Below are 57351 nucleotides of genomic sequence, written 5' to 3'. Positions count from 1 at the left end.
GGGTGTGTTTGGCAGCATGAGTGAAGGATGCTTTGTTGCGAAATAGGAAGCCGATTCTAGATTTAATTTTGGATTGGAGATGTTTAATGTGAGTCTGGAAGGAGAGTTTACAGTCTAACCAGACACCTAGGTATTTGTAATTGTCCACATATTCCAAGTCAGAACCTTCCAGAGTAGTGATGCTGTGCAGGCAGCGATTGGTTGAAAAGCATGCATTTGGTTTAACTTGCATTTAAGAGCAGTTGGAGGCCACGGAAGGAGAGTTGTATGGAATTGAAGCTCGTCTGGAGGTTAGTTAACACAGTGTCCAAAGAAGGGCCAAAGGTATACAGAATGGTGTCGTCTGTGTAGAGGTGGATCAAAGAATCACCAGCAGCAAGACCGACATCATTGATGTATACAGAGAAGAGAGTCGGCCCTAGAATTGAACCCTGTGGCACCCCCATAGAGACTGCCAGAGGTCCGGACAACAAGCCCTCCGATTTGACACACTGAACTCTATCAGAGAAGTAGTTGGTGAACCAAGCAAGGCAATCATTTGAGAAACCAAGGCTGTTGAGTCTGCTAATAAGAATGTTGTGATTGACAGAGTCGAAAGCCTTAGCCAGGTCGATGAATACGGCTGCACAGTAATGTCTCTTATCGATGGCGGTTATGATATTGTTTAGGATCTTGAGCGTGCCTGAGGTGCACCCATGACCAGCTCTGAAACCAGATTGCATAGCGGAGTGGGGATGCTTTAATAGTGTTATGCCCTGTCCTAAACCCTGATTGGTTTACATTCAAAATACATATATCTGGAAAAAAAGGAGCAAAGTTGTACATTTGCCAAGAATTCTAGAATCTTAGCTAGACAAGGAAGCCTTGAAAAGGGGAGATAATTATTAAGATCACTACTATCCCCGCCCCTATGGAGTGGTAGCACAAGAGCTGATTTCCATTCTTTTGGAATACTGTCTTTCTTGATAATGTTTAATAAAACATTTTAGGTTATTGAGCCAACAATGATGGGCACTGCACACTTAAGCAGCCCGGGATCCAAGTGGATACCCCCTGTGGATTTATTGTTGTCTATTGCTAGCAAAGCATCCATGACTTATTTTGTAAATAACCTAAAAGAAAAGCTTTGACTATAATTTCTCTGATCATTCAGCAAGTTTCCTCTATCAGCATTCAGCCTAATATCATTGTGAATAGGCTTAGAAGTTCTTTCAAAGAGAGCCCGCTGAAATAAAATGGCAATTAAATGCATCACTGATGACATTGACGTATAGGTCATGCTCCAGCAGTCTACCAAGCACCTTGCGTACCAGAGACACATGCGCGGCGCGGGTGGTGGAATAGATCGGAATATTATTGATATAGACAACCACGCCCTGCCCGTGCAGGTCCCTGAGAATCTTGTCTACAAAGGATTGAAAGACGGCTGGAGCATTCTATAACCCAAACGGCATGACAAGGTACTCATAGTGGCCCGATGTGGTACTAAACACTGTTTTCCACTCATCTCCATCCCGAATACGCACCAGACTATACGCGCTCCTGAGATCCAGTTTTGTGAAAAACTGTGCTCCGTGAAATGATTCCACCGCCGTAGCGATGAGAGGTAGTGGGTAACTAAACCCCACTGTGATGGCATTTAGACCTCTATAATCAATGCACGGACGGAGACCTCCCTCCTTTTTCTTCACAAAAAAAGACGGGTGAGATGGGTGAGATGGAGGGCCGAATGTACCCCTGCCCCAGAGATTCCGTGACATATGTCTCCATAGCCAACGTCTCCACCTGGGACAATGTGTACCACGTGACTCTTGGGAAGCGCAGTGTTTACCTGGAGATTTATTGCACAATTCCCCTGTCGATGAGGTGGTAATTTAGTCGCTCTCTTCTTACTGAAAGCGATTGCCAAATCAGCATATTCAGGGGGGATGCGCACCGTGGAACCCTGGTCTGGACTCTCCACCGACGTGGCACCGATGGAAACCTTCCAGAACACTTCTCTGACCACCCCTGGAGAACCCCTTGTCTCCACGAAATCTTAGGATAGTGACTAGCCAGCCAGGGAATCCCCAGCACCACTGGAAACGCAGGTGAATCGATAATGAACAGACTAATTTGCTCCCTATGATTCCCCTGCGTCACCATGTCCAGTGGAACCGTGGCCTCCCTGACCAACCCTGACCCTAACGGCCGGCTGTCTATGGAGTGCAATGGGTAGAGACATCCATTGCGCTAGGGTCAGGACAACATTTACTGTTGATGAAGAGGCATACACCTCCCCCTGTCAATTTTCCTGAATCCAATGTCCTGTCTGCTCGGTGAATGGAGAATCCATCGAGTTGGATTGCCATGGGGGCAAGGCCAAGTGCTTTTGGGACGGACAAGGCCCCTGACTGTGTTTTGATCAAATCAAATCAAATCAAATGTATTCATATAGCCCTTCGTACATCTCTATGGCTCTATATAGCCCTTCATTAGCTCTGACAAATTGAAAACTCTAGTCATTGGCGACTCCATTACCCGCAGTATTATACTTAAAACGAATCATCCAGCGATCATACACTGTTTACCAGGGGACAGGGCTACCGACGTTGAGGCTAATCTGAAGATGGTGCTGGCTAAAGCTAAAACTGGCGAGTGTAGAGAGTATAGAGATATTGTTATCCACGTCGGCACCAACGATGTTAGGATGAAACAGTCAGAGATCACCAAGCGCAACATAGCTTCTGCGTGTAAATCAGCTAGAAAGATGTGTCGGCATCGAGTAATTGTCTCTGCCCCCCTCCCAGTTAGGGGGAGTGACGAGCTCTACAGCAGAGTCTCACAACTCAATCGCTGGTTGAAAACTGTTTTCTGCCCCTCCCAAAATATATAATTTGTAGATAATTGGCCCTCTTTCTAGGACTCACCCACAAACAGGACCAAGCCTGACCTGCTGAGGAGTGACGAACTCCATCCTAGCTGGAGGGGTGCTCTCATCTTATCTGCCAACATAGACAGGGCTCTAACTCCTCTAGCTCTACAATGAAATAGGGTGCAGGCCAGGCAGCAGGCTGTTAGCCAGCCTGCCAGCATAGTGGAGTCTGCCACTAGCCCAGTCAGTGTAGTCAGCTCAGCTATCACCATTGAGACCGTGTCTGTGCCTCGACCTAGGTTGGGCAAAACTAAACATGGCGGTGTTCGCCTTAGCAATCTCACTAGGATAAAGACCACCTCCATTCCTGTCATTATTGAAAGAGATCATGATACCTCACATCTCAAAATAGGGCTACTTAATGTTAGATCCCTTACTTCAAAGGCAATTATAATTAATTATAATCAATGAACTAATCACTGATCATAATCTTGATGTGATTGGCCTGACTGAAACATGGCTTAAGCCTGATGAATTTACTGTGTTAAATGAGGCCTCACCTCCTGGCTACACTAGTGACCATATCCCCCGTGCATCCCGCAAAGGCGGAGGTGTTGCTAACATTTATGATAGCAAATTTCAATTTATACAAAAAAAATGATGTTTTCGTCTTTTGAGCTTCTAGTCATGAAATCTATGCAGCCTACTCAATCACTTTTTATAGCTACTGTTTACAGGCCTCCTGGGCCATATACAGCGTTCCTCATTGAGTTCCCTGAATTCCTATCGGACCTTGTATAGAGCCATAATATTTTGACTGCTGAGTGACAGAGGGACAAGTTAGTGTGGTTTTTAAGGTAATGTTTTTGTTCTTAGATGTCATTTGTACAGATTTAATGTCAAAAGTATTTTCATTGTATTACCTTTTGTTAAAGTCATGTAGTTTTATACATTTGAATGTCAGACAGCGTAATGTATTTGTTATCATAGTAAATATAGTTTTTTTTCCTTAAATATTAAATATAATTTTAAAATGTACATTCAGTGAAATGTTGCTGATACACCAACACCAAATGTGAAAAGAGATAGTTCTTTACATTGATTTATGAAATTGACAAACTGTCTTTCCCTTCAATTGATTGTGATGACAACAAAACAATATTGGTCTAAGCTATTGTATTTGTTGTAGATGCAGTGCAATGGAAATGGTATACTGAACAGTCATAGCAAGTTGCGCGTGTTTACAATATAACTCCTCTGTCAAGCTGAAGGTGTTTTTGGAACTGACGTCTTTTTTTTAAATAGTTTTTTTTATTTCATAATTCACCTTGAAAAGTGATTGCCATTAAATGTCTCTTATTAGAGGGCTCTTTTTGCAAATGAATGTATCAGAGACCATCTTTGAATGCACAGTTGGATTTATTACAATTTGAGTGGTCAATAATGTTGTAGGTTACATCTCAGTGATGTGAAATTACATATTTTCTGTTATAAAAGTTACAGTATCTGCTCCACCACAGCACTACATGCACTGCTCAGAGCAGCGACAGGCCACATGGGCTTCTGCCTTCTCCATCAGGTCCACACTCTTCTCATAGATGCTGCTCAGACCTTCAGAGCGGTTCAGGTTGGAATCTGTAATAGGAAAGAAAGTAAGATATTAGGAACTGCAGATCAGTATTTATTGGATACATCAGAACAGTATGGTGTCTTCAGTAAAACAGTTGTCCATTATAGACTCACCGACGGGCAGGCAGTGGAAACCGATGGTGATGGGGGTGGTCCTCACTGGGAGGCATCCAGGCAGACAGCGCAGCACAGGCTCAACAGAGTAGCATTTGGACTCCCTGTCATCAACAATCACCTGCTTCTCCAGCTTCACAGACTCGAGCTTCATGAGACATTCTGACATAGAGAGGTACAGCAATAATATGTTAACTAAATGAACTGACATTTGTAATGCAGCATAAGTGGTAGGCTAAGACTTACCAGACGCATCGCGGCAGCTATCAGAAGGAAGCACCCAGGAATGGGCAAAGCTGACTGAGCTCTTGGTCAGGCGGCCACTGGGTGTACGGTACTCCTGTCTGTTTTCGCCATCAGCCTTTCCACAGAGTCCACAGGTCTGTCCCTTCATCCAGTCCACAACTTTAATCTGAGTGCCAAAATCACACAACAACTTAGAACAACTTTAGCTTATATTTTGGTAGCCTTTTAAACAAGTAATATGCTATTCATAAATTTAATGATACAGTATTATTGATATTATGACAAAAGATTCCAATCACCTTCCATGAGTTGCTATCAAAGTAGACTTCTTGGAGACCATGGCTTGGGGCATAGAGAGACACACCTTCACCCTTCCGATCGATCTTGATAGAACCTTAGGCAAGAAAATAAACAATGTTGTAGTTTATGGATGAGGCCATTTTCTATTATCTTATTACTGCAGTACATTAGATTATTCTAGTTATTGTGATGTTGATAAATAAGGTTGAAGGTGCATGAGAAACCTGAGGGGTCCTTGTATGGGAGGTTGTCGTTGGAAATTTCCATTTCATTGACCTTCACTATCACACCATGGTCTTCAGTGTACAGGTCAACATCGCTGGAAGTGTCAAAGATAACATTTCATACATTGTTATTGATGGAACTAAGAAATATATTTGTGTCAAAAGCAATTGTTTTCTAAAACAATACTCACATGTCAGAGATTTTCACATTGATGTGGTTTTGTTCAGATGCATGATCCTTCTTCAGCAGAACCATGAATTTGAGCTCTGTGGTGCAATCCTGAGCCAAAACTTGGTAGCAGGAGAGAGGCATGTTGATCTTGTACTTCTTGTTGTTAAATGTTGTCAATGTGTCTCTGACCATGCTACATTTAACTGGAAAACAATAGTGTTAATTTATACCTTCCTTGCCTTTTGTAACGTTGTACTGTGACATTGTTTTGTTTTTTAGTTTTTTTTATTGTTTCTGCTTACCTGCGTTGACTTCAGAAAACAAGTAGTGGATTTTGTTAACAATGTTGTCATCAAAGGGAGAAAGATCAGTCATAGACTCAAATGGCAGAGAACAGGGGAGGTTCACACCCAGTTTATACAGTGTCATCTGTGTTTTAGATACACAAATCCTCATCAGAAACAGTCAACCAAGAGAAGTCTGGAGAAATAAAACAGCAGAAAATGCTATTGTGGGAAAAACAATGTTCCTCACCTTGGGTGTTTTCAGAATGACATCCAGGGTCCTTTCAGATGTGGCAACCACAGTGAATTGAATCTGTTTCTCACTATTTTTGTCTTTTTGCATTGGAACCAAGTCAGCCAGGTAATATGGGATGTACCCAGGGATGAATTCAGACACGCTAGAAGAGAAAAGGTTACACAAATCAGAAGTTGTTCTTGATTTGTTCTGTAACATTATTCAGCTATCACTAGTAAATAACAAATGAGTAACCGTACATCCTAACATAGCGCCAAACAGCCTTGGGAACCTTGGGGAGTTTGTCCCAAGACAACCTCAGACGAACTGCAGGGCTTGGACCAACAAGACCAGTCTCAGCAGTGATAAAGGTGTTATAATCCTTGCACTCTGCCCCCCAAGCAATCTTGGCCTAATTAGGAGAACAAAATAAAGTGTACATTTTTTTAGTATACATTAGTTGTTATTGCTACCCACGGTACAAGCTAAACATTAAAAAAATGATCAGAAAACTTATATTGTAGCACCATTTTACAAGATATTTGATCTTACAGTGATTTTGTGTTTGCTGAGCAGAACACCATCAGCACACAGTTTCCAGTTGTCGTTCTCATCAAGGGCAGCCATAATGATCTGCATTCTGGAAGTAGCTTTGTTCAAGTAAGCAGTAACCTGGTATCCCTCTATCTTATGGTCAGCTCTCACTAAACGGAAGAGGATGATCACCATAGGGGCAAGTTTATTGCCAAGGAATTTGTCCTGAGAAGAGAAACACATTTTAAATCTTAATTCATCTCTGCGCTCTCTCCCAATGGCACACAATGAAAGAGATGATAATCTTGACTCAAGTTATGATGGTGAAGTGTCACCTGCTTGTAGATGGCATGGAAGCTAGAGGCACTGCTCTTGCTTCTGGAGATGACATTGGAGGTGGATTGAGAGTCCTGCAAACAAACAGCAAAACCCAGGGTATTTACGGAAAAACTTTTATACAAACATGTATTTTTGTCAACCATATCGTAGATGAAAATTCCTCAATATTGTACCTTGTGATTCTTTTTGAATTTGCGGTCGTTGGGGTTGTAAGGCTGGTCGGGGCCGTCACGCTATTTGGGTAGAAATACCAATACATTTAATAAATTCTCTTCACATTTTTAACATCTATGTATGTTTGCAACAAGTCTGTGCCTTGTTTGTCAACTCCATAAATATCTGACTCAAAGAGTTTTGTGACAAACAGTAGCCTTACCTTGGAGATGCGAGAGCTGGAGGAGCTGGAAGAGCTGCTGCTCTCTGATTTTCTGGATCTAGAGCGGGAACTACTAGAGCGAGAGCTGCTGGAACTAGAGCTGCTGGAACTAGAGGAAGCTCTGGTGCCGTTCTTCAGATCAGGCAGCAGAATTTTCTTGAGCTTCAACAGTACAGTTTTTCCCTCGGGAGCTTCCTCCTCTTCGTTCATGGTGATGACTTTGATAATCTTTTCTGCAGCCTTGGGTCCAACTTGCACTTCAAACTCCAGCCTCTCGATGGCGGGTTCAGATGCTGCTAAAAATGGAATGCATTACAAATAGCTAAACAAATTGTTGCAAGTATATGCTGAACTTGGCTTATTACCAAATGAATGCTTACATGGTTTCACAGAAATAAGGACTGAATGCTTTCCAATCATGTTGTAGAAAAGAGTGTTTCTGATGAAGGCAGCACTCTCTGAGGTAAATTCAAAGCATGCTTTGACTCCAAGCCTTTTGACACAGATTGTCTCCTCAAGATGGACTACAATTGCCTTAATGATGGGCTTGAAGTTGGATGGCAAATCAGAATAGAGGATCTCGGAAGATCTTGACTGAAAAAATGATATAAATTCACAAAATGTATCAAATGTCTGGGGTCTGTGGTTAATCATTTCTGATTGGCAATGCTTATGTGGATTTAGTTTTGAACAAGTATTTCATACAAACTCACCAAACTTCCAGCAAAAGAGGCAGCAGAGTCTGCAATCATAGATGTGAACTTATCCCTGGACTGCTGTGTGCTTCTTGCTACTCCTTGGGCAGGAATCAAGGGAGTTATTCTCTCGGCTGGGACATCCTCCACATTTCTTGCCACAGCAAAGGTCTCAATGCTGTTTGAAGGAACATAGATCTCAAGAAAACTGTAGGTCGGCAGCCGTGTTAAAAAAATATGAACTTAATTTAAACAGCTATTACATCCTCTTTTCTGACCAAGAAAAAGATTGCCCTTACTGTGCGGCAGCAATATGCTCAGGAGGGGAAACAGGGAAAGCTTCAAACTTGAAGTTGCCATTAGCGATGTCAAGCTGTGCTGCAAATTTTGCAGGGACAATTGTGCGGACCTTAGCTCTTGCCATAATAGCAGCCTGGATGAATGCAGTGTTCACCCCCATCACAGCAAATGTATGCATGACAATGCTACAGGAAGAGGAGACATTTGTTAAATTTACCAAGATTTGTGGTATTAATGATGTCATCAGAAAATATTGGTCTTATACCTACCTTGGTCTAACTTCGGCGTGTAGCTCAATGTTTGTTTTCAATAGCTGGGCAGCATGGAAGGTTTCAGGCAGAGCAGGTGTCAGAGTGGCACGGACTAAGAACATAAAGATAAAAGCACATTCATATGGGAGATCAGAGATCTAGCGAAGAACTACTAATTACTAAGCAAGAACTATTATGATATAGTTACCATTGACGTATGCTTTAGCGACAGCAGCAGTGTAGTAACTGAGCTCCATGGGCAAACCAACAGCGGTGGGGAAGATGCGACGCACCTCTGCAGCCAGCAGGGGCTTAACATACTGGAAAGTTGCTCCAGCCAACAGTGCCTTCAAGGCATTTCTTCCCAAAGCGTGTGCAGAAGGACTGTTGGCAAGCTGTGGGATATTATTAGGTTTAGCTGTTTTGTCCCTCAACTGTGAATGTTTTATGAATACTTTTGGAGACTATTAAGTTATATCATCTGTTGTACCTGAAGTGCCTGATCGATGATGGACTTGTCGATGTTGGCAAAGGCAATTTCCTGTCCAAAGAACTTCACATATATGGAGGCTAGGGGCTTGCTTGTGGCTAGGGACCTCCAGTCAGACAGCTGTGGATAGATGAGTAAAGCAAACCTGATTGATCAATTTCATTTAAAAAATCCACAGGGATTGAAGCAATTTAAGATAAATGTGTAACGTAGTGGTCGTTGATACTTACAGCCTTAATGACACGCCTCATCTTGGTGATCCTGTCAGCATTTTCAGGAGCTGGGGGTAATTTCAGAAGAGCCTCCTGGATTCCCTCAGTTCTCACTCCAACCTAAGGGGCAAACATTAAGCTTGGACAGTTAAAAAGTGTTTTAAATGTTCTCAATCATTATCATTTCAAGGTACTTTGAAAAAACGCCTTTACCTCAAGAACATCAGCAGCTGCTCCAGCAAAGTAGGTGCGAGCTTTGGCCACGACAGTTCTGGGGAAAAGGGTGGCAGCATCGTTGATGTAGAAAGCACTGGCAGCAGCACCAATCCTCAGGGGATCTTTAAGATGGGGAAAAATGACTGTTAATGAATGACTTTGTTGATGTTTAGTGAATGATGCTAATGGAACAGTCGTTGCAAGCCAAGGAAGATAAGAGGAGGACCTTACTGGAATAGGCATCCAGGTGGATGGCTTGACTGAAGTGGCAGCTCAATCTTCTAAATTTGTTGCTGAGCATCTTGACAGCAACATTGCAGGCAGCAGCACTAAAATGAAGGAATAGCAACTATGTTATTAAATCTGATTCCATAGATATTGAGAGAGATGTAATGACATGTAAAGGTGAAAGAGTGCTCTTACACTGAGGCAAAGTCAGGGGCGGTGCTCCTGGTCAGGGACATCATGTGAGAGTAGGTGAAGCTAGCCACCTGCATATTTTTCTCTGTTTTCAGAATGCTAGCTAAAGTAATCACCAGGCCCATTGGGGGCTTTGTCTCAAACAGAACAATGCAGGCAAGCATGCGGAGCTCTGGGTGGAGAGCCTTGTCCATGAACAACTGCACAGCAACTTCCTGGACCTATTTCACAACAATAATGCAGAGATTTGAATGGACTTCGCCAATGAGAATCATGATGTTGTCATTTGCATTTTAATGGAGGGACTGTACTCACCATTCTAGGCTCCCTCTTAGCAATGTTCCTCAGGGACAAAACTGCATCAGCCTGGACTCTCAGGGGCAGAGCAGCAGCTGCAGTTCCAAACACGGGCAGGAGCTTTGTGATTGGTTTAATGCTAGCAGGATGGCCAGCATTACCCAGAGCTTTAAGAACCATGGAGAGTTCCTCAAATTTGCTATTAGCAACAGCCTGAACAGCAAGTTCGTGGATGGGCTGTGGGAAGACATGTACAGTAGATATGTTTGAATAACCTCAATCAGTAGATCATCATATACATGAGATGACATCTACCTCTTTGAAGAGTATCCCAATAGCACTGATTTTGCTGATAAATCTTTTTTTGAGGGAAAATATACTTGATACGATTGTGATATGTTGCTATCTCACCTAGCTATCGTAAGAGCATCTATCTGTTAAGTGACTCAAATGTAAATGATTATAGGAAAATACATCCAGTTTACCTTCACAAGTTCAGCGGGGCAGTTGGGATGTTCAACACAGTATTTGGAAACCATGGTACCATAACCAAGCATGGTGAGCTCACGTAGAACTGGGTGTGTCTGAATCTTGTGGTTGAAAGCCAGGCTCTGGTGGTGAAAAATGTATTGTTTTGAGTCATCTTTATATAATTTCTTACAAAATATTGAAGAGATAGGACAGTGTAGAAGGAGTAAAGTGGGTCCAGGATTCTCAACCAGACGGCCGCGAGCACATATGTGACCAGCTTCAAAAAGCTAAGCGTATGTCGCACATCACTACTTCACAGGAGATGCATTTGCAGTTTATTCTTTCAGAAATGCCTCCTGGAACATGTGAACTGTCATGTGCCTTCATAACAAACTTGTATGCCATCTGTAAATATGAATACAATTGTTAAATTAGGAGCCTAGTTGGTTTAGCCATGGAAAAATACCTTCCCGCTAGCCATGATTGGCTGAGATAATGAATGGGCTAATGAATGGGCTGGACATGCCGAGAGATGAGTTTGTGTTGGTCTGCTATGTAGCACGCTTCTGTCTATAACATGAGCTGCTCGGTATATGTCAATAATCCTTGCTACAGTGGCTTTTTTGAAAGATATAATGCTAGCCATGGAGATCTGCAAATGTGTTGCTACTGCGCTCAACAACATTGTTGCCCAGAATTTATTAGGTGCTATCGACAAAGATTAGTGGGAAAAAGTTGTGATGGACTACTTTCTGCACACGATCAGTGTGAACCGAAGTGACTTGACACAACAACGGGCCCAACAAGCTGTAGCTTGCTACAAACCAAACAGAAAAGACACACTGCCATGAAATGTTCATCCATGTATACTGGTAAGAGTGTAGCTACATTCTCAGATATTACAAGTTTCAAATTTAGTCAGAAAGTCATTTTCATTGCAAGTTCAAGCGTACTGTTAGCTAGCAAGCAAATGTTAGCTTGCTGGCTTGCTAGCTAACGGCACGTGTATGATCTCTGTAGTAATATTATTTGTATCTCAGAAAGCCACTTGTAATTGCTGATTATGGCCATCGATTGTATTTCATGAACATGTGTACATGTCCAGTTAATAGTAACCATCCACTTAGCTACATGTGGCTGGGGGTGGTTATATCATTTATGTCACATGACCCATCAGTTTTGGACAAGTGTCTGGGTAAGCATAATGCATAATTATCAAATAATTATAAAATATTTTTATCCGGACACTTTCAAAGTCAGATTAGGATATAGGCCAAGGACTAGATAAAGTGCATTTTTAACTGGAGTTTTCCCTATTTTAGGCTACTACTTTCACCACTTTTAGTCTTGAAATCTTTGGTTGTTTACTACACTACCTTACCTTCTCTGTTTAGCTTATGGTCTCACATGTGAATCCTTAAAGAGATGGTGGGGCTAGGGCTTTAGAGGGTGTGAACGATGCCGAATAGGTTTAAACGCAGAAGCTCTCCAGTAGGTGTAGGAAAAAATTCAAGGGACATTTTCTCAAAAGTGAGGTTACAAGTTGACCAACTTTCAAAGCATAATTACTTTCGCATTGTTCCTCAACTGTGGTGTATGATATAGCGTTTTGTAGATCTGAGTCCCTACTTTAAATTTAAAAAACACCAATTGTTGCTACATAAAACTGAATCGAGGCTCTGGGTCACAGATGTGTTGAAGGTAATGGTGTTAACCACTAGACCACCTCATGCTACAATTTTTAGTCATCTTAATGAGGAAATCTATAAGAATGCTTAAACATCATTTAAAGGTTTACTTACTTCAACAAGCTTGACAGTCTCCAGATCAGCAGCCACCATATGCACAGCGGCAACCAGAGCCTGAGCAGCCTCAAAAATAGTGATGTCACCAGCCAAAAACTTCTCCTTGATGAATCTCACAGCCACTGAACTTCCGATAGAGGGGACAGCATCCAGGATCCAGTGTCTGAAAAAAAGGTTTTCTGTCATTGGGTCTTTGTTTGAGCAATTGAGCAATAATTGTTTTTACCTGTAAGCTGGTTTGGCCTTGAACTCAGCCCAGATGGCATTAATAGTCTCAGAGCTTGCCATGCGCAGGAGCTGAATAAACTGCAGAAACTTAAGAGGAGCATCTTCATGGACCGGTGCCGTGTTGTATGTGACCAGATGATTCAGGATCTTCACAGCCTAAACAATTATAATGAAGTGCTTGTATTAAACCTTTGTTATCTTTGGCTTTACATATTGTCAGGCTATTGTATCAAATAATAGATAGAGTCATTGAGTCACTGTACCTGAGCACGTGCGTTGCTGATCTTAAGGAGCTGAATGGGCATCTGGAGAATCTCAGTGGCAAACTCATACCGGATGGATCCACGGTGAACATAGTTATTATCGGGGACAATAATTGGATCCTTCTTGATCTCAACGAAAGTCAACATTTGTCTGTGAAAGGTAGTTCATGGGAAACTTTTAAACCTATAAGCTTAATAAAATGAAAATGTTTTCCTTTTGTACCACAAATCAGTCAACATACTTTGCTTCCATTTGGGCAGCTCCTGACATCTCATTGAATGGTGTGAACTGATGGAGCTCAGTAACAGTGGCCTCCAAGATCAGAGCACCATTGTCAGCGGGCTTCATGAGGTAGTTGTAAGTGGCAGCTCCCATCAGGGCCTCCCCTCTCTGTTTAGACAAAACACAGAGTTGTATTGTCATGTGAAGTGTTTCTGGTTATGTTTTTCCAACCCCCAAAATAGATACTTATGCTCATACCTGCCGGCACTCTACACACTTCTCTGTGTAAGCCAGACCAAAGTCCTTCATGATTCTCTGCTGACAGTTATTGAGATCCTTGCTCTTGGTCAAATGGATGCGCTCTGCCTTGGCATCTTCCCTGATCACATAGTGGGTCTTGCACACTCCCTGAGCTCCAGCCTAACACAAAAGAGAGCATAAGTGAGGAACTCAAACATTGCTTACTGAAACATGTTTTGCATCTACATATGAACATATATACAAGTTTTACCTCCTGCAACTCATAGACGTTTTGTGTCTTCTTGATGTTGAGCTGAAGAATGTTCAGGATACCTCTATGGACATTCAGCACTGTTTCAGAGACAGCAGTGGGGGCAAATACCTTACCCACAACACCCTTGGCATACTCAAACTTGATGGGAATCGAGAACTGAGCAGCCAGGGCTGAAGTGAGTTTTGCAGCTGGGACGAAAGGATCTTTGGGCCACACACCACTGTACTCAAAGATCTCAGGGTTCACAAGCTACAAGAAGATATCAATTGATGTATTAGTCAATGTAATGGACATCACATTAAGATATTGTTTGTGTGGGAACTTCATGTATAATAAATACCTTCAGCAAGTAGGTATTCTCTGCAACTGCACTGATAAGAACTTTGCTGATTACTTTTACTCCAGCTCTAGCCAGACCCTCCTCAGGCAGACCACCCAGGAGCAGTGCCTCATACTTGTACACATAGGTCTTACTGGCAGCAAAATCAGGGGCTGTAATAACAATCAAAAAATATTTGATGATCTTGTGATCTGAGAACTGGTTTTACTTAATTTATTCAACTAGAAAAAAATGCAGAAGTGAAACTACCTAATAAACATAAGTAAAAATCCATAAAAATAATATGTACTTACCAAAGTTAACAGATTGACTTGCTACAAGATAAAACAAAAATAATTGTCACAATATGTTACTGAATGTTTTTCAAAAAATGTCATAGATACAGAATTGTACATTTCAATATTTACATAACTTAATTATATTTACATGAAGTTAGTTATAATATCTGCACTAGAATAAGACAGAAAAACTGTACTTACCCACAAGGGCTAGAGTCAGTGCAAGTACTACTGCTCTCATGGCCAGTGTGATGTGAGGAACAACAGTCCCAGTCCGCCTTTTAAAGAAATGCTCTATCGACAAAAACAATCGTAACAAAATATATAATTAACTAATGTTACATAAGTTGAGATCAGTATGTGCTAATAATAAAGCCTGTTGAGTTGGTTATCACTAGTTCTGAGGTGGCCACATACACCCGTAGGTTAGGTTAACCTGCCCCACTGCCATTTAGCCCTTCACAGATCAATGTCCATCTAAGTCCATCTAAGTCAGTTCTTTACTACAAACTTAATTTTTCTTTAAATATTACATTAGTTATTTTTCTCTATTTATCTGATAGACTGCATCCAATTTGTTGAGTAGAGTGTTGGAGGCTATTTTGTAAATGACATCGCCGAAGTTGAGGATCGGTAGGATGGTCAGTTTTACGTGGGTGTGTTTGGCAGCATGAGTGAAGGATGCTTTGTTGCGAAATAGGAAGCCGATTCTAGATTTAATTTTGGATTGGAGATGTTTAATGTGAGTCTGGAAGGAGAGTTTACAGTCTAACCAGACACCTAGGTATTTGTAATTGTCCACATATTCCAAGTCAGAACCTTCCAGAGTAGTGATGCTGTGCAGGCAGCGATTGGTTGAAATGCATGCATTTGGTTTAACTTGCATTTAAGAGCAGTTGGAGGCCACGGAAGGAGAGTTGTATGGAATTGAAGCTCGTCTGGAGGTTAGTTAACACAGTGTCCAAAGAAGGGCCAAAGGTATACAGAATGGTGTCGTCTGTGTAGAGGTGGATCAAAGAATCACCAGCAGCAAGACCGACATCATTGATGTATACAGAGAAGAGAGTCGGCCCTAGAATTGAACCCTGTGGCACCCCCATAGAGACTGCCAGAGGTCCGGACAACAAGCCCTCCGATTTGACACACTGAACTCTACCAGAGAAGTAGTTGGTGAACCAAGCAAGGCAATCATTTGAGAAACCAAGGCTGTTGAGTCTGCTAATAAGAATGTTGTGATTGACAGAGTCGAAAGCCTTAGCCAGGTCGATGAATACGGCTGCACAGTAATGTCTCTTATCGATGGCGGTTATGATATTGTTTAGGATCTTGAGCGTGCCTGAGGTGCACCCATGACCAGCTCTGAAACCAGATTGCATAGCGGAGTGGGGATGCTTTAATAGTGTTATGCCCTGTCCTAAACCCTGATTGGTTTACATTCAAAATACATATATCTGGAAAAAAAGGAGCAAAGTTGTACATTTGCCAAGAATTCTAGAATCTTAGCTAGACAAGGAAGCCTTGAAAAGGGGAGATAATTATTAAGATCACTACTATCCCCGCCCCTATGGAGTGGTAGCACAAGAGCTGATTTCCATACTTTTGGAATACTGTCTTTCTTGATAATGTTTAATAAAACATTTTAGGTTATTGAGCCAACAATGATGGGCACTGCACACTTAAGCAGCCCGGGATCCAAGTGGATACCCCCTGTGTATTTATTGTTGTCTATTGCTAGCAAAGCATCCATGACTTATTTTGTAAATAACCTAAAAGAAAAGCTTTGACTATAATTTCTCTGATCATTCAGCAAGTTTCCTCTATCAGCATTCAGCCTAATATCATTGTGAATAGGCTTAGAAGTTCTTTCAAAGAGAGCCCGCTGAAATAAAATGGCAATTAAATGCATCACTGATGACATTGACGTATAGGTCATGCTCCAGCAGTCTACCAAGCACCTTGCGTACCAGAGACACATGCGCGGCGCGGGTGGTGGAATAGATCGGAATATTATTGATATAGACAACCACGCCCTGCCTGTGCAGGTCCCTGAGAATCTTGTCTACAAAGGATTGAAAGACGGCTGGAGCATTCTATAACCCAAACGGCATGACAAGGTACTCATAGTGGCCCGATGTGGTACTAAACACTGTTTTCCACTCATCTCCATCCCGAATACGCACCAGACTATACGCGCTCCTGAGATCCAGTTTTGTGAAAAACTGTGCTCCATGAAATGATTCCACCGCCGTAGCGATGAGAGGTAGTGGGTAACTAAACCCCACTGTGATGGCATTTAGACCTCTATAATCAATGCACGGACAGAGACCTCCCTCCTTTTTCTTCACAAAAAAAGACGGGTGAGATGGGTGAGATGGAGGGCCGAATGTACCCCTGCCCCAGAGATTCCGTGACATATGTCTCCATAGCCAACGTCTCCACCTGGGACAATGTGTACCACGTGACTCTTGGGAAGTGCAGTGTTTACCTGGAGATTTATTGCACAATTCCCCTGTCGATGAGGTGGTAATTTAGTCGCTCTCTTCTTACTGAAAGCGATTGCCAAATCAGCATATTCAGGGGGGATGCGCACCGTGGAACCCTGGTCTGGACTCTCCACCGACGTGGCACCGATGGAAACCTTCCAGAACACTTCTCTGACCACCCCTGGAGAACCCCTTGTCTCCACGAAATCTTAGGATAGTGACTAGCCAGCCAGGGAATCCCCAGCACCACTGGAAACGCAGGTGAATCGATAATGAACAGACTAATTTGCTCCCTATGATTCCCCTGCGTCACCATGTCCAGTGGAACCGTGGCCTCCCTGACCAACCCTGACCCTAACGGCCGGCTGTCTATGGAGTGCAATGGGTAGAGACTTCCATTGCGCTAGAGTCAGGACAACATTTACTGTTGATGAAGAGGCATACACCTCCCCCTGTCAATTTTCCTGAATCCAATGTCCTGTCCGCTCGGTGAATGGAGAATCCATCGAGTTGGATTGCCATGGGGGCAAGGCCAAGTGCTTTTGGGACTGACAAGGACCCTGACTGTGTTTTCAAATCAAATCAAATGTATTCATATAGCCCTTCGTACATCTCTATGGCTCTATATAGCCCTTCATTAGCTCTGACAAATTGAAAACTCTAGTCATTGGCGACTCCATTACCCGCAGTATTAGACTTAAAACGAATCATCCAGCGATCATACACTGTTTACCAGGGGACAGGGCTACCGACGTTGAGGCTAATCTGAAGATGGTGCTGGCTAAAGCTAAAACTGGCGAGTGTAGAGAGTATAGAGATATTGTTATCCACGTCGGCACCAACGATGTTAGGATGAAACAGTCAGAGATCACCAAGCGCAACATAGCTTCTGCGTGTAAATCAGCTAGAAAGATGTGTCGGCATCGAGTAATTGTCTCTGGCCCCCTCCCAGTTAGGGGGAGTGATGAGCTCTACAGCAGAGTCTCACAACTCAATCGCTGGTTGAAAACTGTTTTCTGCCCCTCCCAAAATATATAATTTGTAGATAATTGGCCCTCTTTCTAGGACTCACCCACAAACAGGACCAAGCCTGACCTGCTGAGGAGTGACGGACTCCATCCTAGCTGGAGGGGTGCTCTCATCTTATCTGCCAACATAGACAGGGCTCTAACTCCTCTAGCTCTACAATGAAATAGGGTGCAGGCCAGGCAGCAGGCTGTTAGCCAGCCTGCCAGCATAGTGGAGTCTGCCACTAGCCCAGTCAGTGTAGTCAGCTCAGCTATCACCATTGAGACCGTGTCTGTGCCTCGACCTAGGTTGGGCAAAACTAAACATGGCGGTGTTCGCCTTAGCAATCTCACTAGGATAAAGACCACCTCCATTCCTGTCATTATTGAAAGAGATCATGATACCTCACATCTCAAAATAGGGCTACTTAATGTTAGATCCCTTACTTCAAAGGCAATTATAATTAATTATAATCAATGAACTAATCACTGATCATAATCTTGATGTGATTGGCCTGACTGAAACATGGCTTAAGCCTGATGAATTTACTGTGTTAAATGAGGCCTCACCTCCTGGCTACACTAGTGACCATATCCCCCGTGCATCCCGCAAAGGCGGAGGTGTTGCTAACATTTATGATAGCAAATTTCAATTTATACAAAAAAAATGACGTTTTCGTCTTTTGAGCTTCTAGTCATGAAATCTATGCAGCCTACTCAATCACTTTTTATAGCTACTGTTTACAGGCCTCCTGGGCCATATACAGCGTTCCTCATTGAGTTCCCTGAATTCCTATCGGACCTTGTATAGAGCCATAATATTTTGACTGCTGAGTGACAGAGGGACAAGTTAGTGTGGTTTTTAAGGTAATGTTTTTGTTCTTAGATGTCATTTGTACAGATTTAATGTCAAAAGTATTTTCATTGTATTATCTTTTGTTAAAGTCATGTAGTTTTATACATTTGAATGTCAGACAGCGTAATGTATTTGTTATCATAGTAAATATAGTTTTTTTTCCTTAAATATTAAATATAATTTTAAAATGTACATTCAGTGAAATGTTGCTGATACACCAACACCAAATGTGAAAAGAGATATAGTTCTTTACATTGATTTATGAAATTGACAAACTGTCTTTCCCTTCAATTGATTGTGATGACAACAAAACAATATTGGTCTAAGCTATTGTATTTGTTGTAGATGCAGTGCAATGGAAATGGTATACTGAACAGTCATAGCAAGTTGCGCGTGTTTACAATATAACTCCTCTGTCAAGCTGAAGGTGTTTTTGGAACTGACGTCTTTTTTTTAAATAGTTTTTTTTATTTCATAATTCACCTTGAAAAGTGATTGCCATTAAATGTCTCTTATTAGAGGGCTCTTTTTTGCAAATGAATGTATCAGAGACCATCTTTGAATGCACAGTTGGATTTATTACAATTTGAGTGGTCAATAATGTTGTAGGTTACATCTCAGTGATGTGAAATTACATATTTTCTGTTATAAAAGTTACAGTATCTGCTCCACCACAGCACTACATGCACTGCTCAGAGCAGCGACAGGCCACATGGGCTTCTGCCTTCTCCATCAGGTCCACACTCTTCTCATAGATGCTGCTCAGACCTTCAGAGCGGTTCAGGTTGGAATCTGTAATAGGAAAGAAAGTAAGATATTAGGAACTGCAGATCAGTATTTATTGGATACATCAGAACAGTATGGTGTCTTCAGTAAAACAGTTGTCCATTATAGACTCACCGACGGGCAGGCAGTGGAAACCGATGGTGATGGGGGTGGTCCTCACTGGGAGGCATCCAGGCAGACAGCGCAGCACAGGCTCAACAGAGTAGCATTTGGACTCCCTGTCATCAACAATCACCTGCTTCTCCAGCTTCACAGACTCGAGCTTCATGAGACATTCTGACATAGAGAGGTACAGCAATAATATGTTAACTAAATGAACTGACATTTGTAATGCAGCATAAGTGGTAGGCTAAGACTTACCAGACGCATCGCGGCAGCTATCAGAAGGAAGCACCCAGGAATGGGCAAAGCTGACTGAGCTCTTGGTCAGGCGGCCACTGGGTGTACGGTACTCCTGTCTGTTTTCGCCATCAGCCTTTCCACAGAGTCCACAGGTCTGTCCCTTCATCCAGTCCACAACTTTAATCTGAGTGCCAAAATCACACAACAACTTAGAACAACTTTAGCTTATATTTTGGTAGCCTTTTAAACAAGTAATATGCTATTCATAAATTTAATGATACAGTATTATTGATATTATGACATAAGATTCCAATCACCTTCCATGAGTTGCTATCAAAGTAGACTTCTTGGAGACCATGGCTTGGGGCATAGAGAGACACGCCTTTACCCTTCCGATCGATCTTGATAGAACCTTAGGCAAGAAAATAAACAATGTTGTAGTTTATGGATGAGGCCATTTTCTATTATCTTATTACTGCAGTACATTAGATTATTCTAGTTATTGTGATGTTGATAAATAAGGTTGAAGGTGCATGAGAAACCTGAGGGGTCCTTGTATGGGAGGTTGTCGTTGGAAATTTCCATTTCATTGACCTTCACTATCACACCATGGTCTTCAGTGTACAGGTCAACATCGCTGGAAGTGTCAAAGATAACATTTCATACATTGTTATTGATGGAACTAAGAAATATATTTCTGTCAAAAGCAATTGTTTTCTAAAACAATACTCACATGTCAGAGATTTTCACATTGATGTGGTTTTGTTCAGATGCATGATCCTTCTTCAGCAGAACCATGAATTTGAGCTCTGTGGTGCAATCCTGAGCCAAAACTTGGTAGCAGGAGAGAGGCATGTTGATCTTGTACTTCTTGTTGTTAAATGTTGTCAATGTGTCTCTGACCATGCTACATTTAACTGGAAAACAATAGTGTTAATTTATACCTTCCTTGCCTTTTTTAACGTTGTACTGTGACATTGTTTTGTTTTTTAGTTTTTTTATTGTTTCTGCTTACCTGCGTTGACTTCAGAAAACAAGTAGTGGATTTTGTTAACAATGTTGTCATCAAAGGGAGAAAGATCAGTCATAGACTCAAATGGCAGAGAACAGGGGAGGTTCACACCCAGTTTATACAGTGTCATCTGTGATTTAGATACACAAATCCTCATCAGAAACAGTCAACCAAGAAGAGAAGTCTGGAGAAATAAAACAGCAGAAGATGCTATTGTGGGAAAAACAATGTTCCTCACCTTGGGTGTTTTCAGAATGACATCCAGGGTCCTTTCAGATGTGGCAACCACAGTGAATTGAATCTGTTTCTCATTATTTTTGTCTTTTTGCATTGGAACCAAGTCAGCCAGGTAATATGGGATGTACCCAGGGATGAATTCAGACACGCTAGAAGAGAAAAGGTTACACAAATCAGAAGTTGTTCTTGATTTTTTCTGTAACATTATTCAGCTATCACTAGTAAATAACAAATGAGTAACCGTACATCCTAACATAGCGCCAAACAGCCTTGGGAACCTTGGGGAGTTTGTCCCAAGACAACCTCAGACGAACTGCAGGGCTTGGACCAACAAGACCAGTCTCAGCAGTGATAAAGGTGTTATAATCCTTGCACTCTGCCCCCCAAGCAATCTTGGCCTAATTAGGAGAACAAAATAAAGTGTACATTTTTTTAGTATACATTAGTTGTTATTGCTACCCACGGTACAAGCTAAACATTAAAAAAATGATCAGAAAACTTATATTGTAGCACCATTTTACAAGATATTTGATCTTACAGTGACTTTGTGTTTGCTGAGCAGAACACCATCAGCACACAGTTTCCAGTTGTCGTTCTCATCAAGGGCAGCCATAATGATCTGCAGTCTGGAAGTAGCTTTGTTCAAGTAAGCAGTAACCTGGTATCCCTCTATCTTATGGTCAGCTCTCACTAAACGGAAGAGGATGATCACCATAGGGGCAAGTTTATTGCCAAGGAATTTGTCCTGAGAAGAGAAACACATTTTAAATCTTAATTCATCTCTGCGCTCTCTCCCAATGGCACACAATGAAAGAGATGATAATCTTGACTCAAGTTATGATGGTGAAGTGTCACCTGCTTGTAGATGGCATGGAAGCTAGAGGCACTGCTCTTGCTTCTGGAGATGACATTGGAGGTGGATTGAGAGTCCTGCAAACAAACAGCAAAACCCAGGGTATTTACGGAAACACTTTTATACAAACATTTATTTTTGTCAACCATATCGTAGATGAAAATTCCTCAATATTGTACCTTGTGATTCTTTTTGAATTTGCGGTCGTTGGGGTTGTAAGGCTGGTCGGGGCCGTCACGCTATTTGGGTAGAAATACCAATACATTTAATAAATTCTCTTCACATTTTTAACATCTATGTATGTTTGCAACAAGTCTGTGCCTTGTTTGTCAACTCCATAAATATCTGACACAAAGAGTTTGGTGACAAACAGTAGCCTTACCTTGGAGATGCGAGAGCTGGAGGAGCTGGAAGAGCTGCTGCTCTCTGATTTTCTGGATCTAGAGCGGGAACTACTAGAGCGAGAGCTGCTGGAACTAGAGCTGCTGGAACTAGAGGAAGCTCTGGTGCCGTTCTTCAGATCAGGCAGCAGAATTTTCTTGAGCTTCAACAGTACAGTTTTTCCCTCGGGAGCTTCCTCCTCTTCGTTCATGGTGATGACTTTGATAATCTTTTCTGCAGCCTTGGGTCCAACTTGCACTTCAAACTCCAGCCTCTCGATGGCGGGTTCAGATGCTGCTAAAAATGGAATGCATTACAAATAGCTAAACAAATTGTTGCAAGTATATGCTGAACTTGGCTTATTACCAAATGAATGCTTACATGGTTTCACAGAAATAAGGACTGAATGCTTTCCAATCATGTTGTAGAAAAGAGTGTTTCTGATGAAGGCAGCACTCTCTGAGGTAAATTCAAAGCATGCTTTGACTCCAAGCCTTTCGACACAGATTGTCTCCTCAAGATGGACTACAATTGCCTTAATGATGGGCTTGAAGTTGGATGGCAAATCAGAATAGAGGATCTCGGAAGATCTTGACTGAAAAAATGATATAAATTCACAAAATGTATCAAATGTCTGGGGTCTGTGGTTAATCATTTCTGATTGGCAATGCTTATGTGGATTTAGTTTTGAACAAGTATTTCATACAAACTCACCAAACTTCCAGCAAAAGAGGCAGCAGAATCTGCAATCATAGATGTTAACTTATCCCTGGACTGCTGTGTGCTTCTTGCTACTCCTTGGGCAGGAATCAAGGGAGTTATTCTCTCGGCTGGGACATCCTCCACATTTCTTGCCACAGCAAAGGTCTCAATGCTGTTTGAAGGAACATAGATCTCAAGAAAACTGTAGGTCGGCAGCCGTGTTAAAAAAATATGAACTTAATTTAAACAGCTATTACATCCTCTTTTCTGACCAAGAAAAAGATTGCCCTTACTGTGCGGCAGCAATATGCTCAGGAGGGGAAACAGGGAAAGCTTCAAACTTGAAGTTGCCATTAGCGATGTCAAGCTGTGCTGCAAATTTTGCAGGGACAATTGTGCGGACCTTAGCTCTTGCCATAATAGCAGCCTGGATGAATGCAGTGTTCACTCCCATCACAGCAAATGTATGCATGACAATGCTACAGGAAGAGGAGACATTTGTTAAATTTACCAAGATTTGTGGTATTAATGATGTCATCAGAAAATATTGGTCTTACTTACCTTGGTCTAACTTCGGCGTGTAGCTCAATGTTTGTTTTCAATAGCTGGGCAGCATGGAAGGTTTCAGGCAGAGCAGGTGTCAGAGTGGCACGGACTAAGAACATAAAGATAAAAGCACATTCATATGGGAGATCAGAGATCTAGCAAAGAACTACTAATTACTAAGCAAGAACTATTATGATATAGTTACCATTGACGTATGCTTTAGCGACAGCAGCAGTGTAGTAACTGAGCTCCATGGGCAAACCAACAGCGGTGGGGAAGATGCGACGCACCTCTGCAGCCAGCAGGGGCTTAACATACTGGAAAGTTGCTCCAGCCAACAGTGCCTTCAAGGCATTTCTTCCCAAAGCGTGTGCAGAAGGACTGTTGGCAAGCTGTGGGATATTATTAGGTTTAGCTGTTTTGTCCCTCAACTGTGAATGTTTTATGAATACTTTTGGAGACTATTAAGTTATATCATCTGTTGTACCTGAAGTGCCTGATCGATGATGGACTTGTCGATGTTGGCAAAGGCAATTTCCTGACCAAAGAACTTCACATATATGGAGGCTAGGGGCTTGCTTGTGGCTAGGGACCTCCAGTCAGACAGCTGTGGATAGATGAGTAAAGCAAACCTGATTGATCAATTTCATTTAAAAAATCCACAGGGATTGAAGCAATTTAAGATAAATGTGTAACGTAGTGGTCGTTGATACTTACAGCCTTAATGACACGCCTCATCTTGGTGATCCTGTCAGCATTTTCAGGAGCTGGGGGTAATTTCAGAAGAGCCTCCTGGATTCCCTCAGTTCTCACTCCAACCTAAGGGTCAAACATTAAGCTTGGACAGTTAAAAAGTGTTTTAAATGTTCTCAATCATTATCATTTCAAGGTACTTTGAAAAAACGCCTTTACCTCAAGAACATCAGCAGCTGCTCCAGCAAAGTAGGTGCGAGCTTTGGCCACGACAGTTCTGGGGAAAAGGGTGGCAGCATCGTTGATGTAGAAAGCACTGGCAGCAGCACCAATCCTCAGGGGATCTTTAAGATGGGGAAAAATTACTGTTAATGAATGACTTTGTTGATGTTTAGTGAATGATGCTAATGGAACAGTCGTTGCAAGCCAAGGAAGATAAGAGGAGGACCTTACTGGAATAGGCATCCAGGTGGATGGCTTGACTGAAGTGGCAGCTCAATCTTCTAAATTTGTTGCTGAGCATCTTGACAGCAACATTGCAGGCAGCAGCACTAAAATGAAGGAATAGCAACTATGTTATTACATCTGATTCCATAGATATTGAGAGAGATGTAATGACATGTAAAGGTGAAAGAGCGCTCTTACACTGAGGCAAAGTCAGGGGCGGTGCTCCTGGTCAGGGACATCATGTGAGAGTAGGTGAAGCTAGCCACCTGCATATTTTTCTCTGTTTTCAGAATGCTAGCTAAAGTAATCACCAGGCCCATTGGGGGCTTTGTCTCAAACAGAACAATGCAGGCAAGCATGCGGAGCTCTGGGTGGAGAGCCTTGTCCATGAACAACTGCACAGCAACTTCCTGGACCTATTTCACAACAATAATGCAGAGATTTGAATGGACTTCGCCAATGAGAATCATGATGTTGTCATTTGCAATTTAATGGAGGGACTGTACTCACCATTCTAGGCTCCCTCTTAGCAATGTTCCTCAGGGCCAAAACTGCATCAGCCTGGACTCTCAGGGGCAGAGCAGCAGCTGCAGTTCCAAACACGGGCAGGAGCTTTGTGATTGGTTTAATGCTAGCAGGATGGCCAGCATTACCCAGAGCTTTAAGAACCATGGAGAGTTCCTCAAATTTGCTATTAGCAACAGCCTGAACAGCAAGTTCGTGGATGGGCTGTGGGAAGACATGTACAGTAGATATGTTTGAATAACCTCAATCAGTAGATCATCATATACATGAGATGACATCTACCTCTTTGAAGAGTATCCCAATAGCACTGATTTTGCTGATAAATCTTTTTTTGAGGGAAAATATACTTGATACGATTGTGATATGTTGCTATCTCACCTAGCTATCGTAAGAGCATCTATCTGTTAAGTGACTCAAATGTAAATGATTATAGGAAAATACATCCAGTTTACCTTCACAAGTTCAGCGGGGCAGTTGGGATGTTCAACACAGTATTTGGAAACCATGGTACCATAACCAAGCATGGTGAGCTCACGTAGAACTGGGTGTGTCTGAATCTTGTGGTTGAAAGCCAGGCTCTGGTGGTGAAAAATGTATTGTTTTGAGTCATCTTTATATAATTTCTTACAAAATGTTGAAGAGATAGGACAGTGTAGAAGGAGTAAAGTGGGTCCAGGATTCTCAACCAGACGGCCGTGAGCACATATGTGACCAGCTTCAAAAAGCTAAGCGTATGTCGCACATCACTACTTCACAGGAGATGCATTTGCAGTTTATTCTTTCAGAAATGCCTCCTGGAACATGTGAACTGTCATGTGCCTTCATAACAAACTTGTATGCCATCTGTAAATATGAATACAATTGTTAAATTAGGAGCCTAGTTGGTTTAGCCATGGAAAAATACCTTCCCGCTAGCCATGATTGGCTGAGATAATGAATGGGCTAATGAATGGGCTGGACATGCCGAGAGATGAGTTTGTGTTGGTCTGCTATGTAGCACGCTTCTGTCTATAACATGAGCTGCTCGGTATATGTCAATAATCCTTGCTACAGTGGCTTTTTTGAAAGATATAATGCTAGCCATGGAGATCTGCAAATGTGTTGCCACTGCGCTCAACAACATTGTTGCCCAGAATTTATTAGGTGCTATCGACAAAGATTAGTGGGAAAAAGTTGTGATGGACTACTTTCTGCACACGATCAGTGTGAACCGAAGTGACTTGACACAACAACGGGCCCAACAAGCTGTAGCTTGCTACAAACCAAACAGAAAAGACACACTGCCATGAAATGTTCATCCATGTATACTGGTAAGAGTGTAGCTACATTCTCAGATATTACAAGTTTCAAATTTAGTCAGAAAGTCATTTTCATTGCAAGTTCAAGCGTACTGTTAGCTAGCAAGCAAATGTTAGCTTGCTGGCTTGCTAGCTAACGGCACGTGTATGATCTCTGTAGTAATATTATTTGTATCTCAGAAAGCCACTTGTAATTGCTGATTATGGCCATCGATTGTATTTCATGAACATGTGTACATGTCCAGTTAATAGTAACCATCCACTTAGCTACATGTGGCTGGGGGTGGTTATATCATTTATGTCACATGACCCATCAGTTTTGGACAAGTGTCTGGGTAAGCATAATGCATAATTATCAAATAATTATAAAATATTTTTATCCGGACACTTTCAAAGTCAGATTAGGATATAGGCCAAGGACTAGATAAAGTGCATTTTTAACTGTAGTTTTCCCTATTTTAGGCTACTACTTTCACCACTTTTAGTCTTGAAATCTTTGGTTGTTTACTACACTACCTTACTCACTCTGTTTAGCTCATGGTCTCACATGTGAATCCTTAAAGAGATGGGTGGGGCTAGGACTTTAGAGGGTGTGAACGATGCCGAATAGGTTTAAACGCAGAAGCTCTCCAGTAGGTGTAGGAAAAAATTCAAGGGACATTTTCTCAAAAGTGAGGTTACAAGTTGACCAACTTTCAAAGCAGAATTACTTTCGCATTGTTCCTCAACTGTGGTGTATGATATACCGTTTTGTAGATCTGAGTCCCTACTTTAAATTTAAAAAACACCAAATGTTGCTACATAAAACTGAATCGAGGCTCTGGGTCACATATGTGTTGAAGGTAATGGTGTTAACCACTAGACCACCTCATGCTACAATTTTTAGTCATCTTAATGAGGAAATCTATAAGAATGCTTAAACATCATTTAAAGGTTTACTTACTTCAACAAGCTTGACAGTCTCCAGATCAGCAGCCACCATATGCACAGCGGCAACCAGAGCCTGAGCAGCCTCAAAAATAGTGATGTCACCAGCCAAAAACTTCTCCTTGATGAATCTCACAGCCACTGAACTTCCGATAGAGGGGACAGCATCCAGGATCCAGTGTCTGAAAAAAAGTTTTTCTGTCATTGGGTCTTTGTTTGAGCAATTGAGCAAGAATTGTTTTTACCTGTAAGCTGGTTTGGCCTTGAACTCAGCCCAGATGGCATTAATAGTCTCAGAGCTTGCCATGCGCAGGAGCTGAATAAACTGCAGAAACTTAAGAGGAGCATCTTCATGGACCGGTGCCGTGTTGTATGTGACCAGATGATTCAGGATCTTCACAGCCTAAACAATTATAATGAAGTGCTTGTATTAAACCTTTGTTATCTTTGGCTTTACATATTGTCAGGATTATGTATCAAATAATAGATAGAGTCATTGAGTCACTGTACCTGAGCACGTGCGTTGCTGATCTTAAGGAGCTGAATGGGCATCTGGAGAATCTCAGTGGCAAACTCATACCGGATGGATCCACGGTGAACATAGTTATTATCGGGGACAATAATTGGATCCTTCTTGATCTCAACGAAAGTCAACATTTGTCTGTGAAAGGTAGTTCATGGGAAACTTTTAAACCTATAAGCTTAATAAAATGAAAATGTTTTCCTTTTGTACCACAAATCAGTCAACATACTTTGCTTCCATTTGGGCAGCTCCTGACATCTCATTGAATGGTGTGAACTGATGGAGCTCAGTAACAGTGGCCTCCAAGATCAGAGCACCATTGTCAGCGGGCTTCATGAGGTAGTTGTAAGTGGCAGCTCCCATCAGGGCCTCCCCTCTCTGTTTAGACAAAACACAGAGTTGTATTGTCATGTGAAGTGTTTCTGGTTATGTTTTTCCAACCCCCAAAATAGATACTTATGCTCATACCTGCCGGCACTCTACACACTTCTCTGTGTAAGCCAGACCAAAGTCCTTCATGATTCTCTGCTGACAGTTATTGAGATCCTTGCTCTTGGTCAAATGGATGCGCTCTGCCTTGGCATCTTCCCTGATCACATAGTGGGTCTTGCACACTCCCTGAGCTCCAGCCTAACACAAAAGAGAGCATGAATGAGGAACTCAAACATTGCTTACTGAAACATGTCTTGCATCTACATATGAACATATATACAAGTTTTACCTCCTGCAACTCATAGACGTTTTGTGTCTTCTTGATGTTGAGCTGAAGAATGTTCAGGATACCTCTATGGACATTCAGCACTGTTTCAGAGACAGCAGTGGGGGCAAGTACCTTACCCACAACACCCTTGGCATACTCAAACTTGATGGGAATCGAGAACTGAGCAGCCAGGGCTGAAGTGAGTTTTGCAGCTGGGACGAAAGGATCTTTGGGCCACACACCACTGTACTCAAAGATCTCAGGGTTCACAAGCTACAAGAAGATATCAATTGATGTATTAGTCAATGTAATGGACATCACATTAAGATATTGTTTGTGTGGGAACTTCATGTATAATAAATACCTTCAGCAAGTAGGTATTCTCTGCAACTGCACTGATAAGAACTTTGCTGATTACTTTTACTCCAGCTCTAGCCAGACCCTCCTCTGGCAGACCACCCAGGAGCAGTGCCTCATACTTGTACACATAGGTCTTACTGGCAGCAAAATCAGGGGCTGTAATAACAATCAAAACATATTTGATGATCTTGTGATCTGAGAACTGGTTTTACTTAATTTATTCAACTCGAAAAAAATGCAGAAGTGAAACTACCTAATAAACATAAGTAAAAATCCATAAAAATAATATGTACTTACCAAAGTTAACAGATTGACTCGCTACAAGATAAAACAAAAATTATTGTCACAATATGTTACTGAATGTTTTTCAAAAAATGTCATAGATACAGAATTGTACATTTCTATATTTACATAACTTAGTTATATTTACATGAAGTTAGTTATAATATCTGCACTAGAATAAGACAGAAAAACTGTACTTACCCACAAGGGCTAGAGTCAGTGCAAGTACTACTGCTCTCATGGCCAGTGTGATGTGAGGAACAACAGTCCCAGAACGCCTTTTAAAGAAATGTTCTGTCGACAAAACAATCGTAACAAAATATATAATTAACTAATGTTACATAAGTTGAGATCAGTATGTGCTCATAATAAAGCCTGTTGAGTGGGTTATCACTAGTTCTGAGGTGGCCACATACACCCATAGGTTAGGTTAACCTGCCCCACTGCCATTTAGCCCTTTACAGATCAATGTCCATCTAAGTCAGTTCTTTAATGAAAATTATCTGGAGAATCACGTGTTGTTTTATCCAACAAGTTATGTATACTACGACCTTCATTTTTCTTTAAATACTACATTAGTTATTTTTCTCTATTTATCTAACCACTAAATAAAAATGTACACAAAGGCTCTTGTACTTTAGAAGTAGAACCCAGTAGAGATAAGTAGGCAGTTGGTGCCTAAATTAATGAAGCAACACAATGCTAAATAAAATATATCGTCTAGGTTTGGATCAGTACATGTATGATCAATTCTAATTTGTTAGAGAATGTGATAAATTAGAATACTAGTAATGTCAAAACCCAACGAGTTTTGGCACTTGAACATGGATCAGCCATTGGTCCAAGCTTGTCCTCAACACTATTGAAGTCCTTGAACAAGTATTTGTAATTCAGATGAACCAACCATGTGTCAACAATGGTCAGCTTGACCTAGAGATAAGACTCTGCCATCTTGTCAGTCAATGACACTGAATATGCAGGCCTACAACAGGTTTGTTGTTCGATCCAGATGTTAAATTCGACTGAAATATTAATGTGTCAATTTAAAAAAAAAATTTGGACAGTGAGACATTTGTTGTTGTTTTTGGCTCTGTACTCCAGCAATTTTGATTTGAAATGATACTATGACGGAGGTTAAAGTGCAGACTGTCAGCTTTAATCTGAGGGTATTTTCATCCATAATGAGTAAACCGTTTAGAAATTTGAGTAAACCATTTAGAAATTACAGCACTTTTCACATACCACCCCCCAACGCATCAAACTTGACCTTCATTAGTTAGGGTTAGATTTAAAATCTATTTTCTAGAAGAGAAATTGTGGAAATGGGCAGGGTTTAGCCATAATTATGACTTTGTGGCAGCGTTAACTAGTGACGACCAGGGGGAATGATGGCAAATACTTTACTCAGTAAGGTCACTCCCATAGAATTCTATGGTCACTCCAACTAAGGCTAACTATGAATGGCTGATATCCCAGGCTGATATGTGCTGTGTTCGGGTTGACTTTACACCAAGAAACACTTACCCTCATGAAACCTCCCAACATAAGGAAATTGAAAGTGGCTTTTACTGCAACCAAGTTACATGTTCCTCAGTACACAAACCCACACACAACAACATAACAAGCCATACCGTGCAGTGCTGGGCCCAGTCAGGTCTTTGACACATTCACTCACTCCCCCGCTGAAAGATCAGCCACAAAATGTTGGCACCGTTATAACAGGTTGTGAACAAGCCCTGGTCTCCAGCATGGGAACAGAAAAGGAATACCTGGTGAGGTAGTCTTAGGTTGGACTACTCCAAATCATCTTGGCTCTGACACACACACCCAAACACAAGCTTTGGAGGTCCATCTCTCCATTTAAATATCTCCCATACCCTACAATAACCTGTGGATCATGAGAGAACCTTCATAAATTAGCAGAATATTAAAAAACGATTTATTGACACCTCATGTAGTGTCCTGTAATACTTTGTTTGAAGTGAGACACCTTCAGTCATTCATAACACATCCATAAATACCCTATCCGTCACACCCTGATCTGTTTCTCCTGTCTTTGTGCTTGTCTCCACCCCCTTCCAGGTGTCGCCCATCTTCCCCATTATCCCTGGTGCATTTATACCTGTGTTCTCTGTTTGTCTGTTACCAGTTCGTCTTGTCTCGTCAAGCCTACTAGTGGTTTTCACGTACTCCTGTTTTCACTCTAGTCCCTGTTTTCCCGGTTTTGACCATTCTGACTGCCCTGACCCTGAGCCTGCCTGCCGTTCTGTACCTCTCGGACTCTGCTTTGGATTACTGACCTCTGCCTGCCCTGGACCTGTCGTTTGCCTGCCCCCTGTTTTGTAAATAAACATTTGATATTTTGAACTCCATCTGGGTCTTATCCTGAGTCGTGATAGTACAAACTGACCATGACGGACGCAGCAGACTTGGACCAGCTCCACCACGCCTTCTCCTCCCAAGGAGCCACCATTGGAAGGCACGAGGAGTTGCTTTGTGGTCTTATGGAAGGTTTTGCATTGGATACATTGCTGGAGTAATTCCGCGGGTTGTCTGTTAGGCAGCCTACCACGAATGTAACTTCCCAGCCCCTCAGTAACCCGACTGTCAGCAGCGCGTCTCTCCCGGCCACCCCGGCTTCCTGAGAACCCTGCTTACCTCCTCTGGAACGCTTCGCTGGAAAGTCGGGAACCTGTCAGGCATTTCTCGCTCAGTATTCCCTCATCTTCTAGCTGCAGCCCTCCTCCTTTCCCTCGGACTGCTCGAAGAAAGCGTACCTCACCACGCTGATGTCCGTTGGATATATGCAGTGGATTTCCGTACATTTGTGGCTGAGAGTGCCTGGAACCCGGAATCGCTGTTCGCCACGTTCCTGCATGGATTATCGGAGGACGTTAAAGATAAGCTAGCAGCCCGGGAACTACCAACAGATCTCGACTTGCTCATCGCCTTGACCATCTGGATCGATGGGTGGCTACGGTAACGTAGGAAGGTGAGGTCAGATTTCACCTCGCCTCTGAGGCATCCCGGAAATCTCTGACGTCTCCGTTTCCTAGAGAATCCGAGGTTACCCGAGATTTCCAAAGAGTCTCCGAAGTCTGACGAATTGCCTCTTCCCGAGCCGATGCAACTAGGTAGAGCTAGATTGTCTCCAGCCGAATGTTTACGCAGGCTTAAGACGAAGAGTTGCCTGTATTTCGGGACTACTGGTCATTTCGTGTCCTCATGTCCACTAAAAGACCAGGCTCACCAGTAGGGCTGAGTACTCTGGTGGGCCATATGGAGAACTTTCCCGCTCCCCTTACTCGTACCCCTCTCCATACGATTCTGCTGGGGAACTAGTCGAAATCTCTTCGGGTACTCATCGACTCTGGGGCCGATGAGAGTTTTATGGACGTCACCTTGGCGTCTGAGCTGGGCATCCCCACTCAGCCCCTTTCCATTCCCAAGGACGTTAGAGAGCTGGATGGGCGCTCAGTAGGCAGGGTCTCCCACAATACCACTCCCATCAACCTACGAGTGTCAGGGAATCACGGCAAGGCTATCCAATTCATGCTTATTAAGTCTCCACAGGTTCCCGTGGTATTGGGATTCTCTTGGCTCCAGCGACACAATCCCCCCATCGACTGGACTGCTGGTGCCATCATGGGCTGGAGCCCATTCTGTCATGCCCGCAGCCTGCCCCGCGACGTCGTCCTGTGGGCTTGGAAGTTGCCCTGGACCTCTCCGCCATTCCCATAGAGTACCAGGACCTCCGGGAATTTGTCATTAAGGCTCGGGCCACTTTGCTTCCTGCGCATCGATTTCCTGTGCATTGACTACCGGGACCTCAATAACATCACGGTTAAGAATTGCTACCCGCTACCGCTCATTACCTCAGCCTTCGAGTTGCTCCAGGGGGCTTGCGGAACGCCTACCACCTGGTGCAGATACGGGAACGGGACGAGTGGAAGACTTCAACACGGCCAGCAGTCACTACGAATATCTGGTCATGCCATTTGGTCTAACCAACGCTCCTGCTGTGTTCCAGGCCTTGGTTAATGACATGCTCTGCGACATGTTCAACCGGTTCGTCTTCGTCTACCTCGATGATATCCTCGTTTACTCCTGCTCAGCACAAGAACATGTGATTCACATCCGACAGCGCCTCCTGGAGAACCTGCTTTTTGTGAAAGTGGAAAGTGTGAATTCCATCACTGCACCATTCCCTTCTTTGGTTACATCATCGCTGCAGGGAATGTACAGATGGATCCCGGAAAGGTGAGAGAGGTGGTGGATTGGCCCCAACCTACGTCCAGAGTGCAGCTGCAATGCTTTCTGGGTTTTGACAATTTTTTTGACGCTTTATCCGGGGCTACAGCACCCTGGCTCCCTGTCTGCACTCACCTTTCCCAAGGTTCCGTTGACATGGTCCCTAGCTGACCAGGCATTCCGGGACCTCAAGCACCGCTTCACTACAGCTCACATATTAGTTCACCCTGACCCGTCCCGTCAGGTTGTGGTGGAGGCCGACGCGTTGGATGTCAGACTGGGTGCTGTCCTGTCCCAACAGGTCCTGCCCTGGACCTCAAGCTGCATCCCTGTGCCTTCTTCTCCCATCCTGGGGAAATCCGAAACCTGAAAAAACTAAACTGAATTTGGTGTGGGGGGGGGGGGGGGGGGATTTTAAAAAGGTCCTACCAACGTTTTTTTGCTATGCATGATTGCACTTTAGAGTGTATGTCATCCTGCAGCACAGCATTTTGGGGAATGTTGAGGTCAGGTCAGATATTGGCTTTGCACCGAAGTCGGAAAGAGCTTGGGCCATCCTATAAATATTGGCTTTGCACCGAAGTCGGAAAGAGCTTGGGCCATCCTATAAATATTTTAGAGTAATATAATACAATATATACAATTTAGCAGACACTTTTTTCCAAAGTGACTTATAGTCACTTACAGTATGTATGGGTGGTCCCAGGAATAGAATCCACTATCCATTTCTTTGTGTGTTTTTTATCCTGTCATTGCAATGCTCTACCAAGATGCATGACAAGGTTATACATGTTTGAACCCTCAATTTAGTATGATTTATAAAGCCTTAATCAAGTGGTGCTTATTCCACCCTTTATAAAACACAAGCTTATGTCACATTTGACATGGGTGGTTATGTCACATACCACATGTATGAACCCTTTATAGAGCATGACATACAGCCCTCTAACCACAGACTCACACATACACACGGACACACACACGGACACACAAACACATGCATATTGACACCACACCCACACATCACTCACACTCTTCCCGTACACTGCTGCTACTCTCTGTTTAATATCTATATTATCTATTATCTATGCATATCTATGTCACTTTACCCCTACCTACATGTACATATTACCTCAATTACCGACTAACCCGTACCCCTGCACATTGACTCGGTACCTCATTATTATTATTTTTATTATGTTACAATATGTCCTTTAGCAAATATTTCTTACTAAGTTTTTTAGATCTCTGCATTGTTGGTTAAGGGCTCAAAAGTAAGCATTTCATGGGAAGGTCTACCTACACCTGTTGTATTCAGCTTATGCAATTTGATTTGATATTCTGAACACATTCTCTCAATATATTCAATTGAGTATGTCAACAAAATTCAAAATATCTCGAACAGTCGCCCAAGCATGAGTTTTCTTTATGTGCGTGATGTCAGAATGCACTCACTTTTCCTAAATGTGATTGTTACGCAACAGGAAAGTTGCCACGCTGCCCTCAAATCAAAGCATGCTGCTTGCTAATTATCTGTTTCAACTGGTAAATTTCAAATTATTTTCTAACAAGTTTATTTTCTAACAACAGTTTGAATTGAGGTGTGTTCCGCCTCCTAATTAATTCCAGATAAGAAGTAACCCATTTCACTGTTGCAGACCATTTATGTTTGAGGCTTTACTGAGAATGACAAACTTTTCTCTTTGAGGAGAGCCCAAGCACTTCCCTAGTGTTTCCCCAGGTCAAGTATGAAGACATTGCGCATCTCTAGTCAGAACAGGCCTTGCACAAACATTTTCCGCTTTCATTGTTGTTTTCCTTACAAATAATAACATTGGACATTTCTGGGTTCCTATCAAAGTAAATGCCTTATTTGTGTGTTGTTGTTTCTACTGTCATCATAAGGAATTCAGTTGCTGTTATCTTAGCTGCCATGCATCTCTTTTCTAAGCAGTATTACATTCCTCCCTTGTGCTCACTAGAGATGTGATACATTGTAAACAAGTCTAGGAGTTAGGTCGCTAACTTATGTTTAGTTTTTTGTCAGCACAACCTGTTGTTTAGAATGGTTTATGGAATGAGTTTGGCTGTGGATGTGTTCCATGTGATGTTTGGATAATGAAGTTCACATTTGTCTTTTACAGTAAAATAGAGTTGTGAAGATCTTTATTTCCCATCAGTACAAAATATTGTTTAGATGCTTTTCAGACAACAATGCTGTTTAGACGTATTTGTCGCATCATACGTTCTGTTGCTACTGTTACAATCACATATTTGCGGTGGTATGCTGCAGAGACCACTCAGCAATGATCATAAATATGTGATCGTGCGCATCAAAGGTTTAAAACTCATAGTGGCTGTCGACAGCCTTTCTTTAAATTACTTACAGTGACTGCGAACGGTGTTGTTTTTCTAACAATAATATCTGTGTCAAAATGAACTTGCAAACAACCTGTTGCGGTATTTGTGTGTCTGTTGTCATAAGCCAGAAAGCGTAAACAGTGTGTGCTGTCAGTTGACTTTTCAAAGTTCATTACTCAAAATGACAGCGCCGAAGCGGACATGACTTTTCATTGTGAAAGAGGCTGTAACTATGTTGGTTGGTGATACCGATTCGGACACATCCTTGCACTTTGAAAAGCAATGAGGTCGAGTTGAGTGAAATAAGTTAACAGCAGATATATGATATGTGTTTTGTCGTTGTTTGATGCTGTGAAATTTGGAGAATAGCTCTGAGATTAGCACATCCTGTCAAGATCATTTGGTTGGTACAGGCGAGCACTTCAGGAATGGAGCTCAAATTATTGTGCTCTGTCTCATGGAAATAGCTGCAGTGTTTGGCTGTATATAGTCAGCTATAGCTGGTAGTTGGTTGTTTTGTCCTGTTTCTACCGATGTAATTCAAATAGAAAGGTACCAAGCTGTTTTCTATAGCTAGCTAGTTAGTCTGTCAGGCAAGAAAAGTTGTGTGTAGTGGTAAAATTGGGCTGCGCTCACATAGCGTCACAAAGCTCGCCAGCCAGCCATCTAATTAGCCACCGAAATGAAGGTTAGAGTCATTTGGGTTTAGGTTATAATTTGTAATGTATGCTGAGTACGGATATTCGTAGGCTATACATTGCCTTGTTTTCCTATTCTTTGACAGCTTAGCTGTCATGTTAAAATCAAATCAAAAGTTATCTTTCACATGCGCTGAATTACAACAGGTGTAGGTAGACCTTACCATGAAATGCTTACTTAAAAGCCCTTAACCAACAATGTAGTTTTAAGAAAATAGAGTTAAGAAAATATTTACTGAATAAATTAAATAATTGTTTTCTTTAAGTAACACAATAAAATAACAAGAACAAGGCTATATACAGTGGGTACCGATACTGAGTCATTGTGCGGGGGTACAGGTTAGTTGAGGTAATTTGTTCATGTAGGTACATGTAGGTCACTACCTATGCATAGACAATAAACAGTGAGTAGCCGCAGTGTAAAAACAAAGGGGGGGGGGGGGAGAGTGGAGGGAGAGAGGAAGAGGAGAGTGGATTGGAGGGAGAGGGGATTAGTGGGAGAGAGGAAGAGGAGAGTGAAGAGGAGGGAGAGGAGAGTTTTTGGGGGGATGCTCAACATTTCCATCATAAATCCGTACATTGTGTGTGGGACCCTGCAGGCGCTGGACCCTGAAGGCATTCAAATTGCAGCTTGTGCATTCACTTTGTGATATGGATATAGTTGCATGAAAAGTGGAGCCAAGAGTTTGTCACCAGGGCATGTGGACCGAGTTGGAACTCATAATTTGAAATCAGATGAAGTTTGAAAGGCACAGGAGAGGGTGTGTGGTGTGCATCTGGAGTGAACGCAGGGCAAGGAGTAGGATATGTGTAGAAACCTCCTTTGGGTGTTCTATGTGTTCTGTGCCACTTTGCAGGATGGGGCCGTGCTTCCAAGAAGTTCCATGACATGTTGTAGGCCAAATGCAAATACTAAAGTGACTGATTTGTCCTACAAATCTTTTAGGGAAATGGTGTACTTTTAAAAATTATCTTTCAACAGTTGTTCTGTTTTGTATCATCTCTATCTGTCTTTATCTAATACGTGTTGCATTGACTGAATTGTTGCCAAAGTAGGCTACATTCTACAGTTGAAGTCGGAAGTTTACATACACTTAGGTTGGAGTCATTAAAACTTGTTTTTCAACCACGCCACACATTTCTTGTTATCAAACTATAGTTTTGGCAAGTTGGTTAGGACATCTACTTTGTGCATGACACAAGTAATTTTTCCAACAATTGTTGACAGACAGATTATTTCACTGTATCACAATTCCAGTGGGTCATAAGTTTACACACACTAAGTTGACTGTGCCGTTAAACAGCATGGAAAATTGTAGAATACGATGTCATGGCTTTAGAAGCTTCTGTTAGGCTAATTGACATCGTTTGAGTCAATTGGAGGTGTACCTGTGGATGCATGTCAAGGCATACCTTCAAACTCAGTGGCTCTTTGCTTGACATCATGGATAAATAAAAATGAATCAGCCAAGACCTCAGAAAAAAAAACACCTAAAGGTTACCACATGCATCTGTACAAACAATAGTATGCAAGTATAAACACCATGGGACCATGCAGCCATCATACCGCTCAGGAAGGAGATATGTACTTTGGTGCGAAAAGTGCAAATCAATCTCAGAACAGCAGCAAAGGACATTGTAAAGGTTCTGGAGGAAACAGGTACAAAAGTATCTATATCCACAATAAAACGAGTCATATATCAACATAACCTGAAAGGCAGCTCAGCAAGGAAGAAGCCACTGCTCCAAAACTGCCATATAAAAGCCAGACTACAGTTTGCAACTGCACAAAGATCGTAATTTTTGGAGAAATGTCCTCTAGCCTGATGAAACAAAAATAGAACTGTTTGGCCATAATGACCATCGTTATGTTTGGAGGAAAAAGGGGGATGCTTGCAAGACGAAGAACACCATCCCAACCGTGAAGCACGGGGGTGGCAGCATCATGTTGTGGGGGTGCATTGCTGCAGGAGGGATTGATGCAATTCACAAAATAGATAGCCTCATTTTTCATGGGGTAGAAAAATGATGTGGATATATTGTAACAACATTGCGACATCAGTCATGAAGTTAAAGCTTGGTCGCAAAAATGGACAATGACCACAAGCATACTTCCAAAGTTGTGGCAAATTGGCTTAAGGACAACAAAGTCAAGGTATTGGAGTGGCCATCACAAAGCCCTGACCTCAATCCTGTAGAAAATGTGTGGGCAGAACTGAAAAAGCGTGTGCGAGCAAGGAGGCCTACAAACCTGACTCAGTTACACCAGCTCTGTCAGGAGGAAGGGGCCAAATGTCACCCAACTTATTGTGGGAAGCTTGTGGAAGGCTACCCAAAACATTTGACCCAAGTTAAACAATTTAAAGGTCAATGCTACCAAATACTAATTGAGTGTATGTGAACTTCTGGCACTCTGGAAATGTGATGTAAGAAATAAAAGCTGAAATAAATAATTCTCTCTCCTATTATTCTGACATTTCACATTCTTAAAATAAAGTGGTGATCCTAACTGACCTTAGACATGGATTTTTTTACTAGGATTAAATGTCAGGAATTGTGAAAAACGGAGTTTGTAAACTTCCAACTTCAACTGTACAGTGGGGCAAAAAAGTATTTAGTCAGCCACCAATTGTGCAAGTTCTCCCACTTAAAAAGATGAGAGGCCTGTAATTTTCATCATAGGTACACTTCAACTATGACAGACAAAATGAGAAGAAAAAAATCCAGAAAATCACATTGTAGGATTTTTTATGAATTTATTTGCAAATTATGGTGGAAATTAAGTATTTGGTCACCTACAAACAAGCAAGATTTCTGGCTCTCACAGACCTGTAACTTCTTCTTTAAGAGGCTCCTCTGTCCTCCACTCGTTACCTGTATTAATGGCACCTGTTGGAACTTGTTATCAGTATAAAGGACACCTGTCCACAACCTCAAACAGTCACACTCCAAACTCCACTATGGCCAAGACCAAATAGCTGTCAAAAGGATACCCAAAACAAAATTGTAGACCTAAACCAGGCTGGGAAGACTGAATCTGCAATAGGTAAGCAGCTTGGTTTGAAGAAATCAACTGTGGGAGCAATTATTAGGAAATGGAAGACATACAAGACCACTGATAATCTCCCTCAATCTGGGGCTCCACGCAAGATCTCACCCCGTGGGGTCAAGATGATCACAAGAACGGTGAGCAAAAATCCCAGAACCACACGGGGGGACCTAGTGAATGACCTGTAGAGAGCTGGGACCAAAGTAACAAAGCCTACCATCAGTAACACACTATGCCACCAGGGACTCAAATCCTGCAGTGCCAGACGTGTCCCCCTGCTTAAGCCAGTACATGTCCAGGCCCGTCTGAAGTTTGCTAGAGAGCATTTGGATGATCCAGAAGAAGATTAGGAGAATGTCATATGGTCAGATGAAACCAAAATATAACTTTTTGGTAAAAACTCAACTCGTCGTGTTTGGAGGACAAAGAATGCTGAGTTGCATCCAAAGAACACCATACCTACTGTGAAGCATGGGGCTGGAAACATCATGCTTTGGGTCTGTTTTTCTGCAAAGGGACCAGGATGACAGATCCGTGTAAAGGAAAGAATGAATGGGGCCATGTATCGTGAGATTTTGAGTGAAAACCTCCTTCCATCAGCAAGGGCATTGAAGATTAAACGTGGCTGGGTCTTTCAGCATGAAAATGATCTCAAACACCCCCCCCCCCCCCCGGGCAACGAAGGAGTGGCTTCGTAAGAAGCATTTCAAGGTCCTGGAGTGGCCTAGCCAGTCTCCAGATCTCAATCCCACAGAAAATCTTTGGAGGGAGTTGAAAGTCAGTGTTGCCCATCAACAGCCCCAAAACATCACTGCTCTAGAGGAGACCTGCATGGAGGAATGGGCCAAAATACCAGCAATAGTGTGTGAAAACCTTGTGAAGACTTACAGAAAACGTTTGACCTCTGTCATTGCCAACAAAGCGTATATAACAAAGTATTGAGATAAACTTTTGTTATTGACCAAATACTTATTTTCCACCATAATTTGCAAATAAATTCATTAAAAATCCTACAATGTGATTTTCTGGATTTGTTTTCTTCTCATTTTGTCTGTCATAGTTGAAGTGTACCTATTATGAAAATTACAGGCCTCTCTCATCTTTTTAAGTGGGAGAACTTGTACAATTGGTGGCTGACTAAATACTTTTTTGCCCCACTGTATACTTTGTCTCAGGCCTGGTCTGTACTAAATCTTATTGAGAGAGGTTATCTACATTTTTTATTTGTCTCTGAATAGTTGTTTGCATTTTTATATTGTTACAGAAGTAAGAATCATCATCAATCAAATAGCCTAGCTTGTCTGGGTTTTGAAATGCTTTCTGAATATTGTCCTCTGGTCAGATTTCATGTAAATAATATTCATAAGTATAATATATTATACACTGAACAAAATGCAATATGTAAAGTGTTGGTCCCATGTTTCATGAGCTGAAAGAAAATATCTCAGAAATGTTCCATTTGCACAAAAAAACATATTTCTCTCAAATGTTGTGCACAAATTTGTTTACATCCCTGTTTAGTCAGCATTTCTCCTTTGCCAAGATAATACATCAACCTGACAGGTGTGGCATATACAGTGCCTTGCGAAAGTATTCGCCCCCCTTGAACTTTGCGACCTTTTGCCACATTTCAGGCTTCAAACATAAAGATATAAAACTGTATTTTTTTGTGAAGAATCAACAACAAGTGGGACACAATCATGAAGTGGAACGATATTTATTGGATATTTCAAACTTTTTTAACAAATCAAAAACTGAAAAATTGGGCGTGCAAAATTATTCAGCCCCCTTAAGTTAATACTTTGTAGCGCCACCTTTTGCTGCGATTACAGCTGTAAGTCGCTTGGGGTATGTCTCTATCAGTTTTGCACATCGAGAGACTGACATTTTTTCCCATTCCTCCTTGCAAAACAGCTCGAGCTCAGTGAGGTTGGATGGAGAGCATTTGTGAACAGCAGGTTTTCAGTTCTTTCCACAGATTCTCGATTGGATTCAGGTCTGGACTTTGACTTGGCCATTCTAACACCTGGATATGTTTATTTTTGAACCATTCCATTGTAGATTTTGCTTTATGTTTTGGATCATTGTCTTGTTGGAAGACAAATCTCCGTCCCAGTCTCAGGTCTTTTGCAGACTCCATCAGGTTTTCTTCCAGAATGGTCCTGTATTTGGCTCCATCCATCTTCCCATCAATTTTAACCATCTTCCCTGTCCCTGCTGAAGAAAAGCAGGCCCAAACCATGATGCTGCCACCACCATGTTTGACAGTGGGGATGGTGTGTTCAGCTGTGTTGCTTTTACGCCAAACATAACGTTTTGCATTGTTGCCAAAAAGTTCAATTTTGGTTCATCTGACCAGAGCACATTCTTCCACGTTTGGTGTGTCTCCCAGGTGGCTTGTGGCAAACTTTAAACAACACTTTTTATGGATATCTTTAAGAAATGGCTTTCTTCTTGCCACTCTTCCATAAAGGCCAGATTTGTGCAATATACGACTGATTGTTGTCCTATGGACAGAGTCTCCCACCTCAGCTGTAGATCTCTGCAGTTCATCCAGAGTGATCATGGGCCTCTTGGCTGCATCTCTGATCAGTCTTCTCCTTGTATGAGCTGAAAGTTTAGAGGGATGGCCAGGTCTTGGTAGATTTGCAGTGGTCTGATACTCCTTCCATTTCAATATTATCGCTTGCACAGTGCTCCTTGGGATGTTTAAAGCTTGGGAAATCTTTTTGTATCCAAATCCGGCTTTAAACTTCTTTACAACAGTATCTCGGACCTGCCTGGTGTGTTCCTTGTTCTTCATGATGCTCTCTGCGCTTTTAACGGACCTCTGAGACTATCACAGTGCAGGTGCATTTATACGGAGACTTGATTACACACAGGTGGATTGCATTTATCATCATTAGTCATTTAGGTCAACATTGGATCATTCAGAGATCCTCACTGAACTTCTGGAGAGAGTTTGCTGCACTGAAAGTAAAGGGGCTGAATAATTTTGCACGCCCAATTTTTCAGTTTTTGATATGTTTAAAAGTTTTGAAATATCCAATAAAGGTCGTTCCACTTCATGATTGTGTCCCACTTGTTGTTGATTCTTCACAAAAAAATACAGTTTTATATCTTTATGTTTGAAGCCTGAAATGTGGCAAAAGGTTGCAAAGTTCAAGGGGGCCGAATACTTTCGCAAGGCACTGTAAAAAATCTGATTAAACTGCATGATCATTACACATGTTACGATCTACTAGGTGTGGTGGTTGGAATCAGGCGCAGAGAGCAGGGTTCAGTCGTTTCTTCAGATTTATTGGGCCTCTTGGCTGCACTCTTCCCGAACAGGAAGAGGCACCATCCTCGGCGAGGTTCGTGACAACACAGGTGCAGCTTGTGCTGGGAACAATAAAAGGCTGCTCTAAAATGTTCAGTTTTGTCACACAACACAATGCCACAGATGTCTCAAGTTTTGAGGGAGCGTGCAATTGGCATGCTGACTGCAAGCATGTCCACCAGAGCTGTTAACAGAAAATGTCATGTTGATTTCTCTACCATAAACTGTCTCCAACATCATTTTACAGAATATTATGGTTTCTATCAGCTGAGGATTAGTTAAATATGACCGCTTGTGTTAGCTCACTCTTTCCTCACTTAGTGCTAGGATTTGGATGAGAATTGTGTTATGTTGTTGCTAATTCTGTGAATGTCTGAACTTTGCATCCAAAAATAAACTGCTCAGATTGAGGACATAACGTTGTAAAGATTATGTTTGTGAGAAAAAAACTATGTGAAAAAAAAGTGTGGCCAGCTCAAACGCTGACTGTTGCGTCAATTATAACTAGACATTCTAATTTGGTATTTTGGTACTTTAATAGGATCCCCATTAGCTGTTAGCAAAGCAGCAGCAACTCTTCCTGGGGTCCACGCAAAACATGAAACATGACATAATACAGAACATTAATAGGCAAGAACAGCTCAAGGACAGAACTACATCTTTCTTCTTTAAAGGCACACTTAGCCTACATATCAATACAACATGCAATAATGACTCTATATAATACTGTATGCTTTCTTGAATTTGTTCTGAATTTGGGGACTGTGAAAAGACCCCAGGTGACATGTCTGGTGGGGTAAGTGTGTGTGTCAGAGTTGTGTGTAAGTTGACTATGCAAACAATTGGGGATTTTCAACACATTGTTTCTTATAAAAAGAAGAAGTGATACTGCCAGTCTCTCCTCAACTCTTAGCCAAGAGACACTGGCATGCATAGTATTTTTATCAGCCCTCTGATTTCGATGAAGAGCAAGACGTGCCACTCTGTTCTTTGACAGCTGACATTTACTCCTGAGGTGCTGACCTGTTGCACCCCCGACATCCACTGTGATTATTATTATTTGACCCTGCTGGTCATCTATGAACATTTGAACATCTTGGCCATGTTCTGTTATAATCTCCACCCCTCATAGCCTGGTTCATCTCTAGGTTTTTTCCTAGGTTCTGGCCTTTCTAGGGAGGTTTTCCTAGCCACTGTGCTTCTACACCTGCATTGTTTGCTGTTTGGGGTTTTAGGCTGGGTTTCTGTACAGCACTTTGTGACATCAGCTGATGTAAGAAGGGCTTTATAAATAAATTGAATTTGATGACCAAAAGTATGTGGACAACTACTAGTCGAACATCTCATTCCAAAATTAATATGGAGTTGGTCCCCCTTTGGTGCTATAACAGCCTCCACTCTTCTGGGAAGGCTTTCCACTAGATGTTGGAACATTGCTGCAGGGTCTTGCTTCCATTTAGCCTCAAGAGCATTAGCGAGGTCGGGCACTGAATGTGGGTGATTAGGCCTGGCACGCTGTCAGCAATCCAATTCACCTCAAAGGTGTTTGATGGGGTTGGATCAGGGCTCTGTGCAGGCCAGTCAAGTTCTTCCACACCGATCTTGACAAACCATTTCTGTACGGACCTCGCTTTGTGCAAGGGGGCATTGTTATGCTGAAACAGGTGTTAGGTTCTGAACACACAGAGTAAAACCTCACAGACAACTAGAAAAAGCTGAAAGCAAGTTTATTCACCCACTGTGTCATACAGCTGCAAAGACAATGCATGATTACACAAGCTATACACAAGATATATTTATATCCTCCGACTAGGCGGAGTCAACTCCTTGCACATCTCGACAGCCAATACAGCTCTGTTGCTAGTCAGGAACTTAATTGATTCCTCTCACTGGTGTAGTCATGGCCCTGCCTGACGCTAGAATTTTTGTGTGCTTGGAAGTATATGTGTGTAAAATAGGACAGTTTCTTCTCTCTTCATCTGACCTGACCTCAGACCGAATTCCTCGCTCCTCCCAAATCAGCGACTATCCTACCTTATCAGTGACTGAAAACAGACTGTTGCCCTTTGCCTCCCTCCTTAGGATCCATGATATTTAACAATAACATGTTTTGACAGAATGTTAACTTTCTGCACTCCACCTTGTTTCACTCAGTAACTTTCCATACACGTAGTTCTTTCCACCCTCCATTGACAACAACATATACATTCCTTATACATCTAACATAATCAATAAGTTCTGGTATGGCAACATGAATAGATATGTTGCATTCGGAAAGTATTCAGACACCTTACTTTTTCCACATTCTTTTACGTTAGAGCCTTATTCTTAAATGTATTAAATTGCCCCCCCTCATCAATCTACACATATTAGCTCATAATGACAAAGCAAAAACGGTTTATTTTTTATTTTTGCTAAAAATTAAGTATTTAAAACTGAAATATCGCATTTACATAAGCATTCAGACCCTTTACCCAGTAGTTTATTGAATCACCTTTGGCAGCGATTACAGCCTCGAGTCTTCTTGGGAATGATGCTACAAGCTTGGCACACCTGTATTTGAGGAGTTTTTCCTATTCCTCTCTGCAAATCTTCTCAAGCTCTGTCAGGTTGGATGGCGAGCGTTGCTGCACAGCTATTTTCAGGGCTCTCCAGAGATGTTCAAGTCCGAACACTGGATGGGCCACTCAAGGACATTTGGAGCCTTTTCCCAAAGCCACTTGCGTTAGAGTGGCTTGAGTGGCTTGGAAGTCCCTGCCACTGAAAAACATCCCCACAGCATGATGCTGACACCACCATGCTTCACCGTAGGGATGGTGCCAGGTTTCCTAAAAGACGTAACGCTTGACATTCAGGCCAAATAGTTCAATCTTGGTTTCATCAGACCAGGGAATCTTGTTTCTCATGGTCTGAGAGTCTTTAGGTGCCTTTTGGCAAACTCCAAGTGGACAAGTGCCTTTTACTGAGGAGTGACTTCTGTCTGGCCACTCTACCATAAAGGCCTGATTGGTGGAGTGCTGCAGAGATGGTTGACCTTCTGAAAGATTCTAATTGTTTTGTCCATTTTAGAATAAGGCTGTAACGTAACAAAATGTGGGAAAAGTCCATGGGTCTGAATACTTTCTGAAGCAACTGTATATTTCAAGCTAGAATCCAACACAGGAAAGAGCCTTCCCAAACTGTTGCCACAAAGTTGAAATCACAGAATCATCTAGAATGACATTGTACTGTATGCTGTAGCGTTAAGATTTCCCTTCAGTGGAACTAAGAGGCCTAGCCCGAACCATGAAAAACAGCCTTAGACTGTTATTCATCTTCCACCAATCTTTACAGTTGGCACTATGCATTGGGGCAGGTAGCGTTCTCCTGGCATCCGTCAAACCCGGATTTGTGCGTCGGACTACCAGATGGTGAAGCGTGATTCATCACTGCAGAGAACGCGTTTCCACTGCTCCAGAGTCCAATGGCAATCAGCTTATACAACTCTAGCCGATGCTTGGCATTGCGCATGGTGATCTTAGGCTTCTGTGGAAACACATTTCATGAAGCTCCTGACAAACAGTTATTGTGCTGATGTTGCTTCCAGAGGCAGTTTGGAACTTGGTAGTGAGTGCTGCAATCGAGGACAGATGATTTTTATGCTTTATGCTCTTCAGCACTCAGCGTTCCTGTTCTGTGAGCTTGTGTGGCTTACCACTTTGTGGCTGAGTCGTTGTTGCTCCGAGACGTTTCCACTTCACAATAAAAGCATTTACAGTTGACCGGGGCAGCTCTAGCACGACAGACATTTGACAAACTGACTTGTTAGAAAGGTGACATCCTATGACGGTGCCACGTTAAAAGGAGAGTTCACATACTTTTGTATATATAGTGTATATATTAAGCAATGCAACCACTGCTCGAAATGGCAGTTATCATAATCCCCACAACAGCCATGATTCAGAACATCTTAACCTCAGTGATTTACAAACTTGTCCCAGGTTTGGAAAATAAAAAGGTTCAATAGAACACTCAATGTGATATATGTATTTTAATTGGCAAAAGACATGTATAGGCAATAGACCACCGATAAAACATGTAAACATTCCTCCAATTAACATTTTTCAATTCAATAATATGTAATAATTATTGTTGTTTCAATATATACAATTGTCTTTCTGGATTGCTATCATTTTGGGAACCTAACATTGCACTGGGTACATGTAACACAAATAGTTTAATTCACAGAGCTACATTTTGTCAAACAATTAAACTCATTAACTCAAAATTAATTATCTGATTAATCTAAAATCATAGACAGGCCTTTTTACTGTTAGGCATTTAGGTCCTATAGCGGCCATCAAACAGCCTTTCTTTAAATTACTGTAGTGGCCTCGAACGCTCAAGTTTTTCGACCAATAATATCTGTGTCAATATCGCAAAATTAACTTGCTAACAACTTGTTGTCATATTTATGTGGCGGTTGTCATCAACCGGAAACAGGGTATGCTGTCATTTGACTTAAAAATTAAAAATAAAACATTACTCAAAACGACGCCGCCGATGAGGCCACGACTTTTCACTGTGGAAGAGGCTGTATCTATATTGGTTGGTGATACGAATGTGTTCACGTCCTTACACTTTGAAAAGCGATGATGTCGAGGTAAGTGAAATAAGCAAACAGAAGATTAACAGTACCAGTCAAAAGTTTGGACACACCTACTCATTCAAGGGTTTTTCTTTATTTTTACTATTTTCTACATTGTAGAATAACAGTGAAGACATCAAAACTTTTGACTGGTACTGTTTAAATGTAATTTTTAATCAAAATCAAATATCTAAATGATCCTTGGTATGACCATCTTAAAGCAATTCCACATTTAGCTTTGTCAAAAATGTTATGTAAGTATGGCTGCAGGCCTATGCTACTATCTGGTGGGCCCATTAGAGCTGTAGTGAATATTGTTTACCAATTATAAAGCTAATTTCCTGTAATTTTACCATGTTTATGTGTGTTCATGTGATGAATCTGAGTTACTCAAACATTACAACAAAACAAAAAAAGTTAGCTGACATGGGCTAGTTGATATGGACATTTCTGACCAGTCCTAAAGAGCTCTAAGGTCTGCAATGACTGTCATGACAAGAGAAAAACTGATGGTGCACTACCAAATTTCGAAATTGGACATTTTGAAACTTTCATGAGTAAGTCTGATTGAGTTCTACGTCCCCTCCCTGCAGAGGGTGATTGTCCTATCTTCAGTTGGACTTCTATTGGAGAAGGGCATCTATGCTACTGTAGTTGCTACTTCTTCAGGGACAACTCTTAGCATTGAATTGACATTAAAAAACCTAGGGAGCTTCCCTAGTAACTCATGGCAGTCTCTCACACCTGTAGCTTAAGTTAGGGTTATGCCTCCCCCTACTGGAGACACTAGTATGGACCAGTGGTTCAGTCAAAATGGTTTTGGTTGTGTTTTGCAGGGAGTCCAGTCAGAAGAGAACAACATGTCCATTTCCCTGGGAAAATGCCGGACTTGGTGGAATCTGTGGTCAGCTCATGCTGAGTGTTTCTGGCCAGCTGACCAATGTACTGTTTGAGTTTGGTTCAGTTGTATCTGGTATGAGTTTATGGATTTCCATTCAAGTTTTTTGTTAAAAGCTATATTTTGACTATTTATTTATCTTGAAATATCCCTAGCATGTGTGATTGTTTTGCAAAAAATGTGATGTTGTTTATAAATAACATGTTAATAATATTGTTATATGATGAATCCATATACAAAGTCTACTTACAAAGTATCCTAATTTAGATTATTATTACAATACAAAGAGTATTCACTGTTAATACAAACTATTATTGCTATTTTAGAGTTTCTTATAATTTTGCATGATATTGTCCACTTTGGATGAAATCCATTCATGTGATTGAACATGTGAACCAAACTGATTTACATAATATAATCCATTGGAATTGTACATCCACAATTAAAATACAGAACAAACCACACTGGTCACTCATGTGACCTTTACAAGAATGAGCAGTCAATTTGACCATTGAAAACCTTGGATACAACAAAAATGTGTTTGAATGTTGGTCAGGTCAGAACAAAGTGACATATTAGTGACAGGTTGAGACACCCTGTTTATTAACATGAAAGGAGACAGTGTGGGTGTTTACTCAAAATGTTGCAATTTGAAGTTGAATTATGAAGAAAAAATACTTCAACGATAGACTGTATTATAAAGTAATCATAGAAAATGTTGTTTGTATGTGAAAATGTAAAAAATATATATAACTTCACTCGGCAACTCAGGAACATTCACTGTCTTCTTGGTAACAACTCCAGTCCAAAACTCCCCAGTCCAATTACAAGTATACCCATAACATGACACGGCTTGCTTGAAAATATGGAGAGTGGTACTCAGTAATGTGTTGTATTGGATTTGCTTCGAACATAACACTTTGCCACAGTTTTTGCAGTATTACTTTAGTGCATTGTTGCAAACTGGGTGGATGTTTTCAAATATTTGTATTCTTTACAGGCATCCTCTATCAATTAGGTTAGTATTGTGGAATAACTACAATGTTGTTGATCCATTCTCAGTTTTCTCCTATCACAGCCATTAAACTCTGTAACTGTTTTAAAGTTACCATTGGGCATCATGGTGAAATCCCAGAGTGGTTTCCTTCCTCTCCGGCAACTGAGTTAGGATGGACACCTGTATCTTTGTAGTGACATAGTATATTGATACACCATCCAAAGTGAAATTAATAACTTCACTGTGCTCAAAGGGATAGTCAATGTCTGCTATATTTTTAGGTGCCCTTAGCGAGGCATTGAAAAACCTCCCTAGTCTTTGTGGTTGAATCTGTTTTTGAAATTCACCGCTCAACTGAGGGACCTTACAGATAATTGTATGTGCGGGGTACAGAGATGAGGTAGTCATTAAAAAATTATGTTTAACACACAAATTAGTGAGTCCATGCAACTTGTTAAGCATATTTTTACAATTTATTTAGGCTTGCCATAACAAAAGGGTGGAATACTTATTGACTCAAGACATTTCAGCTTTTCATTTTTTATTAATTTGTATACATTTCAAAAAATATATAATTCCACTTTGATATTATGGGGTATTGGATGTAGGCCAATGACCCCCAAAATCACAATTTAATCCATTTAATTCAGGCTGTAACATAGAAAACCCCAAGGGGTGTGAATACTTTCTGAAGGCACTGTAGTTTTGCTTGAGAATTGTTCCTGCCATAACATCATTAGGAAGAAAGAATATACATTTGTAAGGTTATACATTTAGATGTGGGTAATGCTGTTAAGAGCAAGCATTCTGACAATGACAGAATTATAATTATTTTAGATTCATGCAAATATCCTGAAAATGGCTTAACTAACAATTAAAACATAAAAATAGTTATTGTCAACAATTTATTAAGATAGAATGGAAATGCAAAGGTGAACAACACATTTTTTTGTAGGTTGGACATTGATCTTTTCAACACGAAAGGCAGGGTGACATCTGAAAGGCAGATTGACATCTAATCAAATCTCTACAATCTGAGCCAAATAACAACAAATCAACTTGGCCAAGCTATCCATTTTTTGTTAATGATATACTTATGAAACAGGCATGGTTAGCAAAAGTTTTGTTTTAAAAGTCTCGGACTGTTGTTCCTAATATTCCACCGGCCATGAGAGTGGTTGTCCTTGCACTGACTCTAGCCCTTGTACATTGCTTTTGAGATCATATAATTTTGCCATTCTGATTCATTTGAAATAGTATGTAGTGAATAATGTCTTTCTTTTTCTTTCCATCGTATAGCGAGTCAATATTTTAACTTTGGTAAGTTATGTTACGTTTGGAATTTGTACTTATTATTATAAGTACAAGGCTCTTCACAAGGCTCTTCACCCAGAGCTCCTTATGATTGCCACCTTTGTGCTTTTCGAAACAAAGCTTCTCATGACTCTGGCAACTACTCTTGCAGATGCAGTAGCAAAGGATGCCAATCTGCAGGTCGCTAGCTTTGTCAACTCTCTCATGAAGGCCATGACCAAGTGCACCGCCCCTGACTTTACCCCAGTGTAAGAGCACTCTTCAATTTCTCAATTCATGTCGTCTAGATTTGCATCTGCATTTGAATCCAATTGCATTGTATTTTCCCATTTTAGTGCTGCTGCCCGCAATGTTGCATTCAAGATCCTAAGCCTACAATTTGACTGAGCTTCCGTTTCAGCAAAGCCACCCACCTGGATTATTAGCATTGTAAAAGCCTCATGAACTGAACTCCTACAATCTTAATGGTTTCTCTCTCATATGTTGGCATAATGATTGTTTTCTTTCTTAAGCTTCCCTGATGATGGGTGCTGCTCCCAGTGCTTTCTACATCAATGATGCTGCTACCATTTTCCCGAGAGCCATTGTGGCTAAAGCCCGCACCTACTTTGCTGGAGCAGCTGCTGATGTTCTGGAGGTAAAAACTGTTATTCAAAACCATTTAAAAAGATTACAATTCAGAAGTTCCAAAACCCTCTTTTAACGATCTTTCTCAGATTGGAGTGAGAACCGAGGGAATCCAGGAGGCTCTTATGAAAATTCCCAAGGATCCTAAAAAATCTTGACAGGATCACCAAGATGAAGAGTGTCATTAAGGATGTAAGTACCAAAGATCACTTAATCTCACAAATGTATCTCCAAAGAATCAATGATTAGGTTTTTTAAATGAAGTTGATTAAGTTTATCAGTCAGCTTTGCTCTACTAATCTATCCACAACTGTCTGACTGGAGGTCCCTGCCTTCAACCGAGCCCTTGGCCTCCGTGTACGTGAAGTTCTTTAGACAGGAAATTGCCTTTGGCAACATCGACAAGGCCATCAACGAACAGGTAATTCATGTATGTAGTATACTCCTTTATACTACTTTATGATCAGGAAAGCTGGAAATTCTTAAACCTCTTTCACAGTTGACTTTCACAGTGGTCTTATGTCATCACATCTAGGTAAATGGCTAATGTTTGTTTCTCTACAGCTTGCAACTGGACCTGCTGTTCAGACAGAGGAACAGTTGTCCATGAGAGCACTGCTGTCTGGGGATGCTTTTTATTATGCTAAGCACCTGCCGGCTGCCGAGGTTCGTTGCATCTTCCCCACCGCTGTTGGGGTGCCCATAGAGCTCAGCTTCTATACTGCTGCCGTAGCAACTGTCAATGGTATGTGCTCACCAACAAGAATGTAATGAATTAGTAATGCTGTTGTTGTTTTAATTCATCTTGGGTTTCATAGTCACATTGGCTACATTCATCCATTCCCATTTTCATAGTGCAAGCCACCATAATCCCAGCTCATGAAGACCAGGCTGCATCACATCCGGCCGTGATTGGGAGTCCCATAGGGCGGCATACAATTGGCCCAGCATCCACCGGGTTTGGCCAGAGTAGGCCGTATTTGTAAATAGGAATTTGTTCTTAACTGACTTGCCTAGTTAAATAAAGGTTAAATATATACATATTTTTTTTAAAGACAAACATTCAGCTGCAGGCCAAGTTTACACCAAGGTGCATACAATACCAGTCAAAAGTTTGGGCACACTTACTCATTCAAGGGCTTTTCTTTATTTTTACTATTTTCTACACTTTAGAATAATAGTAAAGATATAACAACTGTGAAATAACACATATGGAACCATGTAGTAACCCAAAAAGTGTTAAACAAATCAAAAAATATTTTATATTTGAGATTCTTCAAAGTAGCAACCCTTTGCCTTGATGACAACTTTGCACACTCTTGGTATTCTCCCAACCAGCAGATATGTATCATAGCTGTCAAAGGAGATATTCCCATCTAAGATTGTATCTTATATGATTGGTAGTTTGGTAAGATTAATATTCTATTTTGACACTACTTTTCAGCAGCCATTTCTTCTTGTAGTAATGACCTCTAATCTCTTTCCCGTCTTGTCTTTTTTTCAGTCAAGGTCATCTGAAATCACTTACAATGATATACCTTCCAACTTCATGCCCAAGAATGAATGTGTGCTAAATCCAAATTCTTCGGAATCAAGGCATGTGCTGAGATTGAATCTCACACGGAACCCAAACCGGCTGCGAGCTTGCGCCATCGTGCGCAAATATTTTGTCCCCCTACACCCAACGTGATCACAACACGCAGGTTAAAATATCAAAACAAACTCTGAACCAATGACATTAATTTGGGGATAGGTCGAAAAGCAATAAACATGTATGGCAATTTAGCTAGTTAGCTTGCTAGCTAATTTGTCCTATTTAGCTAGCTTGCTGTGGCTAGCTAATTTGTCCTGGGATATAAACATTGAGTTGTTATTTTACCTGAAATGCACAAGGTCTTCTACTCTGACAATTAATCCACACATAAAACGGCCAACCGAATCATTTCTAGTCATCTCTCCTCTTTCCAGGCTTTTTCATCTTTGAAATTATATGGTGATTGGTATCTACACTTTTACCATGACAACCGGCAAAACATTTTGTCTTTCAATCACCCACGTGGGTATAAACAATAAGGAGATGGCACGTGGGTACCTGCTTCTATAAACCAATGAGATGGGAGAGGCAGGACTTTCAGCACGATCTGCGTCAGAAATAGAAAGGAGTTCTATTTTAGCCCTTGGCATCGCAGACGCTTGTTGGTGCGCGCGATCAGTGTGGGTGCAATAATTGAATAACATGGATTTCTAAATGTATTTTGCGATGCTCGCGCACGCGACGTGTCCGGTCTGGTCAGCATGTCAGAGCGCTGCTTTCATCAGAAACTGTCCTCTCTATGCATGGATTGGGAAACACTCAGTCCTTGTTGATGTGTCACCAGGCAAGATATATTCATGATTTACATCCAATACACAATTATCAATACAATAAAAAAAATAGAAATTATCTTAGAGAAGCAATTGTATCTATATTTCTTTGCGGGCAGCTTCTGGTCCAGTCATTGAGTGAGTACAAATTGGGACCCAAGGCCACAGTAAAGATAATCAAAGTCACCACCATGACTGAAGAGAAAAAAGCTCCAGAGGGAAAAACTGTCCTGTTGAAGCTCAATAAAATCCTGGTACTTGGTCTGAAGTATGGTAGCAGATCTTCCCCCAGTTCTAGCAGCTCTCGCTCCAGCAGTTGTCATTCCATCCGTTTTCCTCCAAATCCATATCCTCATCTTCTCGTGCCAAGAGTAAGATCATTGATGTGAATGCATCTCCAATCAGCAAGAGGTCTAAGACAATCCATAGCAGCAGTAGCGAGAGCAGCAGCAGCAAAAGCAAACTGAGCTCGAGCTCCTCTATGTCCTGTACCTCCAAATACAGCTCTTCCAGCTCCCGCATCTGAAGGGTGAGGCAGAACTTTCAAGCAGTTACCTAAATTACTCTATTTTCACTGCTCTTCCTATTACAGGAGGAAGTCATTGACATGAAGTTTTCCAAGAACCACGTCCACCTGGTAATGTTTATATAGTGCACATACAATATGTGCAGCTATTAATGATGCTTGAATATATTATACCTGAGTTGGTATACTTATTTTGCTTGCAGCATCCAAACTCTAAAGTAAGAACCTCCAGCAGAATCTACAAATGGGTAAAACTTCTATATCACAACTGGGGCTGTGTATACTTACTCTCCATTGCTGACAATGGGAGTGAGTACAATAATGAACTGTGTCTTTTCAGGCCAAATACCTTGGCAATGCTGTTGCCCCAGCCGTGACCATCCTCATCCGTGCAGAAAGAGCTGACAATGACGGGCAGGGATACCAGATTGCTACTTACTTGGACAAAGCTACTTTTAGACTGCAAATCATCCTGTCTAACCTTGCTCCAAATGACAAATGGAGAATTTGTGCTGACAGTGTTCTTCCGAGCAACCACAAAGTTATGGTAAGACTAAAGGCCATGTCTCCAATGCCACTGTACTGTAATGTCGCATTGCTTCATTCTATACTGCTTGAGGTCATAACCAACATAATAAAATAAACACATCATTTTGTATCTGTCTCAGGCTAAGTTTGCCTGGGGTGTAGAGTGCAAGGAATTTGAGACTGAAATCACAGCCGAGACTGGTCTTGTGGGTCTAGACCCTGCATTCCGTGTGAAGCTGACAGGGGACAAACTTCCCCATGGCCTGAAGCGCTACATAAAGAAATACAGTTACTCACTTCATTATAAAGACACATTTCTAGGCTTTACTTTGCTCTAGTATTTACTAAACTGTATGAAATAATGCTCAACTAACTATTTTCAATAAGTCAATACAGTAAATGAAAATGCCTTTGAAATGTTTCAGGTTGGTTGAGTACCTCCCTAGTGCGTCTCTCTATGCAGGAATGAGCCAGGCTCAAGAACAGTGTTAAGCAAATCAAATTGACTGTGGCTGTTGCCTCTGAGAGAACTCTGAATGTCATTCTGAAAACACTCAGTACTCTTAGGCCTATTTTTTTTTTACTGAAGTTCACACTTTTCTCTTCAGTCTCCGATCAACTACATGTTTTCCAAAGCCAGCGCAGGTGAGAAGAGGCAAATATAATTGTTACAAAAACAAAATGGCAAACTGTGTAATGAATGGTGTTATGATTCTTATTTTTCTTGACTCCAGCTGAATGCAGCATGGTCAGAGGCACACTGACCACATTCAACAACAGGAGATACAAAAACGAGATGCCCCTCTCTTGCTACCAAGTTTTGGCTCAGGATTGCACCACAGAGCTGAAATTCATGGTTCTGCTGAAGAAGGATAACCTTCATAAACAAAACCACATCATTGTGAAAATCTCTGACATGTGAGTACAGCAAATATACACTATGCTTTTTGTTTACAATTGTCCAAAATACTGTGGAGCATTAAAACATGCTAAGCCATAGCAATGCATTTTCAAACGCTGACTCATCTTTGGCAGACAGTTGAGATGCCTTGTACATTTTCTGAGCTTCATTTGGAATTGCATTCCCTTTTTACAATTGATTACAATTATTCCAGTGATATTGACATGTACCCCAAGGACAATGACGTATTGGTGAAGGTCAATGGATTGGAAGTTCCCATCAACAACCTCCCATACCAGCACGCCACAGGTTTCTTATTATGTCTAATAAAATCAAAACCATCTATTTTCACATTAACTTAGTGTTTGATGTCTTTCAATTCACTTCACAAAAACTCACAATGATTTTCCTCTTCTGGCTTGTAGGTTCCATCCAGATCAGACAGAAATCTCAGGGCCTGTCTCTCTTTGCCCCTAGCCATGGTCTCCAGGAGGTTTACGTTGATAAGAACACATGGATGGTGATTATAAGTTTAAACTCATGTGTTCTTCCACTGGATATATTTACAGACACACATACATACACACAAATATACATTGCCAAGAGTGTGCAAAGCTGTCATCAAGGCAAAGGGTGGCTACTTTGAAGAATCTCAAATTTGTAATATATTTTGATTTGTTTAACACTTTTTTGTTACTACATGATTCCATATGTGTTATTGCATAGTTTTGATGTCTTCACTATTATTCTACAATGTAGAAAAAAGTACAATTAAAGAAAAACTATTGAATGAGGTATGTCCAAACTCTTGACTGGTAATGTACAGTGCCTTGCGAAAGTATTCGGCCCCCTTGAACTTTGCGACCTTTTGCCACATTTCAGGCTTCAAACATAAAGATATAAAACTGTATTTTTTTTGTGAAGAATCAACAACAAGTGAGACACAATCATGAAGTGGAACGACATTTATTGGATATTTCAAACTTTTTTAACAAATCAAAAACTGAAAAATTGGGCGTGCAAAATTATTCAGCCCCTATACTTTCAGTGCAGCAAACTCTCTCCAGAAGTTCAGTGAGGATCTCTGAATGATCCAATGTTGACCTAAATGACTAATGATGATAAATACAATCCACCTGTGTGTAATCAAGTCTCCGTATAAATGCACCTGCACTGTGATAGTCTCAGAGGTCCGTCAAAAGCGCAGAGAGCATCATGAAGAACAAGGAACACACCAGGCAGGTCCGAGATACTGTTGTGAAGAAGTTTAAAGCCGGATTTGGATACAAAAAGATTTCCCAAGCTTTAAACATCCCAAGGAGCACTGTGCAAGCGATAATATTGAAATGGAAGGAGTATCAGACCACTGCAAATCTACCAAGACCTGGCCGTCCCTCTAAACTTTCAGCTCATACAAGGAGAAGACTGATCAGAGATGAAGCCAAAAGGCCCATGATCACTCTGGATGAACTTCAGAGATCTACAGCTGAGGTGGGAGACTCTGTCCATAGGACAACAATCAGTCGTATATTGCACAAATCTGGCCTTTATGGAAGAGTGCCAAGAAGAAAGCCATTTCTTAAAGATATCCATAAAAAGTGTTGTTTAAAGTTTGCCA

General features: G+C 41.4%; 2 protein-coding genes and 1 pseudogene across 5 annotated transcripts; 1 reads left to right on the top strand and 2 right to left on the bottom strand.

Annotated features, from left to right (window-relative positions):
• Positions 1 to 4254: 4254 nt before the first annotated feature.
• On the bottom strand, positions 4255 to 14566 carry LOC110519394 (vitellogenin-like). Of its 2 annotated transcripts, none has more exons than XM_090233442.1 (34): positions 14512 to 14566; positions 14326 to 14346; positions 14033 to 14184; positions 13690 to 13941; positions 13437 to 13598; positions 13198 to 13346; positions 12956 to 13106; positions 12691 to 12848; positions 12462 to 12627; positions 10674 to 10799; positions 10207 to 10425; positions 9895 to 10112; positions 9703 to 9800; positions 9469 to 9593; positions 9274 to 9375; positions 9044 to 9163; positions 8762 to 8948; positions 8572 to 8665; positions 8302 to 8487; positions 8021 to 8180; positions 7688 to 7901; positions 7308 to 7603; positions 7105 to 7164; positions 6928 to 7002; positions 6611 to 6817; positions 6319 to 6470; positions 6074 to 6221; positions 5842 to 5968; positions 5559 to 5742; positions 5368 to 5462; positions 5143 to 5237; positions 4844 to 5009; positions 4598 to 4759; positions 4255 to 4489 (listed from the first exon to the last, which is right to left on the bottom strand). In XM_090233442.1, exons 1-34 carry the CDS (start codon positions 14549 to 14551, stop codon positions 4377 to 4379), a joined length of 4980 nt encoding a protein of 1659 aa, XP_090089568.1. In that variant the 5' UTR covers positions 14552 to 14566; the 3' UTR covers positions 4255 to 4376. The 2 variants fall into 2 exon arrangements, with proteins under 2 accessions (XP_090089568.1, XP_036825013.2); XM_036969118.2 differs by having other exon boundaries at positions 7308 to 7600.
• Positions 14567 to 19213: 4647 nt separating this feature from the next.
• LOC110513710 (vitellogenin) lies at positions 19214 to 29559 on the bottom strand. Of its 2 annotated transcripts, none has more exons than XM_036969074.2 (34): positions 29472 to 29559; positions 29286 to 29306; positions 28993 to 29144; positions 28650 to 28901; positions 28397 to 28558; positions 28158 to 28306; positions 27916 to 28066; positions 27651 to 27808; positions 27422 to 27587; positions 25633 to 25758; positions 25166 to 25384; positions 24854 to 25071; positions 24662 to 24759; positions 24428 to 24552; positions 24233 to 24334; positions 24003 to 24122; positions 23721 to 23907; positions 23531 to 23624; positions 23263 to 23448; positions 22982 to 23141; positions 22649 to 22862; positions 22269 to 22564; positions 22066 to 22125; positions 21889 to 21963; positions 21572 to 21778; positions 21280 to 21431; positions 21035 to 21182; positions 20800 to 20926; positions 20518 to 20701; positions 20327 to 20421; positions 20102 to 20196; positions 19803 to 19968; positions 19557 to 19718; positions 19214 to 19448 (listed from the first exon to the last, which is right to left on the bottom strand). In XM_036969074.2, the coding sequence occupies exons 1-34, from the start codon at positions 29509 to 29511 to the stop codon at positions 19336 to 19338; spliced, it is 4980 nt and encodes a 1659-aa protein (XP_036824969.2). In that variant the 5' UTR covers positions 29512 to 29559; the 3' UTR covers positions 19214 to 19335. The 2 variants fall into 2 exon arrangements, with proteins under 2 accessions (XP_036824969.2, XP_036824970.2); XM_036969075.2 differs by having other exon boundaries at positions 22269 to 22561.
• A 20484-nt stretch (positions 29560 to 50043) lies between these two features.
• LOC110521860 (vitellogenin-like) lies at positions 50044 to 56688 on the top strand (annotated as a pseudogene). The gene is made up of 15 exons (XR_016495002.1): positions 50044 to 51035; positions 51123 to 51216; positions 51300 to 51424; positions 51504 to 51604; positions 51723 to 51844; positions 51979 to 52159; positions 52270 to 52394; positions 53684 to 53792; positions 53898 to 54296; positions 54640 to 54851; positions 54973 to 55169; positions 55422 to 55477; positions 55567 to 55750; positions 55948 to 56042; positions 56159 to 56688. The product of XR_016495002.1 is annotated as a vitellogenin-like (transcript).
• Positions 56689 to 57351: the final 663 nt, after the last annotated feature.

Source organism: Oncorhynchus mykiss, chromosome 4, assembly GCF_057628025.1.
Source record: "Oncorhynchus mykiss isolate SJ-2025 chromosome 4, ASM5762802v1, whole genome shotgun sequence".
Classification (NCBI taxonomy): domain Eukaryota; kingdom Metazoa; phylum Chordata; class Actinopteri; order Salmoniformes; family Salmonidae; genus Oncorhynchus; species Oncorhynchus mykiss.
This window is presented reverse-complemented; position numbering and strand designations above follow the sequence as displayed.

What these genes read in the sequence shown, in the direction of transcription:
- LOC110519394 (XM_090233442.1), bottom strand. Translation starts at nt 14,551, where the DNA reads ATGAGAGCAGTAGTACTTGCACTGACTCTAGCCCTTGTGG. An exon ending in TGAGGCGTGTCATTAAGGCT is followed by an intron (nt 9,164 to 9,273) that starts GTAAGTATCAAC and finishes ATCTATCCACAG; the next exon opens with CTGTCTGACTGGAGGTCCCT. An exon ending in TAGCTGCCGCGATGCGTCTG is followed by an intron (nt 4,760 to 4,843) that starts GTAAGTCTTAGC and finishes TCTCTATGTCAG; the next exon opens with AATGTCTCATGAAGCTCGAG.
- LOC110513710 (XM_036969074.2), bottom strand. Translation starts at nt 29,511, where the DNA reads ATGAGAGCAGTAGTACTTGCACTGACTCTAGCCCTTGTGG. An exon ending in AGTGTGTAGAGTGCCGGCAG is followed by an intron (nt 28,307 to 28,396) that starts GTATGAGCATAA and finishes TTGTCTAAACAG; the next exon opens with AGAGGGGAGGCCCTGATGGG. An exon ending in TGAGGCGTGTCATTAAGGCT is followed by an intron (nt 24,123 to 24,232) that starts GTAAGTATCAAC and finishes ATCTATCCACAG; the next exon opens with CTGTCTGACTGGAGGTCCCT.